Consider the following 69,586-nt stretch of genomic DNA (forward strand, 5'->3'; position numbering starts at 1 on the left):
TGGGTTTACTGACTGACTGATGACCATGGAGGGACAGACTGAGGTTTGCAAACCCAGGAGAGAAAGCCAGTTCCCTCCCTACACCCAGCCCACCCTCCATGCTGTGAGATTCTCTGACCTCAGGCCCTGGCCTTCCTGGTCCCTCTTGGCTCAATCAGAATCTAATCACCTAAGCCTAGAATTTTGGAGGATCTTCGCCTTTGTGGCCACAAATATCATTATGATATTCTTGCTTCTCCAGCAATTCTTGTAGCTCTGGTAGCTGAGGGTGAGGCATTTGGGAAGAAGAAGCCAGAGTCTGGAAAGGCAGACCAAAGATTCAGGGGATCGTTGAAGCTAAATCATTCCTCCTGACCCTGAACTTCAGGACATACTTCCCAGAGTGAGAGGGAGATGACGGCCATCCTCAAACAGAAGGGCCAACTCTTGGGACCCTCAGGACTCCGGGGAAGGAGCAGTGACAACCAGCCAGTTACCCTGATGAAAGGAGAAATGGTGCTTGAGGATGAGTACAGGGCTCACAGCTGGTGGTTTCAATGTAGGGAAGATCAGAGACTCACAGAGCCGAAGAAACAGAGCAGCACAGAGTAAGAGATGGGAGAAAGTTAGAGAACAGAGTTCGCAGACTGAGAGTTAGTGGCAGAGACAGCTAGTCAAAGATCATGAAAGAAAAAGAAAGAGAAAACCAGTGAATGACCCAGACTGAGAAGGGGATAGATCTGGAATCAGGGACACGGTGAAGAGATAGAGAGAAGTGACCTATCCATAGTCACAGGTAAACTAGTCAATATACGTGAGACGTAGTTTCTCTGAATTTGGTTACCAGAGCCTCTTTATTTGGCCACACCCTTCCTGACCTGATCTGGAGTCCAGATTCTTACTCCATCTTCTCCATCCATCCCTTGTCATCTCTTCCTATACCCTGTACCCTGTAAGACTATGGAGTCTTAAGGACATTTATTCATCCACTCACCCAAAAAAATGTGTTGAGTGCCCACTGCAAGCAAGGCACCATGCTGGCCCTGGGGTGACAAAAGTTAATAGGACACAGAGACAGTACAGTATAGTGGATTAATGCATGAACATCAGAGTTAACCCAATCTGGATTCAGTATATGTGCTGCCGAAGCAAGCACTCCAGTCTGGATTCAAATCTTGGCACTAAACACAGAAACACACACACACACACACACACATACACACACACACTGGAGCTCACAAAAAGATATCAGGTCTTCCACCGACTGAGATTATTATATATTGAAAGATCTTATTCCAGTTAATGATCAACGTAGTCTACTTCCAGATTCTAGAGCTTTTGTCACTGACCCATTGGGTGACCTTGGTCAGGACATGATGGCTCTCTGAGCCTCAGTTTCTCCACATGTATATGAGAAAATTGAACGAGGAGAAGATGAAGGTCTCATTTAGAACTGATGTTGGATATCCCTGGGTGGCTCAGCGGTTTGGCGCCTGTCTTCAGCCCAGGGCGTGATCCTGAGCATCTGCCTTTGGCTCAGAGTGTGATCCCAGCTCCTGGGATCAAGTCCTGCATCAGGCTCCTTGCATGGAACTTGCTTCTCTTCCCTGTACCTCTCTCTCTCTGCCTCTCTGCCTCTTTGTGTCTCTCATGAATAAATAAACAAAATCTTAAAAAAAAAAAAAAAAAGAACAACTGAATGAGTGAATGAATGAATGAACCACTGAGTAAATGAATGACTGAACCCAGGAAGAGGCCACCAGTGGCTATCTGTTCATCTCCAGTCCTCCCTAGTCTTCATTTTCCTGAAGTGAAGAACCCTAAGGCCAGAAGCCCCAGGAGATTGGCTAGCTGTAGGTGTGGTAGTGGTTGTGGGAGGTTTGGAAAGGAAAATAAAAAACACACAAATGTAGGGCAGGAAGGGGCTGAGAAGGGGTGAGAACAAGGGAGAGTCACCACGTCCAGGCATCCAGAGCAAGCTGGGTCTTGGATGCTTTCCCTTGTCTTGAGTTCTTGCTCTTTACCCAGGATGGATTCTTCTTTGTTATGCTGGGGAAACTGAGAAAGGTAGTTTTCCTCAGAAAAGAACTCAGCACAAAGGAGGGCTAGAGACCCCAGGGGGGTGGAGAGGCCGGCAGCGGCCTGGGAGAAGGGGCAGCAAATGTCTGAATCTGAAGTAGAAGCCAGGGAGCATCTGAGACCTTGCCACGCTAGAAATGATTTGTGACAGTGTCAGATTTCAGACCAGGAGTTTCTCCCACTTGTCCCACAGGGCCTGGATATCATCTGTTTACTCTGTGACCAACAGAAAAGAAGCTTTGTGACCCATCCATAAAGAAGCAGTCTGGGGGCTTGAGAAACCAGACTGAAAACCAATGTGGCCTTGGTGGTGGTGGCACACGTATTTGCCTTCTAATTACCCACTAAGTTATCCTCGTATTTTATGTACTTTTTCTGAATGTGTGTTTATTTTACAATGTAAAATGCTGGGGAGAAGAACAAGCATTGGAGACGAGGCGATTGTCAGCTATACTGGAGTAAAAATGAGCCATGAAAACTCCAGAGCAAGTGGATGCAGACCCGAGGCTCCTGGGAAACATCCCCCAAATGACCAACTTCTAAGTCCTTCTGCTTGATTCCAAGGACTACCATTAAAAGATCATGGACTTTGGTTTTTTTTTTTATGATTTATTTGTTTATTCATAGAGACACACACATAGAGAGAGAGGCAGAGACCCAGGCAGAGGGAGAAGCAGGCTCCATGCAGGGAGCCCGACGTTGGACTTGATTCCAAGTCTCCAGGATCACGCCCCGGGCCGCAGGCGGCGCTAAACCGCTGCGCCACTGGGGCTGCCCGAGATCACAGACTTTGGAGTTAGACTGACCTGCTTTTAAATTCTGACTCCCCACTTTTTTAAAAAAGAGATTTTTATTTTTATTTTTTTATTTGACAGAGAGAGAGAGAGAGAGAGAGCACAAGCAGGCAGAGCAGCAGAGGGAGAGGGAGAAGCAGGCTCTGAGCAGGGAGCCGGATGTGGGGCTCTAACCCAGGACCCAGGGATCACGACCTGAGCCAAAGACAAACGCTCAACCAACTGAGCCACCCAGGTGCCCCCTGACTCCCTCACTTAATAAATATGCTCCTTTAGTTAATTATAGCTGTTATTGAGCACTTGTTACTTGCCAGGCAATGCTTTGCCTGATTTATCGTTTCCAAACCTCATGACATTGTATTGAACAGGTGCTACAGTCATCAGATTTTACCAACAGCAAAGATAAGGCTCAGAGGTGGCCTCCTGTATAACGTGACGGGAAGAGGGGACACTTTGGATGAGGTTGGCAGAGGGCTGCCTAGGGATGATGCCATCTGTCCAAAGTTGGGGGTCAGAGGAGAGAACCCCTGGGAGGATCACCTCTGTAGTTTGTGCACTTGATGAACCTCATGCACAAATGGTGAATGAGCTCCAGAGAGTGGCATCAATTAGCATAACTTTGTCCTCGGTGTCATCTTTATAAAAGGATATTTTTTTATTTTGATGCAGTCAATATCACCCCCCTTCCTTTATGAGTTGTGATTTTTATGGCAATTTGAAACAAACCATCCTCACCTGAGAACAATCCTTTATGTTTAAATGGTTTTAAAAGTTTTGCTTTCCACATTTCGTCATTAATATATCTGGAATTTATTTTTTTGTGGAAGGTTTGAACTAGGGATCTTGTTTCAATGTTTTTTCCAATATGGAATGCCAGTTGCTCCCCCATTACACTGAACTCCTGTTAATTTATAAAACTGTATCTATTTTGTACCAAGTTTTCATTTAGAGATGGATGTGTCTCTGCACTCTGTTAGGTGTTTTCACTCAGTCTGTCCACTGTCAAACCAGTCTTCTTTGGTCCTCTTTTAATTGACACATATGTTTTTTATATCTTGGTGCTTTGTGGCATACTTCTTTTCTGTTTTACTTATTCAGAATGGTTGTGGCTTTTCTTACACTTTTACTCTACCACATAAATTTTAGAATCAATATTTCAAGGTCCTTAAAAAACCTGTCAAGATTTTCATCACGATTACATCAAAGCTGTAAATAACTGGGGGCAGCCAAAATATTTACCACAGCCAGTCTTCCCAAGTATAAAAACAATGAGCATCACTCTATCTAAGGCCTGTTTAAGTCATTCAATAAAGTTTTATTATCTGAAAAAGAAGTTTTATTATCTTCATATAATTTTTGCAAACTTTGCTTTGGTTTATTTTTAGGTAGCTATCGATTTTACCATTACTGTGAACATAGGATCTTCTCCCCTTTTCAAATATTTAATTGTTTTTGCTGTGTAAGTATGCAATTATATTTTTGTATACTAATGTGTCATCACAAACTTGGTATATTTTCTCATGAGTTTTAATAGTTTCTCATGAGTCTCTTGGCTTTCATCTGAAGACATGTCATCTGTAATCATTGACAATTCTTTCTTCCTTTACAATCGTTATACCTCTTTGTTAAAAAATTTTATTACAATCATCATATGGTTTTACCAATATGTGGAATATAATAAATAGTGAAAGGGACCATAACATAAGAGAAGGAGGGAAACTGAGTGAGGAAAAATTAGAGAGGAAGACAAACCATGAGAGGCTCCTAACTCTGGGAAACAAACAAAGGGTTGCAGAAGGGGAGGCAGGTCAGGGGATGGAGTGACTGGGTGACAGGCATTAAGGAAGACACAGGAGGAGAGGAGCACCGGGTGTTATACCATATGTTGGCAAGTTGAATTAATTTTTTTAAAGATTTTATTTATTTGAGAGAGAGTGAGCACATGAGCAGGGGAAAGGGGCAGAGGGAGAAGCAGACTCCTCACTGACCTTAATCCTAGGACCCCGGGATCATGACCTGAGCTGAAGGCAGACATTTAGCCGACTGAGCCACCCAGGCACCTGGCAAATTGAATTTAAATTTAAAACATAAATAAATAAATAAATAAATAAATAAATAAATAAATAATAAAAGTAAACAATAAACAAAAAATATTTTGTTCTAGTTAACACATAATGTTACATTATTTTCAGGTGTACAACATTGTGATTCAACTTCCCTATATGTCATGCTATGCTCACATGCTGTGCTTGCCACATCTGTCACCATACAACACTGTTACATCATGGACAATGTCCCCTATGCTGTGCCTTTTATCCCAGTGACTCATTCATTCCATGACTGGAAACCTATACCTCCTACTCCCCTTCATCCATCTTACCCATTCTCCATTCCCCACTCCCTGGTCAATAACACACATATATATATATATATCTTCATTTTTATGTCTCATTTATTGCATTGGTCTGAGATCACCAAAATGATTTTGAATGAGAGTGGCCACAGAGGACATCTTGGATTTGTACTGTCTTTGAGGATGCTGCTTCTCTAGTTTCATCACTGAGTATAATATTTGCTGTAGGAATTTGGTAAATACCCTTTACCACATTAAAGATGTTTGCTTTTGTTCCTAGTACAGCTTGTATTCTTATCATGAATGAACATAAAACAATATAGAATGATTTTTATAAATCAATTTAAAGACTCACCTGGGGGATCCCTGGGTGGCGCAGTGGTTTGGCGCCTGCCTTTGGCCCAGGGCGCGATCCTGGAGACCCGGGATCGAATCCCATGTCGGGCTCCCGGTGCATGGAGCCTGCTTCTCCCTCTGCCTGTGTCTCTGCCTCTCCCTCTCTCTGTGTGACTATCATAAATAAATAAATAAAAAATTAAATAAAAATTAAAATAAAAATAAAGACTCACCTGGCTTTTCTTCCTCAAACATTTAATTTGCTTGATTGCATTGATAGATTTTCTATTCTTGAACTACCCTTGTATTCCTGAGATGTACCCTATTTATTTATGAGAGACTTCTTTTTAGTGCACTCAATATCCTAACACTTATTATACTTGTCACTTTGAAATAATTTCAAATGTATAGAAAAAACTAGAAGAATAGTACAAAGAGCTGTCATATTCCTTTCACTCAAATCCTCTGAATGTTAACATTTTGCCACATTTGTTTTATTGTTCTCTTTCTTCCATGTGCAAGCAAGAATGTAATGTTCTATAGTGACCCTTGAGATTAAGTTGTATACATCAGATTTAGTCATGAATACTTCAGGATGTATTCTCCGTGAATAAGGGCATTCTTCTACAGAACCGCAGTGCAGTCATCGACTCCAGGAAATTCAACATCAACGATTTCCTGACATTTTAATTAGGATTTTCCCATCATAGCTTCATAAGAAAAGAACAAGTGTATAATTTTCTTCTTGAACTCTAATTATCACATCAAACATACGGTATCAAAAATAAAAACCACATCCTTAAAAAAAAAAACCCACAAAGTTTCTAACCATGTTTTCCTTGTTCTAGTCTCTGAAATAGCAACGGTGTAGAAATTATCTTTCTTTTTTTTTAAGATTTTATTTATTTATTCATGAGAGACACAGATAGAGAGGCAGAGACACAGGCAGGCTCCATGCAGGGAGCCCAATGTGGGACTCAAACCTGGGACACCAAGATCACACCCTGCACCAAAGGCAGGTGCTAAACCGCTGAGCCACCCAGGGATCCCCGAAATTATCTCTTTCTTATAAGTTATGTAAAAAATTAATCCACCACCTATCATTTCCATATTTGAAGGGAGAAATGTAATCACCACATTGAAAAATCTTAACCTATTTCTTTTTACAAAGGGAGAAATTCAATTGTCACTTCAAATCTTTGAATGATTATAGCTTTCTTTAGGTTTTGAATTTCTTCCCAAAACCAGAAAAGACAAAGAGAGGGGGAAGACTGGTCATATCTGGTCCCCACTAGAGCATTTCAGCTCAGACCCTTGTGACAACTCCTGAAAAATTAAATTAAAGAGAATCACACCCATGTATATGCTACCTTAATTTCTGAATAAAGCCCAACAGAAAGTCCTAAACCTGACTAACAACAACAATTAGCAACACTTTTTTTAAAGATTTTATTTTTTTATTCATGAGAAAGAGAGAGAGAGAGAGAGAGGCAGAGACACAGGCAGAAGGCAAAGCAGGCTCCATGCAGGGAGCTCAACATGGGACTTGATCCTGGGTCTCCAGGATCATGCCCTGGGCTGAAGGCAGAGCTAAACTGCTGAGTCACCAGAGCTGCCCTTAGCAACACTTTCAATCAGAGGTGGAGTATGCATTGGTGTAGAGAAAAATCTGGAGCTCATCCTAGAAGAAAATAAATATGTCCTATTATTGACCTACAGTCACTGTGTACTCATCTCACAAACATAACATTTTATTTTATTATTTTTTTTGTATTTAAAAATTGTTTTTATTTTATTTTTTTCTGGTGGTTTTCCTTTTTTATTTTTATTTATTAATTTTTTTAAATAATGAATTTATTTTTTATTGGTGTTCAATTTGCCAACATACAGAATAACACCCAGTGCTCATCCCCTCAAGTTTTTAAATCTCCACCACTATAGAAGAAAGCAAGTGTTACTGACCATTTCACATACCTGGAAAGGGAAGCTCAGACAGGTGAAGTCATGGGCTCAGCAATTCAGTGCTAATAACACACGACTATGATTCAAGCTATGATCTGTCTGACTCAGCCCTCTGTTCTTTCCACTCCTTGTGCTGAGAGAAGACCACAAATCCCATTATCTCTCCCACTTCTCCCTCTCCTCCCGTCATCCCATATGTCCTAGGCCAGACTTCTGTCCCAGACAGAAACTGAATATGCAGAAATCCTACACTGATTCACTGTGTACATTACCCACTATGTGCCTGGTGCTGAGCCGAGTGCTTGGGGCGTGCGGAAGAATGGAGTCTAAAGTTATCCTTGAAGGATGTCCTCACACTAGGGACAAATCTTCTGTTTTCCAGCCAGGAAGGAGAAAGAGAATCTTTGGACCACAGGACTACATACTACACATCCATCCATCCATTCATTCATTCATTCAATAAATACATGTTAAAACCAACCAAGTGCCAGGCACTTTCCTAGGTATAGATGAAAACTCTAAGGTGTAATGAAAACTCGAAGTCCCTGTCCTCTTGAACCTTGTAGAAAATGAGGAAGTTATTGTTACTGAGCACAGCTTACATTCTATGAGGGAGCTTCTATTCTCTCCTGTCAGTGGTGGGAATCAGGTTTTGGGGATGCAATTAGGCCCATTGCTTCAGCATTGAAGACTTACTGTGTTTTCTTCCCACCCTTAGGGTTCAATGGGATAGATGGAGGCTCAACACAGAAAGACAATTAGCTTGGGTTGGACAGAAGTGAGTTCTCACCCTGGCTTCAACTGACTCCCTGTGTGAACAGCCTTCTCTGGGCTTCAGCCTCTCCATTCATAAAACATGATCACATCAGTGATCTCGCTGGCAATGGCAAAGCTCCAGGGGACTTTGGAAAACCTGTAAAGGTCTTTGGGGGTTTCAAAATGATTGGAGAGGCCTACTCATCTCTAGTGGGTGAGGGCTGAGGATGGCAGACATCGTACATTGCACAGACAATCCTTCACACCTAGCAAGTGTCAACATCTTGCGTGACTTTCAAAATGTCCCATAGTTGTGAGTCATGCTGCTATGAAAATTCATGTATAAGTATCTGTTGAAATACTCTTTTAAATTATTTTGAGTATATACCTAGGAGCAGAATAGCTAGGTCATACAGTAATTCTATGTTTACCTGTTTGAGGAAGGACTGAACTGTTTTCCACAGTGTTGATAAATCCATACAATGGAATATTATTAAGTCATAAAAAGGAATGAGGTCCAGATCCATGCTACAATATGGACAAATCTTGAAAACACTATGCTAAGTGAAAAGCCAAAAACAAAAGATCACCTACTTTTATAAATCCATTGTATGAAATTTCCAGAATAAGTAAATCTATAGACACAAAAAGCAGACTAGTCTGTTAGTCATGCCCTAAGCGGACTTGGGGAAGAGAGGAATGGGAAGCAACTGGTTAATGGGGACAGGTTTCTTTCTGGGGTGGTGTCTCAGAACTAAATAGAGATGATCGTTGCACAACACTGTGAATGCAGAAATGTCATTGAATTGTGCACTTGAAGATGGCCAACAGTAAGTTTATGTTATATGAATTTTACTTTCATTGTAAAGTTTTTTAATGTCTCGCTGGACATTTTTTAAAAAAGATTTTATTTATTTATTCGTGAGAGACACAGAGAGAGAGAGAGAGAGAGGCAGAGACACAGGCAGAGAGAGAGAAGCAAGCTCCATGCAGGGAGCCTGATGTGGGACTCCATCCCAGGACCCCAGGATCAGGCCCTGGGCTGAAGGCTGAGCCACCCGGGCTGCCTTTGCTGGACATTTTGAAGGTGAAACATCTGTTTATATGAGCCAAGTACCAAACTCACATGATGTATAAGCACAAAATACCCTTTGTCCAGTTTTAATAAGCACGGATTTTTTTCAGGAATGCAACCACCATGTAAATTCAGGGAAGTTTATCTGTTGTTCAGAAGTTTATCAAAAGCTGTTAACCATTTATAACATGGTATTGCCAAGAGAGACACTTTCATAATGTTTGAGTTGTAACTACAACCATCTGCATTTGTGTACATCACATCTCCAAATAAGGTGAGCTCCTGGTAACTTCATCACATCTCCAACAGCCTTGGTGGAGCATTTAAATGTTGGAACACGTATCATTTTACTATAAATTTTACTTTCCTTTAACTTCATTTCTGTTATCACAGTTAGTACATGATAGTGACCTGTTTCTGATATTACATGTGTAGATTAGTAAAGGGGTTGTAATGAAAGATTTGTCACTAAAAGGATGCAGGACATCAGATCCACAGCGTTGAAAAGCACTTACTTAGCTCACCTCCAGAGGGACTCTGACTATGAAACAAGTTTGGCAGCAACCCCACACTCATTCCCAACCCACCCTGAGACCCCAGCAAGCCACTTCAGAGGTGGAGAGCAGAGGTTAATGCAAAATCTCTGGATTGAGTCACTCACCATCCATTTTGACCTCTTTCTTTCTGGTGTACTTCTCAATTACACAGAGGCTGGAAAGTTAAAAAGCTACATTTCCATGACCCGCCAGAGCTGGGGTTCTGGCTGTGATTTGGGTTTCACCAACCAGATGTACTCTCTAAAAAATTGAACCAAAACTTAGCCTGGAGGCATGCAGAGAGCAGGGCATAGACCAGGGTCGGCAGCATGGTTCTCCAATTGGTAACTTCCTGAACTGTGCCAAGGCAGCATGACTCAAAAGAGGAAATTTTCCCAGAAACTCAGTTTATAACCTCCTCCAGCCCTCCAAGCGATTTTGTAGAATACCAGTTTCTGTTAATAAATCACTCTGTGCTTAAACTAGCTAGAGTGGTTCCTGGTTTTGCAACCAACCCTTAACCAATATTAACAATAAGAGAGATACAGGGCTTGCCTGAGGTCAAATGTCAGTTGGATGGCGGAGCTGAGGCTCAAATCCAAGACTCTTTAAGATGTGGTCTCCTGTGCCTCAGCCCCAAGCAACCCTCACTCCCAGATTCCCAATCAGAAGGGACTGGGTTAGAGGCACATCTTGGAGAGATCCTGTTGGTGAGGGTGAGATTCCTCCTAGGGTATGAGGATGGCCAAACACATGACCCCCAATGCTGGACAGATGATATTAATAGCAATTTACCAGTCACATACACTCACAGCTTGAGGAAGGATATCACACACCACACAGTGGCACATGGCAGTTGCACTTGAAAACAGAGCAAACCTTGTTTGTTAGTTGGTTTTGATTTAATAAAGAAAGATGTGAGCTCCAGGATCTCTTGGGAGGTTGCCAGATAAAGAACCATGCAGTTAAAATTCACTCTTGGATCCCACAGTCACGACAAATACAATCATGGCTTTATACATCTTTGGCATCAAGAAACAATCTTTCAGTAAGTTTGAAATTCTGCTTGGTGTATTTTTCTCATCCTTGTCACTGGACCTTCAAAGTTAACCTGAAGATCTTCCTGAGTTAGTAGGAAGCTCAACAATATTTTTTCCCTGACAAATCCATGTACTTCAGCTCCAACTATCTCTGGGAATACAATGTGACTCTTTGTTGGGAAAATACTGCATTTGTTCCTTCCATACAAGGGGCTGTTGCTCACCATATGTAGTGAGGTTTATCCAAACACAAGAAAGAGAAATATGTCCCCTTTGCTCCATAACCCAAGAAGAAAATAAAACACAGATTCTCACAAAAAAAAAAAAAAAAAAGAAAAAGAAAACAGAGCAAACCCCCAGGGGTTATGGGAGGATGGGTTTGCAGTATCAAAAGGTGGGGTGTCCCCTGGTTCCCATGGGAGGATATAATTGGTTTGTTTCAATTATTTCATAACTGCAGGGAACTGAAATGGGGTACTCAGGGGTAAGCAAGAACTGTGCCTGGTTCTTTGATAAAGGGGTTGTTTAGGTCAGAGACTTATCAGCGGGTGCAGAGCAGAAGTGAGGAGAGGCTGAAGTTCGGACATTCCAGGTCTTCCCCAATCTTCCAATAACCAAGGCGACACATTATATGGAGTTTTAATTTGATATTTTATACCTCAGCTTCTTGTGCAAAAGTGTTGAGGTGATGGAAGAAAGTATTGAAGATAGAAAGGCCAGACAGGTGCTCCCCTAAAAGGTAAACAGGCAGATGATCTCTTATCCATGGCCCAGGGCACCAAAGGCTGTGGTCGGTCATAAGGGGGTTGCATGAGACCAGCCTCCTCCTCTGGATCTTTCAATGGAAACACGTCTGTCCATACACACTCATTCAGCCCTGGTCTTTCATCTCACAGCTGTGGGGGCTGCTGAGTGTCACTTATTCACCTCCAGGTACTTACAGACTTCTTTCTTCACAACAGGAAAGAGCAAGGCTACAGGTCAACCCTATTACTGTGGGTCTTCCCCACCTCTCCTGTAGGTGCAATAGATCCTGAGGATTGCCTTCCAGAATAAGCAATGCCCTTGTTAGCCAATGTTGGAATTTCCCTGCCAATACAACCCATAGCTTTAGTCAGTTTCTGGTCCATTGGTTCCCAGTCAATGCTGTGGACCTATAACCAAAGCCAAGTATCTTGTTGTGTAGATGTTAATTTATTCATTCTGCTCCATACTTGATGTATGCCTTCAACATGAACACTCACATCTTCCTCTGATTCTGGAAAATCCTCTCCCATTGCTCCTTTGCATGTCTCTTCTGACTGTCTTTTCTCTTATTCTAGAACTTGAGCTGCATGTATTTTGTTTCATATTTTTTTCTTTCTTTTTCCTGTATGCATAAGTTCTTGATTTGTATCCTCCTATTTTTACTGTATAATCTCTTATTCTCTTTTTGTGAATGCTATTCCTTTTATCCTCTCAAGGGTCTTAAAGTATTTATTTCAAAGTTATTTGGGGGAATTAGGCTGTTATTTGCATTTTGCCTTTCGTGAACTCATTTGCTAATTGTCAAATTTGTTGGCTGTCTGTTCAGGAAATCCTTCATCAAAATGCCTTGTATAAGTCTGAGGCCCTCCAACACTCACAATAAAACTCTTCTTCTCTCTCAGTTTAAAAATAAATTCATAGAGGGGTGCCTGGGTGGCTCGTCAGTCAAGTGTCTGCCTTCAGCTCAGTCATGATCTCAGGGGCCTGGGATGGGACCCCAAGTCAGGCTCCATACTCAGTGGGGAGCCTGCCTCTGCCTCTGCCCCTCCCCTCACTCATTCTCTCTCTCTCTCTCTCTCTCTCTCTCCCTCTCTCTCTCTCCCTCTCTCTCTCTCTTCTCTCAAACAAATAAATAAAATCCTTAACAATAAATAAATAAATATTAATACAGTATAACAATTAAACAATCATACCAAAATCCTTGCCCATTTCTCAAAAATATAAATCTTACATGCAGCAACAAATAGAACATGAAATGATTACAAAGTCTCCATGAGAGGTATCTCTGGGCAAGCATTGTGCCAACTGGCAGATTTGTTTAATTTTGCCCAGCAGAGAAGGATGTACCCATGGAACCTGCCTCAAGGGCAGTAGTGGAATGAAAACAAGTCTCACCATAGCCAATCGTTTGTGTGTCAGGAAAGGTTAGGAAAGGGAACAGATCACCTCCCTTCTTAAAAATAAAGTTGCAGAGGGGCACCTGGATGGCTCAGTCAGTTAAGCATCTGACTCTTGGTTTCGGCTCAGGTGATGATCTCAGGATTGTGAGATCCAGCCCCATGACAATTTCTGCATTCAGCAGGGAGTCTGCTTGAGATTCTCTCTCTCTCTCTCTCTCCCTTTCCCTCTCCCTCTCCCTCTGCCCCTCCCCTCACCCTCTTGCTTTCTCTCTCTCTCTAAAAAAAAAAAAAATATATATATATATATATTTATATATATATATAGTGATATATATAGTGATATAGTGATATATATATATATAAAGTGATGTCACAACACCATTTGGGGGACAGACTCAGGGAGCAACAGAAAAACCATTTGATTAGTCTCTAGCTAACTTGGTTTTCTAAACCTTCAGCCTTGTGGCTTGTATGAAATTAACCAAAATCAGCCCTAGCTCAAGAATGGAGAGTCTCTCTTGAGTTTGTCAACTGCCAAAAACAATGTACCTTCCTGGTATTATTTTTATGCACATAGGTGCCCATTTTACTGTGTGAACTGGCCTAGAATAGGAAGTTTCTATTTTCCTTCCCTGTGCCTATCTTTCGTGATTTTGTGCTCACCTCCCTTGAGCCCCCAAGATCCCTCCAGGCTAGAACCAGGTTTTGTATTAGCAGCCTGGAGCCACCCTGCCCTGGCTACAATTAGTTCTAAATCCTAAAACCATAGCACATTAGCAATGGAGGGAGTCTCAAAGATCATCTAGGTCAAACTAGCCATGTCTCCGAGAAAGAAAACAGACTCAGAGTAGAGGGGCCTTGCCCAGATCATCTACTCTATGCAACCCTGGTACACACTCCATGGAGCCTGGTCTGTACAACCATACCTCTCTTAACCGGGTCTAGCTCCTGGTACCCAACTGAGGCTTCTCCACCCAGCTTCCAACACCTTCTAAATCTTATTTCTTCATTCAATTCCTCAAAAATGCTTCCTGTATGCCTGGCACTGTGCATGCTGGGGATGCAGCTGTGAATAAGAAACATAGATAAAAAGCTGCTCACAATGGCCTGGACACCAAGGCTGACTCTGCAACTTGTTTCCTGTGTGATTTGGGCAGCTCAGGAGACCTCTGTTATTTTCGGGAACCTCTGTAAAATAGGCATCATCATTCATCCCTTATTAGGGACATTGTTTGAAGTATGTGACAAGACAGTCATAAGGCATCCAGCTCAGTGTCTGGCAGGCTGTGAGTCAAAAACAGTATTTCTCATTATTATTAAAATTTCCTCCCTGGATGCCTGGAGCTCTGAGGAGAGGCCAGGCTCCTCTGTCACCTCAGATCCTCATCTCTGGGGAGGTCTTTTTTTTTTTTTTTTTAAGATTGTATTTATTCATTCATGAGAGATACAGAGAGAGAGAGAAGCAGAGATATAGGCAGAGGGAGAAGCAGGGACTCCCTATGGGGAGTCCAATGCAGGACTCAATCCCAGGACCTCGGGATCACACCCTGAGCTAAAGACAGGTGCTCAACCACTGAGTCACCCATGTGCCCCTCTAAGGAGGTCTTGATCAGGCCAGGTGACCATCAGCCCCATCTGGTCCTGTCCTCTCTCTAAGGCTACAGTTCTCTCTCCATAGCCTAGCAGATGCTGGCTTTAACCTTGACCAGAGTCCCTCTGCATCCTGCCCCATCCTCTCTGACCTGGCAGCTCAGAGACCTGGATTCTTGGGACCTAGTCCCTGACTCACTGCACAGTCTTGACTACCTCTCTCTCAGAGCCTCAACTTCCTCACCTATACAAAGAGAGTTGGGTCAGGTAAAGGTGAAGACCCCTCTTGGCTCTGACACTGCTAGGAGTGCAGGGATTCTCGTGCTTTCTGCATTCTCCCAGGCCCCAAATTTAGGATAGTTAGTCTCCCAGTAGAGGTGAGTCCTCATGCTCTCGGGTTTATGTTAACCAGCTCCAGAGAGGTTTCTTAGAGGCAAGAGGGGAGAAGGGATTCTCCTTAACTAGGGGCATACTAGCTAACTTCCGACTCTACTTGGCTCTCTGCTAGGTGATGTAGAGCCTCATGCTACATCATCATACTACTGATTTGCATATCATTATCTGAGGTTCAAGGATCCCTAATGGCATCTATAAACCCCAGGAAATGAAATGCAAAAACCATCTGCATTTTTCAGAGGAGTGAGTCCAGACCTCTTATCTCTCATCAGAATCCCAAAATGGTCTGGATCCCAAAATGGTGAAACCCATGGAAGCCTAGTGTATGCCTCTATCACTTAACCTCCAATTTCCTGTCTGTGTTGAAAGACAGGACCTGGAATCTAGGGCAAGGGCCTCAGAGGTCCTCCTGTGTGGTAGAAGATGAGAGAACAGACTGGGAGAGCTTGCATGCCTTCCCACCAATAACCCTGTCCAGAAACAATTTGTGAAGACATCAGAGAGATACCAGGGCATTTCTGGCAATCTCTCCAGGGCTCAGAGGAAGGCATCCCATTTATCAAACTGCTATCAGAAGAAGCTGCAGTCTCTCACAAGGAAATGATTTAGGGTCCTGACAACATAAAAAAGATTTTTGAAGACTAAAAATCTGTCAACCAGAGCTGGACACTATCCATAAGAGAGGCCTGGGCCAGAGGGGGATTCTCTGAACTATAAAAATCACTTATGATTTTTAATCTTTTTTAAGATGTAATTTATACTCAATAAAATCCCTAAGTATCAAATGACTAATGAGTTCAAATAAATGTAAGTGATGCCCCAACAAGACACAGAACATTCCCAGCACCCCCAGGGAGTGAGTTTATAATCAATTTCACCACCCTCCATAGTCCCAGTGCCAGAAAGCCAATGATCTACATGCTTTCACTATAGTTTTGTCTGCTCCGGAATTTCAGATGTATGGAATCATATTTATGTACTTTTTTGGGTCTGGCTCCTTTGGTTCAGCATAATGTTTTTGAGATTCATCCATGTTGTTGCCAGTGTGGGTAATCTGTTCCTTTTCATTACTAAACAGCATTCCATCACATGGATTTATCACAATCTCTTTATCCATTCTCCCGTTGATGGCCATTTGCATTGTTTCCAGTTTGGAGCTATTGTAAGGCGAACTGCTGTGAATGTTCTTTTCAAATCTTTCTATGGATATTAGGTTTATATTCTTTTGAACAAATATCTGTGAATGGAATTTCTGGTCATTAAGTAGGTGTATATTGAGCTTTATTATAAACTGCTAGTGTTCCAAAGTGGTTGAACCAGTTTTGCATTTTCTCAAGAAGAGTATAAGAATTCTGAATGCTCCAGGGCACCTGGGTGGCTCAGTCTATTAAGCATCGAACTCTTGATATCAACTCAGGTCATAATCTCAGGGTTGTGAGCCCTCCTCCCTGAACGTGGAGCCTGCTTAAGATTTTCCTTCTCTGGGCAGCCTGGGTGGCTCAGTGGTTTAGTGCTGCCTTCAGCCCAGGGTGTGATCCTGGAGACCCGAGATCGAGTCCCACATCGGGCTCCCTGCATGGAGCCTGCTTCTCCCTCTGTCTGTGTCTCTGCCTCTCTCTGTGTATGTCTCTCATGAATAAATAAATTTAAAAAAAAAAGATTTCCTTCTCCTCTCTCTGCACCCCTCCCTTCTGCATCATTCAGTCTCTCAAAAAAAAAAAAAAATTCTGGTTGCTCCATATCCTCACCAACACTTGATATTGTCAGTTTTTTTTTTTTTAATGTTAGCCATTTTGGTGCATATGAACTAATATCTCATTGTGGTTTCATTTGCATTTTTGTGGTAATTAATGATATTGAGCATCTTTTTAACATGCTATTGGTCATTCATATATCTTCTTCTGTGAAATATCAATTTAGATCTTTGGCCATTTTTGCCTATGTTTAGTCTTTGAGTTGTAAATGCTCTTCATATATATTCTAATAGTTTATGTGTATCATTTGTCAGATATAAGTATTCCTTGTCAGGTATGTGTGTAATAAGTATCATTTTCTGTCTACTCATATCTGACCATCCTTTCTAATGGGGTGGGGGACATCCTCTACACGAATATATGGATGTACACGTCCTGCCATAGGAAAAATGTTCCCAATAAAGCAGTAAGTGAAAAGGACAAGTTTCAGGTACTGTGTGGAGTGTGATTCGATTTTTTAAAAGAAGTTTATAGGAGATGCCAAGTGAAGTGTGTGTATTTTTGATAACTATGTACTTCTGGTGACTGTATAGTTTGAAGTACCATTTTTTATGAAGTTTTATAAAAATGCAGAATTTTCTTTTACCTTTTTTTAAAGCTATGTCATTAGGATACAGAATACCTCATTGTTTTGGGGGAAGGGCAGATGTCACTAATAGAATATCTTCAAAGTTAGATGGAATACGAGGAGCAAAACACCTTTCCCTTCTAGGTTTTGTTGTTGTTGTTGTTGTTAAGGATCTTATTTATGTATTCATGAGAGACACAGAGAGAGGCAGAGATATAGGCAGAGGGAGAAGCAGGCTCCCTTGGGGAGCCCGATGTGGGACTCTGTCCTAGGACTCAGGGATCACACCTTGGCCCAAAGCAGACCTTCAACCACTGAGCCACCCAGGCATCCCTCCTAGTTTTAAGAAACTTCCTCTTGATTCCCAGGAGGGGAATCATTTTTTAATGTCCTCTTCTCCTTGTCTGCTTTCAACCTATATAGATTTGACTCGCCTTAAGCCCAGAGACCTGGTGGAACTTGACCCTAAAACATGGTTCCCAGGGGCCCCTGGGTGGCTCAGTTGGTTGAGCTTGTGCCTTCAGGTCAGGTCATGATCTCGGGGTCCTGGGATTAAGCCCCACATTGGTCTCTCTGCTCATGGGGAGACTGCTTCTCCCTCTTCTCCCTGCTTGTCTTCTCTCTCTCTCTCTCTCTCAAATAAGTGAATAAAATCTTTAAAAATAAAATAATAAAATAAATAAAATAATAAAATAAAATAAAATAAAATAAAATAAAATAAAATAAAATAAAATAAAATAAAATAAAATAAAATAAAATAAAAATGGTTCCCAGTCAGGTACTCTGGACTTTCCAGTGTCACCAGTACTTTTTTTTTGCTTGTGGATCTTCAGATGGATAATTCTGCCATTTTCATTTTGTTTCCTGAAAGTCAGGGTCAGCTTGCAAAAAGATGTTGAACAACATGCCAAATGTGAAGTGTCAGGCCTCACTCTGAACTTTCCCTGTTCAGAGCATCATGTGAAGCTTCAGGGGGTTTCAGAGTGGCTCTCTGTGGCAGTCCGTTGGAGAAGGGAGTTTGAAAGTTGTCGTATACTGTCTGCACGTGTCCTGCCTGAGATGACATGATTGTTTATGAAAAGTATCTTTAATAAAGCTGGATACAGGGACGCCTGGGTGGTTCAGTGGTTGAGCGTCTGCTTTCGGCTCGGGTCATGGTCCCTGGGTCCTGGGATCCAGTCCCACATTGGGGTTCCTGCAGGGAGCCTGCTTCTCCCTCTGCCTGTGTCTCTGCCTCTCTCTGTGTGTCTTTCATGAAAAATAAATTTAAAAAAAAAAGCTGGATATAGTTTGTCTTGGAAAAAATAAAAAGAAATAAAAAGAAATTTATAAAAATACATATTGAATCACTTCTACAGTGCTTCCTGGATGCCAAGAACTGATAAGTTTACTTGAGTTAATTTATTTAATCCTCAAGACAACTCTGTGAGGGTGCTATTATTATTAACTCCACTTTATGAATGAGGAACCTAAAACAACTGGTCCAACATATTCAGCAAACAAGAAGCAAATGTAGGATTCCAAACCAAGCAGACTGGCTTCTGAGCACTGCACCGGCTGCCTCTGTGAGCACAGGAAACGTCTGGAAAGAGTCACAAGGAACTGTTGTCCTGTGGTTACCTCTGGAGAATGGGGTTAGGAGAGCTGGGGGATTTTTTTTTTTTTTTTGTCACTTGATACTCTCTGTGCCATTCAAGTTTTATTTTAGCAATAAAATAAATTCCTCTCATAATAAAAAAAATTGTTAATACAAATAATTTACCAGTTGTTTTCTTTTTTTAAAATCTGTATGTGGAACCAAAAACTGAGCTGGTCCTGCGGGGAGGAGGCTCGGGAGGGGAGGAGTGTGAGCACTGACATCTGCCCTCAGGGAGCTCTGTCGGGCTGGGGGCTGGGGACACTGTGGTGGGAGTTGTGATGAGGCTGAGGAAGAGGGATTGAATGCCATCACTCTTTTGCAGCTGCTCACAAACTTGGACGCATGTCACTGCCTTCTGGGGGGCTTGTGGCAGATTGTTGGCCCCACTCCCAGAGCAGGGAAGCAGCAGACCTAGGGTGGGACCTGAGAATAAGCATTCCTACAAGGTTCCAGGCAATGCTGAACTTGGGCCCACACTCAGAACCAGGACTCTATCCTTCTCTCATGGGCAGCATTTGAAGTTTATGAAGCATTTGCATGTCACCTAGTCTCATGGGACACCCCCCACACACAATGCCCTGAGAGAGAAGGGGGCAGGTAAGGGGAGGGGCAGCAGAGGAGCCCAAGAGTGAGGTGCCCACTGAGCAGCCAGCCTGGCTCAGCTCCCCTGGAGGGGCCTCTCTCCACCCACCCTCAATTCCCACTCTGCTCTCCCACCCACAGACAGAGGGCTCCAGCCTCAGAGCCTTCCTTCCTTGGCTCTGGGGTCCCTGGGCAGGTTCACCTGCAGCCCTGCACGTGGAACATGGCAGGGCTGGCCCCCTTCTCTTCACTGGGATCTCAGCTCCAATCACCACCACCTGAGGCATCTCCTTTCACCACATCTTCTGAAGCCTTACCTCTCTCCACGCCCCCCCTACACTGTCTAATATAGGAGCCAATAGCCACGTAGGGCTGTTGAATTTGTAATTAATTAATGAATGAAGTGATTAGGACGATATTTAAAATTCAGTACCTCAGCCACATGAGCCACATTTCAAGTGCTCAGTAGCCATATGTCAACTACCAATATTGAACACTGCAGATACACATGTGCTGCCAAAGCGAGCACTGAGCAATGTAGATATAGAACATTTCCACCGTCATGGAAATTCTACTGGACAGCACTGCTCATACCTTTATTTTATTATCTTCTTAGTATTTATCACTATTTGAAACTTTATTCATTTACTTATTTGTTGTCTGCCTTCCCCTCCTAGAATGTAAACAAGGGGTACGATCCTCTTTTTTTACCACTGTATCCCCAGTGCCCCGTATAATAGCCAGCATATCTCTGAACTAGACATTCAAGAAATACTCACTGGGAAGGCACTTTTTTTTTTGAGCACCTGCCAAGATGAGGATTAGTTGCCCTCCTTCAGGGAACAGAGGCCACCCTGAGATTTTCTTGTTCATCTGGAAGAAAATGGACCTGATTGTCCCCTGTGTGTTGTATAGTAGCATTGTTACTTTTCTCCGCCAGCTCCATCCAGGAATTGCCACCCCTAGCTCAGCTGCCAGGGAGAACTTCCCCTTCCTTGTGCTCCCTACTGGGGGGGAAGGGGGAGTCCCAGGTTATATTCACTTCAGGAAAAACACCCACCTTGGACCTGGGAAAGGCAGAGAAGGGCGTGGGGGCAGGTGGAAATAGAACTGCCCAGGGCAGGGCAAAAAGCAGAAAGAACATTGGCCCATGGACCGAGAAGTTTAAATGTGCTTGAGATACCCCTCAGTGAAGAACCACCACCCTGCCCCCTCTTCCCTTCCATACCTTGGGCTTTGCTTATGTCTGCCTTCTAAGTTGTCCAGTAGAAGTCTCTTTTAAAAAGTTCAAATTTGGGATGCCTGGGTGGCTCAGTGGCTGAGCATCTGCCTTTGGCTCAGGTCGTGATCCTGAGGTCCTGGGATCCAGTATGGCATCGGGCTCCCCACAGGGAGCCTGCTTCTCTCTCTGCCTGTGTTTCACTGTCTGTGTCTCTCATGAATAAATAAATAAAATCCTTTTTTTTTTAAAAAAAAGTTCAAATTTGTCCCTGATGATTGAAGGGTAGAGATGCAAGTGGGACACATTCTGGGATCAGAGACACCTAGATTCAAATCCTAGCATTGACACTCTGTGACCTTGACAACTGGACTCTTCGAATCTGTTTTCCCTTCTGTGGGTTGAGGGGTTTAAACAGGATGATGCAGGTGCAGGTATAGCATGGTCCCTGGTACACTGTAGCTGTTTTGTTGTTTTGTAATTGATAATTTTCTTCTCTTCCTTTTCTCGCTATCTTGGGTCCAAAGCCCCAGAAGAGTAGATAACCCTTGGAGAGAGTAGCTTTGCCAACCAAAGAAACTGGGAAGAGCTTTGAGCTAGAATAGATAGAAATGCCAAAAATTGTGGAGAAACAGTGAGCCAGAGAATGCAGAGAGAGATGGAATTCAGAGAGAGGTCAGGGTGACTGGCCAAGACTGCAGCCCTTCCTGCCCTTGGCTTTCCTGTCTGACACCTGTCTAATGCATATTACCAAGGATAAGAAGCAGCTCCATGAATGACATCTCAGTCAACCACTGCAGAAGATACTCGGTTTTTTTTAGATATTCAAACCTGCAGGGCACCAAAAGGGCTGAAGGCTCTGAGTTCCCTCCAGCACACCTGGGCTCAAGAGTCCCCCAACACATAATTGCCCTGCACCCAGTGTTACCAGATTTGGAGAGCCACATAACCCCCTGCTTGCCTGGACTCCAGGAAGCCCAGTGTCTGCTCAGGCTCCATGCCTTCTCTCCACCTAAGCTTGCTTGGTTGGCCGTGTTACTCTCCCTCCAGTGTTACTTGGATTCTTTTATTTTCCATTCTTGGGTTAATGGATATTTGTTTGGCTGGACCGCTGAGCCCTTCGTTAGTCTTCTATACATCCTTTGAAAGAGCAGGGTGCAAAGACATAAGGGCTAGCTACCCATCCGTGCGACATTCTTTCATATCCAAAAGGATCGAAGGGATGAGAGGAAAGGAAAATGAGAGAGAGCACGAGTTGGGAGATGGACAAGGTAACGATCAACACCAGCTGGTGAGTAGAGTGCTGGTCTACAAATCCAGGAGCGTATGGCCAATGCCTAAGAGCAGAAGCAGCTTCTAGGCTAGGGTTGTGGGTCTTTCAGAGGAGGTAGGAGTTTCAAAGAAATGGAGAATCTTACGGAAAGGATCAGGCCTGGCTCATCAGTCCAAGTGCCAGGTGTCAAGCGCCTATTTTTTTAAAGATTTTATTTATTTATTCATGAGAGACAAAGACACAGGCAGAGGGAGAAACAGGCTCCATGCAGAGAGCCCAATGTGGGACTTGATCCTGTGACTCCAGGATCACGTCCTGGGCGGAAGGCAGGTGCTCAACCGCTGAGCCACCCCGGCGTCCCCAAGGTGCCTAATCTATCAGGGCTCTGGGACCCAACTCCAAGTCAGAGCTCCAGACGCCATCCAGTGGCCACTAGGGAGACTGCAGGAGGAAAGAGCTGGACAGGAAAGAAAGGCCCGAGGACAGTCCCCACCAGTCCTGGACAGGAAGGAAGGAGGGAGTCACCCTTTGCACTCAGTGCTCCCTTCATCAGCTGAGGACCCGCTCCTAGTTAGCCTCCCAGGCCACTGCCTCATCTGGCTGGGGTTCTCTCACTGCGTGATCTTGGGCAGGCAAATCTGTCCTCTCAGCCAGGTGTGTTGATGAGCTGATACGCCAGGCACTGTGCTTAGCACTTCAGCTCGCCTGACACTCATGTACGGGTAAGATCTCAGGTATCCTGCTCCCCCATACTCCAGTTGTTCCTGACCACACACATTCATGCCATACAGAAACTCCAGCCATGGGTTAGGTCTAGGCTCCAGGGCTCCTCCTCCAGGACTTCTCCCTGCTTACCTGCCCTCACCCATCACTCCATCTTCTCACCTGAAGGGCCCTCTTTCTGCTGCAAGTTATAGTCAGATGCACCTCACCCCCTCAGCCCTGAGCTACCCTTCCCCCACCCCCACCACGGGCTTTTCTCAATTATATTTCTCCCTCTTCTATCCTAACAAGGTGCCAGGTGTAGTACAGGTCTGCTCTGAGGTCAGTCTGTGGGGTTTCAGGCCTGTACATGTAGGCAGAATAATGGCCTCCCCAAAGATGTCCACATTCTAGTCTCTGGAACATGTGTATATGCCACCTGACACGGCAAAGCGATTTTGCAGCTGTGATGAAGTTAAAGCTTGAGATGGGGAGATTAGTGTGGTTTATCTGGGTCAGAGCAATATAGTCACAAGGATCCTTGTAAAATGGAGACAGGAGAGTCAGATAAGGAGCTGTGACACCAGAAGCAGAGGTGAAGGTGACACGAGGTCACAAACCAAGGAAATCAAGTAGCTTCTAGAAGCTGGAAAAGGTAAGAAAACAGAAGCTTTCAGAAGAAATGCCACCCTACCAGCCCGTTTCAGACTTCTGATCTCCAGAACTATAAGGTAATAAATTTGTGTTGTGTAAAGCCACTGAATTTGTGGTAATTTGTCACAGTGGCCATAGGAAACTAGTATACCCTGGTTCTGCCTCTTACCAGGTCTGTGACTTTGGGAAACTTAATCTCTCTATGCCTCAATTTCCTCCCTGTAAAATGGGGATGATAAAGGCGATAACTCCTACCTCATAAAGTTGTCTGAGGATAAAATGAAAACACCTGCAAATCACTTAGAATAATGCCCAAGACTAAATATCCTAGCTATTAGTATAGATTAATAGCTACCATTCATTGAGGGCCTAATATGTACCAGGCACAACGTCAGGTGCCTTGGAATAACTTCCTCCATTCTCACCATCACATCTGGGGGTAACAATTTTAATCCCCATTTTACAGATAAGGAAACAAACCCAGAGTAATTGGCCACAGTTTGGAGGGCTGGATTATTTTAATCTTAGTTTCTTACATGCACTTGGGAAATAGCATGCTTTGTGCTCCTGCCTGATAGACGGTTGGTTTGGGTTTTTTGGGATTTTTTTGTTTTTTAGGGGGAGGGGGTGCAGAGAGTGGGTCACAGCCTGAGTGGAAGCTCTGGCCACAAGTCCTGGCTCACACCTCCTCTTCTTCCTTCGTAGTACAGGCGGGAGATACAACCCAAGCGAAACACATCTATCCGCTGGGGGATGGAGGGGCGCAGACTTGCTCAGACCCCGAGGGTTCGCGCTGAGCCCCCTCCCTTCCCGCAGCCCGCATAAGGAGCCGTCTGTTCGCGGCTGAATAAACAAGCGGGGGAAGCAGCACCGGGCCCCCTGCCCCCCGGCCCGACCCCCGCACAATGCGCCTTTCTCCGAGGAGACGCAGCCCGGCGCCGTCGGAGCGCGCGGAGTCTGGCCTCCCCTCCCCCTGGCGGCACAGCAAGACCCACAAACCGATCCGGTGGAAACCAAAAAAAAATTTTTTTTTTAAGAAAAAGAAAACAAAAAGGAAATCCAACAAAGAACCGAGCGCAGCACGCAGCGAGGGCGTGCGGACCTCGCGCGCCCCTCCGTCTCCTGCAATCGGCTTCTCGTCCAGGCGAGGCCAGCTCGAGCGCAGCGCTGGGAGCCCGCCAGCGCCCCCTCCTCGACAGCCCAAGGCCCCGGGGCCCCGAGGCTGCGCAGCCCTGGCGCCCCGACGGCGCACGCAGGGCACAGTCCGCGGGGCCGCGCCCCTGCCCGGCTCCCGGCCACCGGCGGCCCTCACTTCTGGGTGGCCAGCTGGTTCTCCAGATCCTCCAGGCGCGCCGTCAGCTGGGCCAGTGAGCGGTTAAGGAAGCCGCTGAAGGTCTCGGGGGTCCTACACCTCCCCTCCAGCCCGGGCCCCCGACCCGCAAAAGGATATGGTTCTGGGTCAGCTTCTCGAGCGCCCCCAGCGTGCGGCCCTGGAACTCCACGAGGCTTTCGCATTCGCACAGGCTCCGAAGCTCTGTACCCGCGCCGATGCCCTCCTCTGCCAGGCAGGCACAGAGAGTCAGGGGAATGAGAATCTGCAGGGGGATGAGCCGGCCCTGGCAAGGGCCCCCCATACACCCCCACCCGCCTGTGGCTGAGTATGTGGCCTCGGATTCAAACAGACCTGGGATGAATACCAGCTAGGCGGCTGTGAGATCCGGCAAAGCCCCCTCGACCTTTCTAACTCCGAGTTTCCTTGTCCGTAAAAATGGATACAATGAGAAAACCTATTCACTGGATGGTGCTGAGAATTCTATGAGGGGTGTGTGTGTGTGTGTGTGTGTGTGTGTGTGTGTGTGTACATCTTGGAGGAGTATTTACCAAACCTTAATGCGCATTGAAATCACCAGATCTTATTAAAATATAGATTCTGATTCTGAATGGTGAAGGAGCTGAGGCCCCACATTTCTAATAAGCTACCGGGTGATGCTGATGCTGCGTCTGTGGACCACACTTTGTAGCAAGAGTCCAAATGACAGCAGCACTCTCCAAATGAAACTTCGTGCAGTGATGGGAACGTTCTGTTTCTGGTCTGTCCAGTGGCATAGCCACAAGCCACATGCAGCTATTTGACATTTGAAATCTGGCTAGTGTGATTAAGGAACTAAAATTTTTAACTTTTTAAAGTAATTTAAATTAAGTGGGCACATGTAACTAGTAACTGCCTTATTAAATAGGGAATATCTAGTGTACTGCCTAGCTCAGCTATACACTTTATTGTATATTTCAATCAGACCAGCAATTCTCAAAGTGTGGTCCCTGGACCAGCACTGTTAGGATCACCTAGAAAGTTATCAGAAATGCAGATTATCAGACTCCACCTCAGACCTACTGACTCAGAAACTCTGGGGATGGAGGCCAGCAATTGGTGTTTTAACAAACCATCCAGGTGAATCTGATGCATACGGATGTTTAAAAACCACTAATCCAAAGAAACAAACAAAAAAACCACTGATCCAAGTCTGTCTCCACACACATTTCAACATTTCTGAAATCAAAATATGTGCCTTACAATTAAATTTGTAAGTCTCTTAGCAGTACATAAAATAATGGAGAATCTTACAATAAATGGTATTGTAGATTTCACCAAATTTTGTAAACATCTGTCCTTTTTAATATGACAGCTCAATGCCTGGTGCTTGGCCTTCACAAAAGAGTTGCTCTTATGATTTAAGAGTGATTTCTTAGTCTAATTGGACCTTAGTAAATTGTTGTATGATATGTGTCATCAATGGTATCAATAACAGTCCTAACTTGACACCTGGGGTGACCAAGGGCAGAGAAGGGGAAAGAACTGCCCAAGGTCATTTGGCCAATTGGTGAAGAGCCTCAACCACAGTCTTCTCTTAGAATTTTAGAGAAATCTGCAAGTGTGCAAGCATGGGCAGCCAACACCCTCCCCTGTTACAGAAGAGGGAAGTTATGGTAGAGGTGGAGGTTAAGTGACTTGCCCAAAGTCACACTGTGGGGGATGTAAGAGGACAGGAAGGGCCCAGAAAGAGCAGCTAATCCAGTGCCTCTACAATACCCTATCTGAATTAGCCTGGAGAGAGTGAGTGAGAGAGAGAGAGAGAGAGAGAGAAGTAGGTAGGTGTATATGTGTGTATATGCAGCACATACATACACGTGTATACACATGTATGTGTCTATACATATATATGTATGTTAATAAAACTACTTTTTAAACCAGATTCTCTAGGCCAGCCCAGCCCTCCTGAACCTAGCTCTGGACAGGGCCTGGTAATGTGAGTCACATCTCTGGCCTGGGTTAGAGTCTAAAGACTCTGTGGTAAAAATTACCCCCGAGAAGTTCCCTATATGACCTATAAAGTACAGTACATGAGGTTTGAAGCCTGCTTCTCTTTCACAGATAGAGTTGTTCCTTTTTCCTCACCTGAGCACCAGATGAAGTAGATGGATTGAATTTATGGGCAATATTGTCGAAAAAAATACATGTCTTTGCATACTTGCCCCTTACCAGGTCTGTATAGTTGAATTCCAACAAGTTAAAGGAATATATGATGTGACTCTGCTAACAAGGAATCTGACATGCTCTTGAAAAAGTTTCCTCAAATTACTGTGAACACCCACTAATTTCAGGGGCAGGTAGCCAGCCTGGTCTAGTGCTTAACTTCCATGAACATCCTCAGGAACCACCTCAGGGTCCTGTTCAATTACGAAATCTGATTCATTAGGTCTGGAAAGCTCTAGAAATGCTGTAGTTCTAACATGACAACCCTGCCACTGGTCCACGGACTACTACTTGTTACTTGGGGTAACAAGGCTCTGTCTAGGGAGTCCAACCCCAGGCTATAGCTCTTCCAAGCAGATAGGGTTGAATAGGAGGGGGAAAGATCGGAGGCTGGGCACTGAGTGAAGTTGGACGTGCTCACCCGGGCAGATACTGCCTCTGAGGTTCTCCAGCAGGTGCGTCATGGTGCCAAAGTCGGGGGAGTAGGACACGTGCAGCTCCGCGGGCTCGGAGGCGATTTGGCGCAGCTCCTCCTCCACCGCCTTGCCCACGCCCACGGCGTACATGACGATGCCTACCCGGGGTGAAGGACATGGGGCGTCACAGGCCTCAGGAAAGATCCCCCACCCCCCACGCCCAACCCAACCCCTGGCCGGTGCATCCCGCACCAAGCCCACCTTCCTCCTTGGCGCGCCTTGCCCACACCGAGATGTCATCCTGGGAGCGGCCGTCTGTGAAGACCAGGCCCACGCGAGGCACATTGAGGGCGCGGGGCCGTGCGCCCTGCGCCTCGGAGAAGCTATGCTCCACCATGTGGCGCAGCGCCAGCCCTGTCATGGTCCCACGCTCCATGTATTCCACGGCCAGGACCGCCTGCTTGACCTCGGCCGCGGTGCCGTAGCGGCCCAGCGGGAACTCGGTGCGCACGCGGCTCGAGAACTGCACCAGTCCCACGCGCGTGCCCTCGGGGGACACGTCCAGGAAGTCCACGATCTGGTTCACAAAGCGTTTCACCAGCTCGAAATTCTGCGGGCGCACGCTCTTGGAGCCATCGACGAGCAGAACCAGGTCCACGTGGCCTTCCCGGCACCCTACAGGGAGGAGAGCTTGGGCTGGGGCCAGATCCTGGCCTGGCAGCAGCCATCCACCTGCCTGCTCATTCACCAACACTTATCATATAACATGTGAGTGCTTCCTGTGCCAGGCACTGTACTAAATAATAATTATGGTAATCATGATACATAAATAAAACATTATAACAATAATAAATTTATGAACACTAATATATATTGAAAATATATGCTGTTAATATATAAACAATCACAATAATAAACAAAAACATAATTCCTTGACAGCGTACCATGTGCCAGATACTGGGCTAGGGCTAGGTGCTTTATACATTTTCTCTCAATCCTCCCAATAATCGTGGGTATTATCCCCACTTAATATAACCTTAGGTTCTGAAGGATAAAGTAATTTGCTCCAGACTCCATAGCCAGTAGTGGCTGAGCAGGATTTGAAGCCAGATCTGTCTGACCGCAGAATCCATGCTCCTAAATCACTCTACAATGTTACCTCCTCTGTTCTGAATCAGGGATTTGGCTAGGCCCTGAAGGAGGTTTAACAATAAATGAACACAATTCTGATCCTAAGGAAATCAGGACAGAACAGAGCAGTCAGACATGCCATATGCCACAGCCAAAGAAGGTGCTAGAATAGAGGGGCATATAGGGAGCCCAAGGTAAGAATAAGTCACTCGTCCTGGAGTTGAAGAGGAAGGTTGCAAAGAGGTGGTAACATTTGATTTGTCCTTCCAAGAGTGAGCAGGAGTTCTCCAAGGTGGGAAGGGACATGCTGGATGGTGGGAGGAGCACATGCAGAGAGGCACGAAAGCTGGGAGCTGTCAGCACGCTCTGGAAAGGGCCGACCAGTATGGCTAAAATGTTCAAGTGTGCTAGGGAACCTGCTGACGGGGTTGGCTGAGATGAGGTGAGGTGGTGGTTTCAACATTTTGACCACATCCCACAGTAACAATAACAACAATAATACAATATGACACACTTTGTATGGTCGCATATAATTAAGTTTCATTAAATAATACTCTTTCCACATGCAGTAAGCTCTATTTTCTCCTTTAAAAAAAAAAAACTAATTTGATTTCATTACCCACTAATGTGGCTGCACTCACCATCTAAAAAACTCAGGGGTAACGCATCTGAACTCAGGGGTAGGCACTGGCAAGCCCAGAAGACTCTCGAGCAAGGGAGAAATAAGATCAAATGTGTACTTTTGATATTAACCGTGGCAGCAGGGTAGAGGATCGAGGGGAAAAAGATGGAGGCAGGACCTGGCACGCCCTCCATCCCCCACCCCCCCATCACCAGCACACACACATTCACAGCACAGCCTTGGGCCATGGCAAGGGCAGAATCAAGGATGCGGAGAACCCTCCCACCCATCACTCACGGTTGCAGCTTTTGCCATCTGCCTGGAGTTGCTGGCCCTCAGGGCACAGGCAGCGGTAAGAGAGGCCCTCACTCACACACTGGAACTCACAACCATGGTCTACACCATTGCAAAGGTCCCGGGCTTAATGGAGAGATAAATCAGGATGAGTCAAGGTGGACTCTGCCAGCCAAGATCCCTTGCCCCTCCGCACAAACACAGGAGACCCCTCCTCACCCTGACAGCTCCTCCCATCCGGCAGCAAGTCGTGGCCCTCTCTGCAGCGGCACCGTGGCCCACCAAAGGTGCTGACACACTCATGCTGGCAGCTGTGGTTCCCAAAGCCGCAGTGGTCAATGGCTGGTGGGAAGGAAGAGAGAGAGCAAGTGTCACTTCCAATTGGAGCCATTGGGGATGGCTGGAGCACCGTCCAGGGTGCTAGTGGTGGGGCCTGCTCACCCCTGCAGCTTCTCTGGTCCTGCTGGAGTACAAAGCCAGCTCGGCAGCGACAGAAATAGGAGCCTGGGGAGCTGATGCAGTGGTGCTCACAGCCATGGGTCCCTCCAGTGCACAGGTCAATGGCTGAGGAAGAGGTGAGGTCAGCATATGCTCTGGGGCTGCACTCCTCAGCCCAGACAGAACAATCCTCTGAGGAGCTTTTTACAAATACCTATGCCTGGCTGGGCCCCAACCCTCAAGAGCCTGACTTAATTAGTCTGTGGTCATACACAGGCATCTCTATAAGCACAGGCCTCCTTCCTAGTGGGCCAGTTGTTCCTCCCTGCTACCATTCAAGGCCCAGCTGCACCCCAACATGCCTGTTACTAAGCCACGCATAAGAACAAGAAGCCGGGCAGCCCGGGTGGCTCAGCAGTTTAGCACCGCCTTCAGCCCAGGGCATGATCCTGGAGACACGGGATCAAGTCCCACGTTGGGCTCCCTGCATGGAGCCTGCTTCTCCCTCCGCCTGTGTCTCTGCCTCTCTCTCTCTCCTCTCTGTGTATTCTCATGAATAAATAAATAAAACCTTTAAAAAAAAAAAGAACCCACAATTGTAGAAGACAGGGCCCCTGCCCTCAAGATGGTCACTGACTTCAGAGGAGGGCCAGGCTCTGCCGCTCTACTTACTGAGCCTCCATTTCCTCATCTGCAAAATGGGAATATAATGGAGGAGTGCAATCGCTATTTACAACTTCCTTCTAGGGAGGACAAACTATTGCCTCCCTAGAAGGAATGAGTATCAAGCTGAGTATCTTGATGGTTTAGATGTGCAAAGATGACCCCAGAGCTGAGCTGGAAAATAGGGACTGGAGAGATGTAGATTGCCCTGCACACAAAAAAGTGAGAATTTGGGGTTCCTAGAAAAGATATGGAAATAGAGAGAGAAAGAACAGGAGAGATAGTGTGAGCATGAGTACTTGTGTGGGCTGAGGTTACCAGTGAAAAATCACCTGTAATGTGGTGACAGAGGACTTCAGGGATCAAGGGTGTCTAATACTTAATTATTAATATTAGGTGTTTCTTTTGTGTGTTTGTTTGACTTTAGTAGATGTAACACACACCTCTGTCCACCCCCCATCTTTAGTAAAATAGACATATGCACGACTTACGTATGCACACATCTGCCCTTGTGTGCACAAGTGTGCAAACCAAGGAAGACGCTGATTTACATGCATAGAACAAGAACAGCATGTGCGGGCTGAGAAATTAATTGAGGAGCCATAAATTGAATGAATTCAGCAGAAGCTCAGAGTGAGGGGTGACCATAGAATGTAAGCACTTAGGGAATTCCCAGAGATGTTACGGATAGATTCAAATGTTCACAGGTCATTGCATGAGGCTTCAAGCCAGCCTTTTCTAAGTTCCAGAAACAAAAGGACCCCAGCCAACATGTGCATTACTGGGAACACAAGACTTCATTTCCCCAGTTGTCGTGAGATTGAGAGATGATGTATGTAAAGCTTCAAGTGCATTGTCTAATGCTACATCGGCACTCCGCGAATGGTAGCTGCAGTCATGGTCAAAGGAGTGGACACACATACACACAACAAAGCAAATCCCAATTGTATAAGGAAGATATAATGTGCCATACCCTTTCAGAAGACAAAAATGAAGAACCAGGTCTTGAGGCATTTGCAGGTGCAGAGAGAACCAGCAAGGGCAGCCCAGAAAGAGCTGAGATGCAGAAGCAGAAAGGAGCAGTGTATTTGGAGGGTGGGGTGGGGTATGGAGACCCTAACTGGAGACCCCAACAGTGAGTGCCTAAGTAACAGAAACAGTAGGAAGATCTGGATGTGAGAATTCACGAACAAGTTTAGGAGGCATATTGGGGCCATGTAGGAGACATGCCTGAAATAAAAGAGAGAACATCGCAGATAGCACACTTACTGTGAGGTCAAGACTTCACCAAGGAATTGTGTAACCCCAGGCAATACCCTCCCTCAGACCCATAGAATAAGAGCACTGAACTTTTACTTCCTTTTTTTTTTTTTTTTTAACTTTTACTTCCAAAGGCCCTTCCAGACTCATTGGTCTGATGCTGGGGCAATGGGGAGCCACAGAAGGCTCAGGAGCAGTGAGACAGTAGGGGAGGGGCAGCTCTCACCCAAACAGCTCTTGTTATCTTCAGCTAGCTGGTAGCCAGGATTGCAGGCACAGCGGAACGTGCCTGGGGTGCTGACACATTGGTGCTGGCAGCCGTGTCGTCCCTCAGCACACAAGTCCTTTCCTGAGAACACACAACAGTAGAATCAGCAAGGGACAGATGGGCAGAAACCTCCAACAAGAAAAAGCTGGGTGGGGTCAGAGACAGGCACCAACCAAGCTCAAGTACAGCTTTAGATGGGACAAGATTCATTTGAGAGGGCCAATCCAGATAAGGGGGCTTAGGGAAAGAACAGGGCCTGGGCAGCCCCTATGAATAGGCTCAGAAGGGGTCACCGGGCTAGACGCGTCAATGGGATAGGGCAGGAATGCACAGGGGTAAGGTGGGGGCGGGGGGGGGGAAGAGGTACTAAATCAAGGTGGGTGAAATAATTCAAGGTGTGACTAGCACAGACCTTCAGCATTGTGGGAGGGACTAAAATGAGAGTGGGCGGAGCCATGCCCAGGTGGGCGGAGCCATGCCCAGGTGGGCGGGGCATGACTCTGCGGAGGGAGGGGTGCGATTGCTCGAAGCTTTGAAAGGAGGTGCTTTCTGTGTTGAGGGGCACTTTTAGGTTTGGCCTTAGGCCTGTGGTAAGCCACAGCAGCTCATCCGGGTGAGCAGGCACGCTAAACGTTGCTCCTCGTGGGCGAAACCTAGCAAAAGTGGGCGGAGCTGGAAGTTGACCCAGCAGCCCAGCGCCGCTCCACTACCTACCCGGTGGGCGGGGCTAGCGCTAGAGTGGGCGGAGCCTCGGGGGAGGAGGGTCGACATTTACGCGGCGGGAAGGGGCCTGCAGGCGGCTGGGGAGTGCGCGCCTCGCTCCGGCGCTCCCCTAACTCACCACACAGCCGCCCCCGGAACTGCTGGCCAAACTCCTGGATGAGATTGAAGGACTCAACGAGGAAGACGTGCTCGTCCAGCGGGGGAGACGCCATGGCGCGCAGGGAGCCCACGTCGGCGCGCTGCACCCCCACGGCGTAGATCTCGATGCCGCGGGCGCGCGCCTGCGCCGCCACCTCAGCCACGCGGTCCTGGGGCCGCCCATCCGTCACGATGACAGCGATGCGCGGCACGCGGGCCTCCGGAGGGCGCGCGCCCTCGGCCACGCTGAAGGCCACGTTCATGGCGTACTGGATCGCCAGCCCGGTCATGGTGCCCTGGGCTAGCGGCACCAGCGCGCGGATGGCGCGCTCCATATCCTCTCGGCGGGAGAAGGCGCCGAGCGGGAAGACGCTCTGCACTTGACTCGAGTACTGGATCACGCCGACGCGCGTGGCATTGGGCCCCACGTCCAGGCCGCGGAGGAGGCCCACCAGGAACTGCCGCATGGTCTCGAACTCAAAGGGGCGCACGCTGCGCGAGCTGTCAATCACGAACACCAAATCCAGGGGCCCCGTCCGACACCTGGGACCTACGAGGAGATAGATCAAGGAAGGACTTTCCGAGGTCCGCAAAACCTCATCTTGGAGGAGACCCCCAGGGAGACCCAGGGCGAAATGATGCTATCCTGGCGTTAACAGCGGCTAGCGCAGAATTAACCTAGCAAATGAGAATTAGTAGATACATTCGCCCACCCAGCATTCGCTAAGGGCCTGAGCCAGATTTCCCTAATTCTCTACCCTACAGCTCTTAGGGCTATCCCGAAGAGGCATTCTCCATCCGGAGGGGGTGGGGGGTGGGCGAAGGGGTATGGTAAACTCGACTGCCTATAGCGACCAGGCCGGCAACATAAATGAATGAGCTGTTTGGGCTAGGCTGGCGGACTCGCGTATCCCTCCTCCAGCCAAACGTTGCCATGCAGCCATGTGGACCCCAAGTTAACAGATCCTTGGATTTTTTTTCAAGAGAAGTTCCAAGTCGGGATTTGTATGTGAAGTCTCCTGATTTTTCAATTAACTGTTAAAAATTAAACACCAAGCAGACAATTTTGCATGAGCCCAACGTTGTTACCTCTAAGCCACATCCCACAGGAAAGGAAATTGAGTAACAGAGAGGTGAAACTGTGAACTGGAACCCAGCCCCTTCATGATTTCAGAGCCTTTGCTTTTTCTCTCTTCAGCAGACCTAGCTGGATGCAAACTGGCAATCAGCTTTTGCTCCCTTTCCCCTATTGGTGAGGGCTGAGCCCCGCTCACCTGCAAACTGGGACAGGGTTTCCCAGGGCTGGAGGAGAAACAGCAACACGGGCAGTGGCCAGCACAGAAGGCCCCTCATGGCGCTTGGGGGACAGAGGACAGAAGTGTCAGAGCCTGGAGAGTGCAAGGAAAATAGCAAAGCAATAGTATTTACAGGACTCTTATTCTGGGAAATACAAGGAATTCTACTTTTTTTTTTTTTTTAAATATGACATTTGAAAAGAAAGGCTCCCCTGAAAGAAAAAAACAAAATGAATGAAAAAGGAAAAAAAAAAAAGCCTTTATAAATACCAAGCGCAGTGTTAAATGCTTTTCATGCACTGGGATATTTAATCCTCTGCAATTCTATGAGACTAAGACTGTCATTGTTCCCATTGTAGAGATGAGGAAACAGGCTCAGAAAAGGTAAGCCGTGGTACCCAAAGTCGCCTGGCAAGAAAGTGGCTGGCCAAGATACAATCCTATGCTTAAGAGGTTCCAAAGACCAGCGGCGCGTTTCGCGCGCCCTCCGCCTGGGATAATCTCTGCAGACGCAAGCCAGTCATTCCCCACCTCGACCCTCCCCTCCTCACCCGGGGCTCTTCCGTGTGGCTGTCCTTCCAGCACGTACGCACACACTCAGACATGCACCGCCCAGCCGCCGGCCGCCGGGGAGAGCCGCGCCCTCTCGCGGGGTTGGGGGGCAGAGGACGCGCAGCACGTTGGCCAAAACCCACCGCCCAAGTTTGGCGCCTCCACTTCCCTCCTGCTCTCAGGAGAAGCCGCCAGAGGGCGTCCTCCTGGGTCTGGCTGCGTTGGTTAGGTAGCCGTGGGAAGCCCACATCTGCCTAGCAGGTGCCCCTGCCCAGAGCAAACAGTGGCCGGGAGCCCCGAGGCCTTGGAGATAAGCCCGGGGCAGGATATATCCCGCACAAGGGCCTAGGAGCAGGGGCGCGCAGCGTTCGGGGGACGGCTGCATCGGATGCGCCCGGAAGGCGGCGAGTGAGGCCGGAGTGCGGCCATGGACCCTGTACGCGCAACAGGTGAGCGCTCACTCTTCCACCGCCCTTGGCGACGCCCCTTGATAATCCCGAAGGCTTCCCGTGTACAGATGGGAAAATTGAGGTCCAGGAAGGTTGCCCGCCCAGCTGCGAAGGAACTTGCGACTAGAACCCGGGACTCCTGGCTCCGCTTCTTCCTTTTGGGCTGCCCGGCTGCCTAGCAACCTGGCTCCTAGGAGTCACTAAGCCTCTTTTCCTTACATTCACTCCCACTGCTCCGTACCCCGCCCCCCCCCCCCAAGCTGCGTTAGCCATTTTTCTGTTGCTTGTTTCCTGGCAGAGGGGACCAGCTGCCCAAACCCAACCGCAGCCCCTCTACCCCCTCCCCCAGTTCCGTGAATGGGCCTATTCTGAGCAAGGTCGGGTGCCTGCAGCTCACTCACTCCAGGCGGCCTTTCCATCCTCTCCGCCTTAGCCTTTCAGGCCTGGTAGGACAAAAATCCCTCTGGCAGGGCCAGTGGTGGGAGGGAGGTTTCCTAAGCCAGATGTGCCAGCTGCTGCTGGAAACGGGAGGGCGCAGAATGCCTTCCCTAGCGTGGGCCAGAGGCAGGGCCAGCACCTCTGGAGGGACATGGGGGTAAAGACACAAGGAGCCTTTGCCACCTCCCATTCTTTCCCACCTGCCCAAGCCTCTGGGCCCCCAAATCCTGATTACAATTACCCCGATCCTGCTCTTGGCCTGAGCCAACCTCTGGCCTGGCACCCCACCCCCCACCCCAGGAATCCTAGAAAGTCAAAATAGCAACTGCCTCAAAGTCCATCACCTTCCCAACCCCCTCATTCTGTGGAGGTACAGACGAGGTCCAGAGAGTAGCCTCTTGCCCAGGGTCACACAGCACAGCAACGTGGTGACAGGTCTGACCCTAGAACACCGAGCTCCTCTGAGGGGTTAATCCTAAATTTACAAAGATTTGGAAAGGGTGGAGAGGCTGGGCTCCAAAGGGAAGAGAGGTCTGTGAATAACTCCTCAAGAGTTGGCCAAAGACTAAACACCGTGGGGATGTTCCTGGCGGTCCCTCGAGGGAGGAGATTAAGGGGAAAGTCCACCTCCCACCCCTCCCCCCCACCCCGTGGTGGCCTCGTTGGTGGGGGCTCAACTTGGAAAGGACCCCACAGCAGGGAAGAAGGGCACTGCAGGTCAGATGGGGGCACCGTTAGTGGTTCAGTGGCGGTTACAGACGGTCGCCTGATCGCCCTGACGCCTGCTCCCCCCGCAGACCCCTCAGCGCCCCCAGGCCCTTTGACTCACCTGAGCCTGCCCGACAGCTCGGAGGCGCGGCCGCAGAGCGGAGCCGACGGGCGGAGCCTCCCCGGCAATTGGACCAGGTAACGGCGCAGGCACCGTGCCCAAGCCGGGGACTGCTAGGCGGCTGGAGCGAGCGGAGGCGGCGGCCGCATTTAACCCGGGGCCCGCAGTGGGGCGGGGGGGCGCGGGCTGCGACCCCTCCCACCGGGCAGGGAGCGATCCCCTTTCCTCCGAGGGCTGGGGCGGGGCCAGCGCGGCGCCCCTGCTCCTGCCACCCCGGGAGCCGGCGGCGCGAGCGGCGGGGCCGGAATTCGGCTCCCGGCGGGAGGCTGGGCGGCTCCGCTCTCCGCCGGAATGCGCCCGACGCCTCCGAGGCTCTTCCCTGAGTAGAGAGCCCCAAGGGGCGGAGCGGGGCCTGGCTCCGACGGCTGCTGCCTGGCCCCGCTTCCGAGGGCGCGGCCGGGCTCCTGCCCTCCGCCGCCCCCTGCAGGAGTGAGGAGAGGGCCTGGGCTCTGGTCCGGCGCAAAGGGTGAAGGGTTCAGAGGGGCCGCCGCAGGGCTCACGGCTCCCCGGGCTCCACCCGGTGGTCCCTCAAATCTCTGCCCTCCCGGACGCCTCCACCTGATCTCTGCGATTGCTCAAGTCTTGGGCCCCCCTACCACCCTTGCTCCTCAAAAATTACGAGGCCCCTAGACTCTGGTCCACTCCCCTGATTATGGGGGCCCTGTAATCAACGGAAGAAAAGCTACGACAGTAACAGGTCCCTTCTCTTGGGAGAAAAGGGGTTAGGAGAGCTGATTGACCCCAGAAGGGCTCAAATGTTCTCCCCCAGGATCCTAGGGACACTGTTTGGGGGCGCTTGCATGTTTGCAGGCTTCTGAGGGCAGGCAAGAGAGGACTCTGGTTTAGGGGGTGCAGCAAAACTCCTCTCCCCAGCATCAAGATGTCACTGGGGTGGGCCCCCTCAAATTGCAAGGAAACCAAGCACCCTCACAGGATGCTATCTCCATCCCAAGGCCAGCACAAGTGTGGCTTTTGTGGGGCCTCTCCCCAGTGCTTCAAGCTGCAGTGGGCATGGTGCCAGACCTGCGGAGTAGTGCCTGGGTGGTCCCAGTGGGCTCCGTGCAGGCCTCATTAAGTACCAGGCAGCCTAAATATTTAACCCACGACTTACACCCAAATCCTCTCTCTTGCCTAACATTCCCGCTCCCTGACCTGGAGGGGGGGGGTCAGAACTAAATTAGCCCCTCCCCCCCCATTCCTTTCATTCAACCTGCTTGCTAGGCTCCATGCCACCTCTCCCCTTAACAATCACTGCTGCCCAGCGTCGGCCTCCCCATTCCCAGGTCCTCCCCAGAGCTCGTCCCTGTCCTGAGGGAAGGCGTGCGCCAGTGCCTGAGGCAACAGTGTGAGCAGACGGTGCGGATCCTGCATGCCAAAGTGGCCCAGAAATCATATGGAAATGAGAAGCGGTAGGTGCCTCAGCGGCCCCTCCAAGTGGGCACCTTTCGGCTCTCTGCTTGCTTCCTGGTTCAGTGCCTTTTAGGACCCTGCCCCGAGCCGCCACTCTGGTCTATATGGAACCTCCCTGTGAATCTACAGTCCCCATTCACTCACTTATTCACGCATTCATTCCTTCTTTCATTCAACAACTACTTACTGGGTGTTTATCAGGTGCCAGGCTTGTCTGGGTTGTGCTGAGCCCTGGACATACAGTGCCAGAAGACACATGTTCTCAAGGCATCTTCACTGTAGTGTGGAAGAGACAGGCAACAAACTCCCCACAAATCAGTATGCAGGAGCCTTCCAGCTTGAAGAGCTAGTAGAGTCATAGAACAGCGTCATGGAGCAAAAACTGAGTTAGAGGCACTCTAGCTAGAAAGGTCAACACGATGGACAGGCCTTTTAAGTAGGTGACATTTGATCTGAGACTTGAATGTGAAAGAGAAGCCAGACAAGAGAAAATCCAGGAGACATGTGTTCCAATTAGAAAGAAAAGAAAAGGGACACCTGGGTGGCTCAGCAGTTGAGCATCTGCCTTTGGCTCAGGGCATGATCCTGGAGTCCCGGGATCAAGTCCCACATCAGGCTCCCTGCATGGAGCCTGCTTCTCCCTCTGCCTGTGTCTCTGCCTCTCTGTGTGTCTCTCATGAATAAATAAAATCTTAAAAAAAAAAGGAAAGAAAGAAAGAAAGAAAGAAAGAAAGAAAGAAAGAAAGAAAGAAAGAAAGAAAGAAAGAAAGAAAGAAAGAAAAAAGAAAGAAAAGAAAAGAAAATGCACACACCTTGAGGCTGTACCGGCTTGGCCTGTTCTGGTACCAAAGAAGTCAGTGGGGCTGGAATTAGGAAAGGAGAGAGATGTTGCAGGAAATAAAGTTGAAGAGGTAAGCAGAGGCCCATCATGTGAGGACTTTCAGTTTAAACCACTGGAGGATTTTAGGAAAACAGGTAACGTGATTGATGCGTGCTTTAAAAGAAAAGACAGTGTGACTGCTTTGTGCAAAGTAGGTGGAAGAGGGTAGGGAGTGGAAGCATCTGGAGCCTGGGAAGGCTGATGCTGTGGTCCAGGCAAAAATGATGGCAGTTGGGACTAACGTGGAGGTGGTAAGAGACTGGTGGGTTTTGGATGTGTTTTGAATGTGGAGAAGAAGGACTGACTACAGGGGTTGAGTGAAGCGAATGATAGAACGTTTAGAGGTTAATGGGGTCCACAGTCATGGAGAAGCCTGGGCAGGGCGGTGGGAAAGGTGGAGGAGCAATCAAAGATCCTGCCCAATTTATGCTGCCTTTGAGATATCCACAGCCGGTCAAGTGGAGATGGACGTGTGAGTCCAGCGCTTGCTTGCATGTCTCCGCAGATTCTTCTGTCCCCCGCCCTGTGTCTACCTCGCAGGTCCCGGATGGAGGGTGAAGCCAGTGCAGGGCCAAGGTGAGGTGGACTGCTGGGCTGCCGGGCGCCTCCTGTTGCCGGGGGACCCACAGCGCACTGGGGCCCGGGAGCCGGGCGGGTCGCAGGCGCGGTGTAGCCGCGCCCCCTGGCGGCGACAACTCGGTTTGCCTGGCACCTGACTCCCAAGAGCGCGCTCGCGTCCCTTTCCAGGCCACCAGGCAGGGGAAACCGGGCCCACGGTCTGCGGTTACATGGGACTGGACGGTGCGTCCGGCAGCGCCGCCGAGACGCAGAAGTTGAATTTTGAAGAGCAGCCGGATTCCAGGGTGAGAGCGCACGGGACAGGGTCCGACTCCTGCTCCCATCCTTGCCCCTCCCCGGGTGAGGAGGGCTCATTTACACACACACACACACACACACACACACACACACACGCACGCACGCGCGCGCACACACCATCCCCGCAGAAGCCAAGAGATAGAAAGGCGGGAGGGCCGGCTTCTGCCTCGAGGGTAAGCCCGGGAGCTGGGATCGCGCTGCTTCAGGTCACGTCTGATGGGGCAGACGTCAGAGAACTGGTGGCGGAGGGTGGGAGCGAGACGACCCCCGGGCCTGTTCACCCCGCAGGAATTCGGGTGCGCCAAGACCCTGTACATCTCGGACGCAGACAAGAGGAAGCACTTCCGTCTGGTGCTACGGCTGGTGCATCGAGGGGGCCGGGAGCTGGGCACCTTCCACAGCCGCCTCATCAAGGTCATCTCGAAGCCCTCGCAGAAGAAGCAGTCCCTGAAAAACACGGACCGTGAGCCGGGCGGGGCGGGGCGGGGCGGGGCGGGGCCACCAGGCCGAGCTGGGGAGGGCGGAGGCTTCGACGGGACGGGTGGGGCCGGGGTGGGAGAGGTGGAGTCTGAGCCGGGAGAGGGGCGGGGTCTGGGGGAGCGGGAGTTGGGGCGGAGTCCGGGGCGGGGTCCGAGGTCCCAGACCCCGCAGAAAGGAAAGGGCCCCCACCCCCCCACTCCCCCCACCCCCGACACTAGACCCTGGAAGGGGGCGTCCAGAGCAGACAAAAATGACTGGCAGGTGCTGTGCTAAAGACAGATTCAAAGTGACAATTTAAAAAAAAAAAGTGACAATAAAAGGGCAGAGGACATTTAGTCAAAAAAATACCTATTCAGTACCTGATGTAGGCCTGGCTCTATGCGAGATGCCGGATCCCTGTAAAATAAGGAAGAATGTCTGTTTTGGAGGAACCCACAGCCTAGCAGGGGAGAGAGACACACATCGCTTATCCAAGAGACATTCTGAAATAAGTACTGCCCTGGGTGCCAAGGGACAAATCTCAGGACTAGGGGTTTTGAGGATGGGGGACAGGGCCTGAATAACAATGATACCACCACTACCCTCACAGGGAGGTGGGGGAAGACACAGAGGAAGGTGGAGCTTTCCCGGCAGACATTAGCACGAATCATCCTATTTGATATTCATGTCCCTCTGAAGTAGGTACTGTCACTGTTCCTATGTCAGGAATGAGGAAAACGTGGTCTAGAACATTCATCCATTCATTTAATGAGATATTTGGGCCTATCACCATCCAGGTAACTTGGCTCAGATTGCTCAGCTAGGAAGAGACCCAGTCAGAATTTGAACTTGAGTCAGTGTGACTCCAGAGCCCAGCTCCTACCCCTATATCATATTTACTTTCTGTATGTTAAAAGCCCCATAGAACGTCTCAGACCCAGGCAGTGCTCTGTCTGGCCCTTGATATCAGGTAAGTGGTATCGTGTGATGGTTAGGAGCACAGATTCTGGAGCCAGGTGGCCTGAGTTTGAATCCTGGCTCTGCCACTTGCTAGCCATGCAATGTGGAACAAGTTGCTCTCTTAAGTAGAGATAATATCTACCCCAGAGCACTGCTGAGAGAATCAAATGGGCTAATTAAGACATATAAAGCATTTAAAACCATACCTAACACACAACAAACATTAGCTATCATCATTATCCGGTGGATGAGAACTTGGACTAAGTATAAATTGAGCACGTACAGTATGCCTAGCACCCGGAGGGGACAGAGGGAGATGACCCAGTGCTTGCTCCCCGGGTGGTCAAAACTCGGTCAGAAAACAAAACCACAGCTCTGAGTATGTATGATAAACTGGAAGAGGTCAGTGTCAAGCCCTAGAAATTTCACACTGCTATTTCACACCGCATGGTCTTTGTCTATGCAGCCCCCTAAGCAACTCCTACCTACTTCCTGCTCCCCAGCTGAGAGTATAACCTCCTCCAGGAAGCCCTCCTTCACCCAGCCCTTACCACATCTTTTTGAAAATTTATATTTATGTCCCTCCTCTCCAAGACTGCAAACTCCTTCCGAGCAAAACTGAGTCTAATTCACTCTTTGGTCCCCAGTACCCAGCACAGTTCCTGCCTAAAGGGAGGCATTTAGTGAATAGTTGGTAATATAATTTGTCGATCCGAAGGGTACCCAGGCAGCAAAAAGGAACAGGCAAAAGTGCAAAAGCAGAACTACAGCAGGTGCTAGGTAAATGACCGTGAAATAGGCCCAGTGTGTCTAGGCCAGTGAGCATATAAGGTGACTGACCCAGGGGACAGAGGACCAGAAATTGTCTGGCAAGTACAAGGAGCCAGCCTGGGTGCTGATTTCTTCTCCCCTCACAGTGTGTATATCCTCGGGCTCAAAGGTCTCCCTCTTCAACCGCCTGCGCTCCCAGACTGTCTCCACGCGTTACCTGTCTGTGGAGGACGGGGCCTTCGTGGCCAGCGCGCGCCAGTGGGCTGCCTTCACACTCCACCTGGGTAACCAGAGCAGCAGGCCTGGGGCTGGGCGCTTCATATGCATTAATTCATTTCATCTTCACTATAACCTCTCAAGAAGAGTAAACTTTGCTCACGGAATTGAGGCTTGCCAAAAGTCCTAGTGAACCTGCAACTAGTCTAAGCCATTCTGGCGCCAATGTCCAACCCTTTCCCCTCATCACAGACCCACCCCAGGAGCAAACATTTTTCAAGGACCCCTCGAGGATGAGAACTTTCAGCCTTCAGCTGTCTCCCTGCATGCTGACCCTACCCACAAGACCCATATGTGATGCAGGGTGGGGCCAGAGGCAAGGAGGGCAGGGTTTGGGGCAGAAGCTTGGAACCCCTGAAACTTTCCTTCCTTCTCTTCCCTCTTTTTACTCCAGCTGATGAACACTGTTCCCAGGGGGACTTCCCGCCTCGAGAGGGCTATGTCCGCTATGGCTCCCTGGTGCAACTTGTCTGCACTGTCACAGGCATCACATTACCTCCAATGGTATGAGAAGGGAGGGCATACCTGGGGGGGGAGGGGGATCCCTACAGACCCATGCAGAAGGTATGATCCACAAGAGCAGGACTGGAGGGTGAGGGCCCAAGTCATGAAGATACCTGTTCTCATTCTGGATACTTAGGATTCTGAATGGAGGTAAAGGGTTGGTGAGGGGTGGGGGGCGTGGAAGGAACCTGCCAGTGCCCACATGGCTATTATATAGCTGAAAGTTGGCTGGGAAGACAGCTTCTGGCCACCCAGGCACCTGGCTGCCATGCTTCCTACCACCTTTTCTGTTGTAGATCATCCGCAAAGTAGCCAAACAGTGCGCACTCCTCGACGTGGATGAGCCCATCTCCCAATTGCACAAGTGTGCATTCCAGTTTCCTGGTGATTCTCCTGGAGGGGTTGGCACTTACTTATGTCTCGCTACAGACAAGGTGGTGCAGTTCCAGGTGAGGGGTAGAGAGTGTTGGCATCAAGCATCCTAGAAAGTCAGAACACAGAGAACATAGATCATAAGATCCCTATTATCATCATCATCATCATGGCTGCTGCTTACTGAGCAATACTGCTTTCCATGCAGTATTCGAATTGTAGACTATCAGGACCCAAGGATGAAGAAAAAATAGTAATATTATTGAGCCATGCTTCTTCCCAAAGGGTATTAGAGTCCTAGAATGTTGTGAGATAAGACTATAAAATGAAAGTAAAAATAGTAATAAGTAGAAGTATTGAGTATTATTGTGTAAAGAGCATTAGAACCATAAAATGGTAAGCAATAGAATTGTAGAATGTGGAAAATTGTTATTATTATTATATAACTCCAAAAAGAATATTGTCATAGAATGTTGAGATAAAATCACAATATGTAGAAAATAACATTATTATTGAGCAATATTCCCTCCCAAAGAATTTTAAAATAGTAGAAGAGAATTGCACACTGCTAAAAAATAGAAGTCTAGAATCCTAATAGGCCTTTAGAAACCAGCTGGTTCAGTGAATGTACTTACCTCTGGGAACTTAAGGGTCTTGTCCAAGCTCACAGGACAGGTAAAGCTTGGAGCCTAGGAGGGAACCCCAGAATGCAGAAGCTCAGGCTCTGTGCTGGCTCCCCAGTGCTGGGGGGCCACCATCCCCTCGGGTCTCCTCCCAGGCCTCTCCCTGCCCCAAGGAGTCGAACAGGGCTCTGCTCAACGACAGCTCTTGCTGGACCATCATTGGCACAGAGTCAGTGGAGTTCTCCTTCAGCACCAGCCTGGCGTGGACCCGGGAACCAGTCACTCCAGTACCCCTCATCAGCACCCTGGAGGTGAATCTGGGCACTGGTGGACGCAGGCCGGTGGGGATCTGACTGGGGGAGGGGTGCTCAGAACAGGTGCTAGGAAAACCTAGGCTCTCCGCCACGGCACCTGCTCCCTCCTCCCCTAGCTGAGCGGTGGGGGCGACGTGGCCACGCTGGAGCTTCACGGTGAGAACTTCCACGCGGGGCTCAAGGTGTGGTTTGGGGACGTGGAGGCCGAAACCATGTACAGGTATAGGGGGCGCCTCTCTTGGGCCGCGGGGGCGTGGGGACGGGGCAGGTACCTGTCATCGGTGTCACTGCAGCCCTAACCTCGACGCCACCCCAGGAGCCCGCGGTCCCTGGTGTGCGTGGTACCCGACATAGCTGCCTTCGGCAGCGACTGGCGCTGGCTGCGCACCCCCATCACGGTGCCCGTGAGCCTGGTGCGCGCCGACGGCCTCTTCTACCCCAGCGCCTTCTCCTTCACCTACACCCCGGAGTACAGCGCGCGGCCGGGCCCCCCGGGCGCCCTCGAGCCCGCCACGGACGCCGACGCGCTCCTCGAGAGCATCCACCACGAGTTCACGCGCACCAACTTCCACCTCTTCATCCAAACTTAGCTCCGCCCGCGCCTGGCCCGGAGCCGGTTTTTGGGGTCCCAGGCCCTGCCCCCTGCCCCTTTGCTGTGAAGACCAAAGCTTGGGTGGGGGAAGGCTGTCGCCATAGAAACTGTCACCGACTCATTTTTATACACCCAAGAGGACACGACCTGAGTGATGCTATGATGCCTGTGTCCAGACACGAGTGTGACTCTCCCTGTGTTTGTCCAACTCACTCTTCAAATCAAGCAATCGGTACCAGTCAACCTGTACCAGTCTCTCTCCCCCAGTAACTTTGCATGTCGCCCTACATGTGTGTGCTTATCCCTCCAACTGTGTCTCTCTCTGCTTCTCCCTGTGTCTCACTAAGATTTCACACTCCTAAGAAGGAGTCAAGTCTGGGGTATTTACCCCCTGTGCAGTTATGTCTCCTCTTGAAGAAAAGACACATAGTGCTCCACCGACTGCTCCACCCAGGCATGTAGCATGGGCTCTTGAGACGTGCTCTGGAGCATCCTGTCCTACATGGAGTACTAGATCTGACCTGGAATGCCAACTTCTACATAGAGCACCAGGTCCTGCTTAAAGGACTGTCACCTGGAGCATCAGGTGCCATCTGGAACACTAGCTACTGCTTGGAGCCTTGGGTTCCACTTGAAGCAATAGGTCCCTCTTAGGGCACCAGGTCTCACCCGGAGTCCTGGGCTCCCCTAGAACACCAAATCCCGCCTGGCGCAGGGGGTCCACTGGATCCCACTGGAAGCACTGAGTCCCTCCTGGGGTGGGGTTCCACCCTGGAACCTGCCCCTCCTTGTACTCCCAGTGGCTGGGGCCAGGCATAGTACAATGTACATAGTACATAAGCCTGTGTTTACTCTCTGGCCTACAGCTTTGGTGCCTAAAACACTAGTCAGGTCTTGCCATCTTAACTGTCTACCCAGGCACTTCTCTTGCAGGCCCACCAGGATGTGGACCTGAAGATCAGGGATTCCTCTGTCATGCCAAGGCAAAGTCTGATCTGAATGACCCACCTCCCCAAGGAGTGGGGTGCTCAGTATACTTCCCCCTACGCTCACACATACAGAAGAAGGGACTTCAAGTCTGATGGAACAGAGAGCCTGCCTTTTTTACCCTTTCTGGAGAAGGAATGGGGTTCAGCATCTCTGAGCGCCTGTCCCTGCCCTGGGGCCCACCTGTTGGCTCTGGGGATGTTACCCTACTAGCTATGCCCCCAATCCAAACAAAGATACACCCCAGGCCCAGGGGCAAACACAGGATACAAAACAGTACAATTCTGGGTGGAACTCCTGGTGATAACCCAGCTGGGAAAGGAGCTGCTCTGTATGGGGCCCTGGAGACCAAATCACAGTCTGCCTTGATCAACCTGCCCATCCTCTCTCAAGTCTGTGCTTTATACAGAAGCAGAAAAATCAGGCAGGGTCATGGCTCAGGCTGTTGAAACTAAGGATATAGGTGCCAATGACCCTGTACCAGTCCCCATGGTGCCCCATGGGGAGAACTGAACTGAAATGTGGGTTCAGGGCTCTCACCCCTCTTGGCCCTTGAATTCTGAGCAAGGGCTCATTTCCCGAGGGGAGGAAGTGGCCTTTTGCTATGGAAACTTCCCAAAGTCATAGTGAAGCTCTGTCATCTACCATCAGCAGGCGGAAATCCACTATGGCAGGGAAGGAGAAGCTTGTTCAAGGGCCCTCATGGCCCCTGAGAGCTCCTCCTGGCTGAGGAATACAGGGAACAAGTTGAATGGGAAATGTCCCCTACATGAGTGTCCACCTCACAAGAGTTTGCTTTCACAGTCCCATGAGGCTGTTGAAGCAGGAAGCCACTTGTAGGAGAATGAGTTTCACAGCATACCATGCGGGGCATTGGGGCACAAGGGCTCACTCAGCCCTGCCCTCAAGGACTTCCTCTGCCACTTCACAAGGAAGGAGTCCTGGAAGCCAAGATCCTAGGTTGGCCTCAAAGCCCAGGCCCAGCCATGCAGCTCTGTCTCCTTCTGCACTCCCCTCAGGGCACCACAGGGCCCTGAGTCCCACCTATGCACCCACACAGAAGTCTGTGACCTCAAAGCTCTACCCCTGGCTCCACCCCTGGAACTCTTCTGAGTTTCAGCAGCTGTACTGTGCTTAGAGGTCTTCCTAGCACACAACCTGAATCCATCTGACATGCAGTCCCCACCCTCTTCAGCCTTCGCAGCAACCCACCTTCTATCTCTTTCTCTCACACCTCCTAGGCCTAAGTACTCCACCTCTCCACTTGCCTTCGGTGCTAGAATAGGCTTCCTTCTTTCATCTCCCTCCACCTTCTGCCCTCTTCTCCAAATCCAGCTCAAATGTCACCTCTTCCAAGATTTTCCCAGGGCAGAACCAGCTACATACTTTATGGGGCCCAGTGCAAAACAAAAAGGTATAGGAAAAAAAAGAAAGAAGGAAGGAAAACAAAAATGTATGGTGCTTTTTAAAAAAATATTAAGAATTTCAAGACAGTGACACTAGATCATAAAGTCAAGGCAGGCTCTTCTAAGTACAGAGCCTTGAGTGCACAATTCACATGCTCTGGTCCTACCCTGTGTTCCCTAGAACTTCACTGGGACCACGTCACCACCCACCCTGTATCAAAGGGCCTTATGTACACGTTGATTGACCCCTCTAGACTGTGAGCTCATGGGGAAAGAGGCTCATGGCTGTGTACTAGAGGGCGCCTTAGCATAGCTTGAACTTTGAGGCTCAATAAATGCCAAATGCCAAGCATTGCACTGGCAATTTGGATATTTGCAGGTGCAAAGTGAAACCAGAAGGTGGCACTGTTTCCTGCCCAAGAGTTAAGTTTTCAAGTGTTTGTTGTTAAAAGAATCGTTAAGAGTTTTAAAAGACAATCTTAATATTTTCACACTGTCAGGATCAGAACCCCAGGGTTGAGAGTCACTGCTCTAGTCTATATTTCCTCGTCATTTGACAGACAGGGAAACAGGCTCAGAGAAAGGGCCCACGAAGCTCCAAGAGCAGGTTGAGTTTAAATCCTAATTTAAGTCCTATGTTCCTCATGCTAAGTCTGGGACTCGGGTTCTCAGAGTGCCAATAAAGTCAAAATCTCTGTTCTAAAATCTCCAAGCCTACCAGCTCTCACGTTGCCTGAGGTTCCACCATAAACAAGCTCTTCTACAGGCTTAAGCTTTGACCTTTGGGTTTCTCTTCTGTTTCTTTTAAGTGGGGTTTCCTCAAAGAGAAATTGTTATAACTGCAGTGTGGATAGAATTCTCAGACACCCTCCTCCCCAGGGCAAGTTTGTAGACTTGAGGGCACAGACCGTGAAGACGAAGGAGGGAGGAAATAGCTTTAAGGGGAATAAAACCAATAAGATAGCATCCACTAAGGTCTGTAAGAGTCATCCCTGACCATACTCACCAAAAAAAAAAAAAAAAAGGCCCTCCAGTCAGGCTCGGCTCTCTTCCCAACCCCAGGGGGCAAAGTCAGGGGGGGCAGGAGTGACACAATAATGCCTTTAAGTGGTAAACACCTGCCCCAGCTGGCTGCTAGCCCTAGAGGCAGGCAAGGCCTAGGGGAAGACAGAGACTTGTGACCAAGTTCTTTATGGATTCACCTGGATGACAGAGTGCCAAAGGGGAGCCCACTCTGCAGAGCTCATCCCACAAGCCCCCATCTGGTTCAAAACATCCTCCTCTGCAACCCGGGCTGGTGTCTGAAGGTGTGCCCATCAGCGCCTTAGCAAGGCGAGGGGTGTCCTGGGCTTGGCTGATATATATACATCAGGGCAAAATCAGCCAAGCCCACGATATTGCGCTCCCCTCCATATCATGGATGGGGAAACTGATGATCTGCAGGAGGCAAGTGACCTTCCTGTATTCGTTTTCTATGTTTTGTCACAAACTACCAGAAACAGAGCAGGTTAAAATAACACCAGTTTCTTGTCTCATGGTTTCCATGGATCAGGAGTCCAGCACAGCTTTGCTGGGTCTTCTTCTGCTAAGGGCCTCCCACAGCCGTAATCAAGGTGCAAGCCAGGGGTGGCACGGCAGTCTGTCTGAGGGAAAGGGTCCCATTCCAAGCTCACAGTTGTTGGCAAAATTTATGTCCTTGTAGCTGTAGAACTCGTGGAAGCTTGCTTCTTCAAGGCCAACAGGAGAGCACCTCTCTTCTTACCAGGAAGATTCCAAACCCTCTTGTTAGTGCTTTTAACTGATTAAGCTTGGCCCACCCTGGGTAATCTCCCTTTTCACTAACTCAAAAATCAACTAGTTTGGGACCTCAGTTACATCTACAAAACCCTTTCGCCTTTCCTGTCTAATATACCTAATCATAGAAGTGGCATCCATCATATTTATAGGTCCCGCCCATATTCAAAGGGAAGGGATATACAGGTGTCTACAACAAGGGGCAGAAATCTTGGGGGTCATCTTAGAATTCTGACTATCCCACCCCCCCAAAACTACACAGCAGATTACTGACAACAGGGAATCTATTTGGCCTATAGGCCTCCCCATTGCCCAACACAGGGGTCCACGCTTCTCCTGCTTCAGAGAAATGGCAAGATTGTGAACAAAATTGCTCATTATTGTCTAAAATCCACTTTGCATCCTGTGCCCAATTCTCAGAAAAAAATACTATACCAAGTTGCACTCAGAGTTAGTGCTCTAGGTAAATTAAGCCCTGTCCATAGTTGACCAGCAACCAGGCTATATATAGCCTGGTCTACTAAGATGGTATCTAATGGGTCTTGCCTCCTGAAGGCATTCCTGCCCTCCTGTGGTCTCCTTTCATGATGAATGGGGCTGACCTGTGTACCAATAGGATATTTTGTGGAAGTGACAGTGTGTGACTTGAGGTTTGGCCATAAAAGGCATTGTAACTTCCACCTGGCTGTCTTGGATCACTCTCTGGGAAAAGCTGGTGGCTGTGTAATGAGGACATAAAATCAGCCCTGAGGGGTCCCATGGCAAGCAAGGACCTGGGGCCTCCTGTCATCAGCCTGCACCAACTTGCCAGGCATGTAAGTGAACCACCTCGGAAGTGGATCTTCTAGCCCAGCCACTGGTCAACATTTTGATTACGACTTTATGAGATCCCAGAGCCCCCTGGCTCAGCTGCTCCCAAATTCCTGATCTCCAGAAACTCTGAGATAGTGGTCATAAGACCCTAAATTGGGGGGTAACTTTGCATAGCGATGGGTAATAAAGGGGCCTTCTGGAGCTAATACCTATCCCAAAAGATGGCACTGATGATGACGATGAAGTGCCTTTTATTGAGCACTTATTGCCTACTGGGCTCTCACCTACCTCCCTGTAGGCCGTTGGTAATGAGGTAACCGCTGGGAAAAGCTGAAATCCAAGTCCCAAGGTCGTGAGCCCCAGTCTCCCATCACCTGCCATGGACCTAACAGAAATTTCTGAGACAATGGAAATGTTCTCCATCTGTCTGCACTGTCCCAGAGCAGCTGGCAGCTGTATGTGGCTACTGATCATTTGAGATGCGGCTAGCTCATTTTTAAAACATTAAATTGAAATAGCCACATGACAAATAGCTGCTGTGCTGGACAGCAGAAGTCTAACGGAGGTGAGGTCTGTCTGCAAGAACCAGGTTGTGAGGAACAGAGATGCCCTCAAGTCTCACGGGGCTCAGGAAACCAAGGTGTGGCGTGGGGCTTGGGCGGGACTTGGGACCAGACTCACTGCTTCAGAGTGGGGTACACAGGTCCCAAGCAGCCTTGGTGAGGGGGCCTCGGGCCACATCAACCCTCTGATGGGAAGTATGGTGGTGGGTAGATTTCTGAGCTCAAATGCCTGGGTTCCAACCCCACCTCTACCATTGGTAAACTGTGTCACTTCGGACAAGTTATGTCACCTCTTAGCTGCAGTGTCCCCACCTATCTAATGGGGATCCTAACAGCTCCTAGTCGGTGCAATTATTGTGCCGATAAACTGAGTTCTGTTGTGAAGCAGAGAATGGGTCCTGGCACATGCAGGTGACAGGAGGGTTTGCTTCTACTACTACCAGTTCCTCAGTATCCTTCCACGGACCCCGGCCAGGCACTGGGCGGCATGACACTGAGGTTAGACCACCAAAGCCCAAGGCCTAGGAATTAAGGTTTAACTCTGCAGACAAGCTAAGTGCAGGCTTCCCCCTTGGTAAAAAATCTCTTACCAGTATCAAGAGAGGCATCAGAGGGGTTTGCCCAGACCCAACTATAGCAATGCCTGCAGCAGCCAAGCAGGTGACATAAGGGACAGAAGGTGGACAGAGATGCTACGTTGACAGGATCTTGCCTGTCAGCAACTTCCAACTGTAGCCATGCAGCCAGAGAGTAGCCATATCTTGAATTTTTCCCGAAAGAAGTGGGGAATCTGGATTTATATGGGGAGCATCCTCCTTTTTAAAAATATTTTATTTATTCTTGAGAGACACAGAGAGAGGCAGAGACATAGGCAGAAGAAGCAGCAAGCTCCTTGTGGGGAGCCTGATGCGGGATCACGACCTGAGCCAAAGGCAGATGCTTAACCACTGAGCCACCCATGTGCCCCAAACATCATTTCTTTCTTTTTTTTCCCCCCAAACATCATGTCTATAGTTAGCGCCTAACCCAGGGTTTTTTGTGTTTTTTTTTTTTTAACAAAGTGCCATCTAAATTAAATACCAAGGCAAGTGCAACATGCCTACAGGCGTCCGTGTACATGTTCTGACTCTCTTCCTAGATCCTTTCTTGGCTTCTCACAGCTCTGCCTCCTGTGTCTGGCACCCCTAAGGGCATTTGGTCAAGCAGTCCTCTCAGGCCCCACTGATCTCAATGGTTATACAGCCCAGAAAGGATGACTTCTCACACACTTTAAAATGACAAGGAAAAAAAATGACAGAGACAGGCCATCTAGAAAGTACCAGGTTTTATTATCTTCTTATTAAAAAAAAAAAATTAAGTAACAGACAACAGTGTGAAGTGGCTACAAGAAGAGGTGCTCACTCCCAACATAACCAGAAGGAAAGGACATGGGTGGGGGAGGTGGGGCGGTGCAGAGGACCCAGCCAGCTGGGACCCTGGGTTGTGGTGGTGAAAGGTGCAAAGGGCAAGGGTGACTCCCCTGTACCCCAGCCAGTGGGGTCAGGAGAAGATGCAGACTTCCCAGGCTAAGCCCCAGGCCTCTACTTTGTGGACAGGGAGGGTCACAGATAACAAGCTCCAGAGCCAGAGCCCCCATCAGCCCTCCCTCATGCCCCCTTCACCCTGGGAGACAAAGGTCACCCCAGCAAGGCTGGGGCTGGGACCTGTTAAGCCAGTTTAGTTCTCTAGCACTGAGGCTCAACAGGTGGACATGGTCTCCATCTGTGTGTTCCGTATAGCAGCCACGAGCCATTTATGGCAAATGAGCACTTGGTTAGTGTAAATGAGGAATGAATTTATAACTTTATGTAATTTTAATTGATTTGAATAACCATATGTGGCTAGTGGTCACCATAATGGATAGAACAGCTGTCCAATTTTCTCGTAAATTTGGAGAAAACAAACAAAGGAACACCAGCTGGGATCAAAGCAGAAGCTAGAACGAAGGTAGAACTAACTACCCTCAATTATTCCAGCCCAATCAGGAGAAGGCACCAGGAATGGGGAAGGGGGGAGGAGGCAAAAACCCACTCAGCAACACAAAAATCCACTCACTCAACCATCCAGCCAACTTCAAATGGGACATATCACACTATTTCCTGAAAAAATATATTTATCTATTTTTCTAGAACCAAGAAAGAATAACAATATATTACAAGAAAAGAGACACAAATATCCCACCATCCCCTACATTATATTTTGGGATCTGCTAGAAGCCTGGTTCAGCAAAAGCTACTTCTCAGAGGAAGCAGCTTCAGAAAGGGCCAAGGTCATGAGCAGGGGTGTGTTAAGTATAAAAAAAAAAAAAATGGGGAGGGTATTTAAAGAAAAAGAGGGAAGAGGGCCCTGTCTGAAGCTATAAATAGTAAAAAAAAAATTAATAAAAATCATATCTCCGTCTCTTCTCTCATTTTTGAGAAACAAAAATAAAAAACCATTAAATACAAACTTAGCAGGTACTGTGGAAAGTGCAAGAGAGAGGAGAACATCTCGGCATCGGCACACTCTTGCCCAGGCAGAGGCTCTGCACCAAGGAATGAACCATTAAGAAAAAATACCCCGCTGAAAGCAGATTTACAAATACTCTGCAAGTCCATTTCAGTATGAACTTTCACTTCTTCTGCCCACCCCTCCCCCCAATAAAAAAGGTTGATTTCCCAAAGTCACTTGGAAGAACCGAGAATGGCTCAAGGTATACCACAGACTCCTGTAGTGTGGCCACAAGTGCCCTCTGACAGACACATCATCTCAAGGTACAGAAAGGTTCTAGTTCCTTCTCCCAGCTCCTTTTCACAGAAGGGAGGGAAAAGGCTGCTGGGGGGCAGAGCTCCAGCAGGACTCCTGTACCAGCTTCAGAGGGGCCCTGGGGAGGCAGGTTCAGGATAGGCTGTACGCTGGGCCCACACGTGAAGTGTGAGATTAAGAAATGATCCAATCCCACACCTGCCTTCAGCAAAGCCAAGTGTTAACCCCATTTTTCTGCCGGGACAATCGAGGCCCAGAGAATCAAGAAGAGGCAGGCAGGAACAGAAGATGAGGTCTCATCTGACACTGGAAACATAATTAGAGCTGGAGATGCCGACAGGTCAGTATTAGGTGGCCCTCCCCCGACCCTAACGTCCACCCTGCAAAATCCTTCGGCTTCCCTCCCCGAGGAGGCCTAAGCCAGTACCCAGGCGGGTGCTTCAGGCATAGAACTCGTTGGTGGGGGCTTTTTTGTAGATGGGTTTCTTGCCCAGGTCATAGGTGCCTTCATCCTTCTTCTTCATGCGGTATACCAGCAGCAGGACCAGGAAAATGGCAAAGAGGATGCCCACGCCGCCACCCACGATCAGAGCTGCAGGGGAAGAACAGGGAGAGCTGTGGGTTAGGGCCTTGGGTACGCTGCCGCTTCCCCCACTCCCCAGTCAGCTCTCTTACAACCAGATCTCCCTCCCCTTGCTGTTGCCTGTCCTACGCATGACCTCATTAACCAGACTGGGTTCACCTTAAGTCACCGAAGACCACAGAGCTAGAGTGGCAAAGCCACCATTCCAACCCACCCCCGCTGGAGCCCACAGCCAGGCGCCCGCCCCAGCAACAGCTTAACACTAACTCACTCAGCCAGGGACTAGCAAACCTGCAGGCTGCAAAAATCCACCTAGACATACTCACAGCACAGCCTTGGCACAGCGCACTGTCTAGAGGGCTCTGTGTGCACACACACCTACACGGGCCTACGCTTCTATTTGCTTTTTTAAAGATCATATTTATTTATTTGAGAGACAGAGAGTGAGTGAGAAAGAGAACAGAGCGGGGGCAGGGGGAGGGGCAGAGGGAGAAGCAGACTCTCCACTGAGCAGGGAGCCCGATGTGGGGCTCGATCCTGAGACCCTGAGATCATGACCCAAGCTGAAGGCAGACACTTAACCGACTGAGCCGTCCAGGTGCCCCTGGGCCTACACTCTACAGACATGTATACAAGTTCTCTATGCACGTAGGTGTACACTACCGAACACAGCTTGGACGTGCTAACACTGCCATGCTACTATGTCAGAGACAATTACATACTGTGGTTTACACTCCTACGTTTGCAGCTCGGTGGCTAAGGCCTAGGACCCACTCCCATTACTCATCACTGGCTGTGTGATGAGGCAAGTTCCTTCATCTCTCTCATTGCAAAACGAAAGCAATAGTAACTTTCTCACTCATCTGTCCTAAGGATTACAGTTCAGCTCAGAAAGAAGCACTGCCCAAGGTTACCTGCTAGCGTCAGGCAGAGGTGCACTGCTAACCTCAGGTGAGCAGCTGTTCTGCATTATGCCGGGCCCGCCTGAAGGGCTCATTCCTGTTTGTTGAGGGGGCAGGGATATCTCACAGAATCCTTGCTGTGGCAGACTGAGTCCCCTAATTCGGTCTTACTAGCGCTAAGAAGATTAATTTTCCATCCCTGCCCACACTCCACATCTATGCACAGAATGGGGGCAGAATGGCACAGAGGAGCCCAGTGAGGTTCTTTCTTGGCTAAAACTCTAAGAAAAAGCAGCCACAAAGTGACCCCAGGAAATACAGAAAATGCACATGGAATGAGGTATCAACTCTGCTACTGTTTTTATCACCTTTCCCTGATACCCCTCCAGATCCTCTCTCAGGACCTTGGTCTGTGCTGGGACTCTCCACTATGTTAAGGTTAAAGGACAGGTTCAAAAGGGACTGTGCTAAAGGTTCAAATGCCAGGGCTACCACTGCCTAGTTTGAGGACTCTGCATAAGTGATTTGGTTTCTCTGAGCCTCAGTTTCCTTATCTGTAAGAGTACAGATAACCATATGTGTCTGATAGGGTTGTGGAGACTCAGTGAGGGGGCACATGGATGAGATGGCACCTAGCAAGCACTTGAGAAACTTCCAGGTGCCATTTAGATGCTGCTGGAACAGAGTCCCACCTCAACTAATGCAACAACATTAACTTCCCACATCAAGATCTTATGCATGTATGATTCTCAACCTGAAGATTTAAGAGATGGCCTGGCTTTGGTTCTGTCTCTTGCTACGTGACCCAAGCTGTGGTTTCCCCATTTACAAGACACACTTGCTTGGACTAGATCAGTGGTTTTTAAATTTTTCTTTAGAAGCAGCAGAACCGGGCAGCCCAGGTGGCTCAGTGGTTTAGTGCCGCCTTCAGCCCAGGGCATGATCCTGGGGACCCAAGATTGAGTCCCATGTTGGGCTCCCTGCATGGAACCTGCTTCTCCCTCTGCCTGTGTCTCTGCCTCTCTCTCTCTCCCTGTATCTCTCATGAATAAATAAATAAAAACTTTTAAAAAATAAAAATAAATAAAAGCAGCAGAACCTGGGCACCTGGGTGGCTCAGTGGTTGAGTGTCTGCCTTTGGCTCAGGTCATGATCCTGGGGTCCTGGGATTGAGTCCCATATCAGGCTCCCCACAGGGAGCCTGCTTCTCCCTCTGCCTATATCTCTGCCTCTCTCTGTGTCTCTCATGAATAAATAAAATCTTTAAAAAAATAAAATAAAATAAATAAATGAAATAAAATAAAATAAAATAAAATAAAATAAAATAAAATAAAATAAAATAAAATAAAATAAAATAAAATAAAATAAAGGGATCCCTGGGTGGCGCAGCGGTTTAGCGCCTGCCTTTGGCCCAGGGCGCGGTCCTGGAGACCCCGGGATCGAATCCCACGTCGGGCTCCCGGTGCATGGAGCCTGCTTCTCCCTCTGCCTGTGTCTCTGCCTCTCTCTCTCTCTCTCTCTCTCTGTGTGTGTGTGACTATCATAAATAAAAAAAAATAAAATAAAATAAAATAAAATAAAATAAAATAAAATAAAAAACAGCACAACCCTTAGTTGGTGAAAGCAAAGCCTTGTGCTAATCCCACATATCTCAGCTAAAAGTGGTTGAAAAAAGATGGGGGATGTTTTACTAAATATTTTGAAGCTTAGGTGACTAAAAGGTCTCTAAGGGCCTCCTGAGTTCCAACAGCATCCCCTACCCTTCCTACATTGCAGCCAAGGAAAAGTAGAAAGAACACCAAGTACCCCCTCACCAGGCTGGTTCATGCAGATAGACCCTTGGCCTATAAACCTTGGCCAGAAAAGAGAGTTCCCTCTGACAACCCATCCCCAGCTTTGGAGACCCTGAAGCTGTCAGGGAAGGAGAGGGGGAGTGTCAGTCACCACATCCACTGAAGGCCACACCTGAAGCCCCACCCCAGCACAGGGCTTCCACCATGATAGCACCCCCTGCTCCCACCTGCTGCCCCCAGTCAAGAACCTATGGTTCTTGCATCAGGCTAAGCACCAAACCCCTCTCTAGGCCTCACAGTGCCTTCATTTGCCATATGAAGATTTCTGGTATGCCACCTTAAATGAAAAGTCAATGAAGACTCAATGACAGATTATACCAACAAATCAGAAGAGCGCTTTACAGCTTGCCAAATTACTTCAGATTCTAATTTTCATGGAGTTATGACACCAACCCAAGGGGTAGCGTTGTACCCATTTACAGAGGAGGAAACTGAGACTCACCTCCTCAACGGAGGTTGGAAAAAGCTGCTCAGCCAAGGAAGGTCACAAGGCTATCAAGTAATAGAGCAGAGGGAAGGGGAAGGGGAGCCCCAGCCCAATCCAGAGGACTCTCTGGACTTTCAGGGGAAATTGATGTTTAATAATTAACTCCCTAGATACCAACCCCAGGCCTATGCAAATGTTTCAAAAACAACACAAAGGGACTTAAGGCAAGTGACAGACACACAGGCTGTTCTTTATAAGCCTTGATATGCAATTCTTCCTCTCCCTCCCCCAGTCAGAGCCAGCCCCTAGGGAGGTATAGTCCTTGGGGGCCAGGGCACCCTGCAGAGGGCAGGAAGGGTACCAAGGAGCCCAGTGGGCCCGAGGCATCCTGTGTCTGCAGCACTACGTTCCTCTGAGTCCTCTCCCCCTTTGAAGTATCTGGTGAGGACCTTACCTGCCAGAACCTCTGTCCTCTCAAAGATGTTGCCGCCCTGAGCAGTGCTGGACATGGACACCTTGTTAGATACATCCTCATCCCCTTCAAAGGGTGAGATCCTTTTGGGGATGACCTCGTTCTCCTCCAATTCCTTGGGTTCGGTGGGGACCCAGCTCCCAGGCCCTGCCTTCTCAGGGATATGATTATCTAGAGGCACCTGGATGGGATGGAAGGAAGAGAGATCAACACTCAGCATGGTTTGGGGACAAACCCAGGGCAGGGGATGGAAACATTCAGCCAGGGAGGGAGTCTGCTTTTGCCATCTTGCTGGCTGAACCATGTGGTCCTGGAGCACAAAGCAGCACCAACTTCTCATCAATTATGCCATCAAATGCTTACCCTCAACCTTTCTAATAGACTCCCAAATGGGGAATGAATAATGTGACCAAGGGGACAGGGAAGCAGGTGTTTCTACTCACTGCTGGTAGTGGGTATTTGAGAATAACCACCCCTGCTGAGGGGGGAGGCAGGGGGAGGGGGGCAGTCTGGCAAAACTGTAGAAATCGCTGGTCCTTTAAGGCAGGAACTTTGTCCCTGGGATTCTATCCCAAGGAGCTAATCAGACATTTGAGTGAAAGATGCTTGCTGTAGTGTTATAATTTTAGAATATCAAAAAATCATATACAACTAACTTTTCCATCAGTAAGGGAAAAGTTGTGAACTATGATTATGTGGCCTATAAAAATGAGTAGGAAGCACACTTAATTATGTGAGGAAATAAATTCATATAATAAACTCATGACCACTTTCAAGTGAAAAATGCAGCACAGAAAACTGCATATACAATTTGATACTAACGTTGGGAAATACCTAGAAACGCACAGTAAAGGGGCTGGAAACACCTCTAAGTGTTGACAGTGATTATCCCTGCAGGAAGGATGGCCTAGCCACGACCCACAGCTGTGCCTGCCTCTAAGGAGCCAGGGCCACAAATAAAAGCTTTCCTACAGAGTGAGAGGTCAGACCCTCACTTATGGGTCCCTCTCAACAGGTGTCAAAGAGGAACAAGTGGGGAGAGGCAAAAGCACATAACTACTCACCAGGGGCTGGATTACTTCAGGGAAGGTCTGGCGGTGCTCTGAGTCATCTGGAAGGTCAGAAAGGCTGTGTGAGTGTGAAGTCACGTATCTTTAGATAAAGAACCTCCTCCTTCTTCAGCCATGGCTTGAGGGGGTTGGGGGGAGTCCCAACTTACACCAGCCCTCAAACGCTCACTGTACAGCAAGTGACCATTCCCACCCCAGCTTGAGTCACCTCATCTGTCAAATGGAGCCCCAAAGACTGGCCTCCCTGGCTCTTTCACAAGAATGCTGAGCAGGTAGGTAGCTGAGCTGATGCTTTGTCAGCTCCAAACCCTTGCTCTGTAATTAGGGATCCAGGGGCCAACAGCATCACCTGGGAGCGGGTGAGAAATGCAGAATCTCAGGGCTCACTGAATCAGTGTCTGCATTTTCACAAGATCCCCAGGGGATTCCTTCAAGAAGACTCTAGATTGTACTACTAAATAGTAGGAATTGCAACATTAAAATATGTCCTGAGGATGCCTGGGTGGCTCTGTGGTTGAGCGTCTGTCTTTGGCTCAGGTCGTGATCCCAGAGTCCTGGGATAAAGTCCCACATCAGGCTGCCCGCAGGGAGCCTGCTTCTCCCTCTGCCTGTGTCTCCGCCTCTCTCTCTGTGTTTCTCATGAATAAATAAATAAAATCTTTAAATAAATAAATAAGTCCTGAGTGCTTGGTATGTGCCAAGAGAGCTTTAACTCAGTCCAATCCCCAAAAGGCTGATTTTTCTATTTTGCAGATTTAGAAACCCAGGCTTAGAGGTCACAGAGAAGCAGTAGGAACTCAAGCCTATGTGACTCCAAAGCTCAAACTTCCAATTGTCACACCATTCTACATAGAGGAGGGATGCCTCTCAGCAGCTGTGTCTGGCCCAGCAGCCAGGGAGTCACAGATGACCATGAACAGCCCTGGCTCCTGGTCCAGCCCCCGGAAGCCTGGGCACCTTCCCCCATACCTCTGCCCACACATGCTCGCAGACTTTTGAGCTGGTCCCTTTCCTTTGCATAGGAAGAAAACACTAACAGTTCTTTCTAGCACCCCCTTCTCAGGCCCCCAGCCATGGGCAGACAGGTCCAGGCTGGTGGTGCTCAGTAAACCTAGAGCGACAAGTGAACTCAAAGCAACAAATAACTCACCCAAGGAGGGTAGTCAGAGCTGGAAAAGGGTTGATAGTTACTTTTGTTTCCCCTTTATTGAGACCGGAGGAGCACTGTAGGAAAGTCCCCACAAAAACCCAAATCTCAAGGCAAGCTCACTACTCTCCAGCCCCATGATCCCAGGCCTACCCACCACATCCTCCATACCCAAATCTCCAGAGCCAGACAGCTCAAAATCATCGGGTTCCTGCCCGGGGCCCCCTACATCCTCGTCATCTGGGAGGGCTCCAGAAAAGTATCGTCCTTCTAGGAGGTCTTGGGGGTCGATGACTTCGGTCTCTCGGATCTAGGATGAAAAAAGGAGTCACATCAGCCCCCTCAACAGCACCCTGGTGCTCTACAACAGACTCTGAGACCCAAAAGGCAGTGAAGTGTGGATTCAGTAAGATAAGCTGGTGTGCTAGAAGGTATTCAGGCCAGAACCCGGAGACCTAGGTCCTGCACCCCTCCTGGTCCCTAATTTGCTGTGTGACCTTAGGCAAATCTCTTTCCCATTCTAGGCTAATAAAAAATCATAAAGTCAGTAATAATCAGAACATTAAATATTACTTGGTATCGTTTTCGGAGTATTTACTCTGGGTCAGTCCCTGTTCTTAACACCAAAGGCAACAGAGGGAAGTGGGGATTTCCTTCTGACACGAGTAGCAGGTGGAAGAATGAGGATCCAGCACAGAGCTGCCAGACTGCAGAACTACAGGGGCTGGAGGGTATGACACTCCGGGGGTTCTAGGATGCAAATGAAGTCATAGCTGATTGACCAGCAGCAGGGAGAGGGCTGCTGGTCTTGCTCAGAACAGGACACCTTTCCCAGCTGACTCAGACTGGGCTGGGGCGGATAGGGCTGTCTCACCCACACCCCAAGGCAGCCTCAGGCCAGGAGCTGCACAGACCTGGTGACTCACATGGACATAAGCACGCTCTTGTACTCAACTTTCCAGCATCTCCCACAAATCTGTTCTGCAACAGCCCTGGGTAGGGCAAGGCACCAGAGCGGCACAGTTCTTCATGGACCATCCACTCCAGCACCCACAAATGTCCTCAATCCCTACCCCATGGGGACCCAGCCCATCATATCACAGCAAAATCTTAAGCCCATTTCCACCAATAAGCTTTCAAAGGTAAAGTATCAAGGTCCAGGGAGGCAAAGACTTTTCCAAGATCCTATATAGTACATCAGCTACTCTGTCCTCCCCCCACCCCGCCACCGCCTCCCCCAACTGCCCCCCCCCCCCCACCAGAACTCACAAGGGTAGGAAACATTCAGCCTATCACTCTTCCTCTTAGGCTTGGGGCTAAGGCTTCCCAAAGAACAGCAGCCCTGAGCAAAGTTCATCCTCCCCCCCCACATTAACTCAAATGCGAAAGTGCCTACTATTTGCCAAAAGAGTTAGGGTTTCAATGAAGTTCAGTACACACCCTTCCTCTAAACATTCTCCGTTCTTTTCAGAGCCCCTAACTGTAAGAGATAGGGGCTCTGCTTAGAACCACCAGAAGACCAGCTACAAAGGCCAGGGAGGTCCTGTCCTCTCATTTCACAGAATTTGAGATACTCTGGGCCCTGAACAGGCCAGTGACCTGCCTAGGGTCCCATAACTGAGTTAGGCAGCTCAGAGTAGAGAGGCCAGGTGTCTTTTTCTGACTGAGCCCCAGGCTGTCTTTCACCAGGTTGAGACTGCCAGGGACACAAGTGGGGGAGCTCAAGGAGTATCTGTTCCTAGGACAAGGTAACTGTGCAGGAGACATCCAGGATCCTCCCGTTACTTCCTCCACTGGCTTCCTTCCTCCACTGGCTTCCGGGGAGAGGCGGGCAGAGCCTGACTGTTGTGCCCTCTTCCACCCCCGCGAGGGCATATGCTGGATTCTCGGAAGGGAGGAAGGTCAGACTAGGGGGAAGGCAGTGGGCACGTAGCCCTCTTCGACCGGATGGGAGAATCTTTACAGAACACTTGCCACACATGGGGGTGGGGAGCCAGAAGGGGTTAAGCCCTGGTTGGGGATGACTTCACGACTCGGGAATCAGGAGCTGCTGAGCTGCTGGTGTTGGAATTCCAGCCCCCGCACACAGCCCCGTGCCTGTGGCTTTGGTTTGGCAGCTCTGGGAGAAAGGCTTCTCAGTGGTGGTTGCGAAACTGTCCCTAGGGCGAGGTCCCTGCGCTCCTACCCCCACCCCCTGCCACAGATCCCCTCCCCAGACCCCAAATCTGAAAGAGCAGGACCTCCTGAGCCCTTAGCATGAAGGAGGTCCTCCTGATAGATCTTGTGCAGAAGTAGAACCAGGGCTGCAGGAAGGTTAAGTGGCTTGCCCAGCCACAAGGTCATACTGGCAGAAAGTGGCCACATTGGATTAGAATCCAGGCATGGGTCACCTGAGCCTTTAACCACATATACATGAACCCCTGCACGGACACACATAGAAGTAGAGTGCCTGATCACCCCAGCTAGGAGGGAGCCCTGGGGAGTGGAGGCCAAATCCAGCCCAGGAGAGAAAAATGGTACTATGGCCACTTGGTCGACCTGGCCAGGGAGACCAGACTGGCTGTGGGAGTCATGGCTCCAAGTCCTCAAGACAGGGGGCTGGGGGTCCCACCACGGTGGGGCACAGTGTCAGGCTTCAGGCACAGTTTCAGGCTTCAGGCAGAGACCCTCCCCACCAACCCTCACCCTCAGGAGCCCTGGAATGTTGTTTACACGTCCTTCCTTTCTTTTACTATGTGCAAGTGCTAAGGGGTGTTTCAAAACAACCACGGGATTAGCATGCTGATTGGCTGAGAGTTACCAGCTCCCCCGTTACAATAGCTAAACGGAGGCTAAGAGAGGAGGCAGGTATGGCAGCCTGGAAACCAAAGCTGAAACCCAGATTTGCTTGCATTTCAGACCTCTTAGGGGTCGCCTGGTGGTCCCTCCCCTTTCCTTTCTAGACGAGGATTCTGGAGAGGATAAACAGCTTGTCTCAGGGCACCAGAGGTCAGCGGCATGGCTAGAAGTAGACCCTGCCAAGCACCTATTCCAGGGTTCTCAAGCATTAGAGGAGCCAATGTACCCTCCTCCAGCAAGTCACGAGGCTTGGAAGAAGCTTTGTGCGGTGTGCTCATGCGAGGACACAGGCAAGAAAATCCTTCTTCAACTTAGAAGCACCCTCTCTTCCCCTCTCTGCCCACGACTCTTGGCAAGAAGTAAATTCCCAAGTGGGAACCCTTTAAGATCAGGTCATCAAAGGAGGCCCAAGCTCCATGGGATCATGGGCAAACATCCCTTTGTGTGTCTGAGAGTGGGGGGCATGCCAACAGCCCTCCCTTGCCTCACCCGCTTTGCAGACAAGGCCCATTCAGTCTGGGGTAGATTTGAAGAACCAGGCCACCCAGCAGCCAGACCCAGCTCTGACCAGAGAGGACTCCACCCGGCTCCTGGCTGAGCCTACTCCATCTGTTCTCCACTCACCCCATCCCCGCCCCGGAACTGTGTGTTCATGTGTGCGTGTGCACACACAGGCACCTTCTCTGGGCCCTCAGGTCCCCTTTCTCACAGACCATAACAGAAATCACCAGCTGAATGCATCAGTGGGCCTGGATCCCACAGATCCTGCTTGCCCCAGGGCTGGTGGGCACCTGGGGTTGGTACCTGGTAGTTGAGATGCTGGATGCCTCCCCAGATTATCTACAGAAGAAGGGATAGGTGCTGTCTGTTCTACAGGATCTAACATTTGCCAACAGAAGGTATCCGAGGCTACTAAGCCCAACGGTCTCATTTTATAACCCAGCAAACAGATTAAAAGACAAGGGACTTTGCCAAGGTCACCCAAAGCAGTTGGCAGCAGAACTAGACTTAGAACCTAGGGCTCCTGGCTTCAGGCTGGAGCTGTCCTCCTTCCCCGCTTCAAGGATTTTGGCTGCAAAACTAAAGGTCTCTGCAAACCCACAGGCCTCAGCTGTCACTCCAGACATATTCCACATCCAGTCCTTACCCTATAGGCATGAAGCTAGGAAAAGGTCACCCACCCTATCCCAAAGTCCTATAGCTTTAGTCACCAAGTAAAGGCATAGGGGCTGGGGTGACTAGCCCAAGCATCCACTACGTGCCAGACACCGAGCTGGATTCTTCTCTCTATGAGTTCATTTTTACTGGCACAACCGTCTTGTAACACGCTCCAGCCATTTTGCAGGAAACTGGCGTGCAGTATTTTACCCAAAGTGACACAACTAGAAAGCAGCGGAGCTGGGTTGTGAACCTAGACCTTTCTCAAGACCATGCCTTAGCCACAACCAGCTTTCTCACTGCCACCCACGCGTCCCCTATCCACCCCAACGCCACACTGCCAGGCCAGGCTCCACCAAGGGAGCAAACAAAGGTGAAAGTGATATTGCTTAAACAAAAGAACAAAAACTTGGCTGGGGCACCAGGGAGAAGTTCAGGCTTGGTTAAGTGTGAGCTGGGGGGAGGAAAAGAGACTCCCACTCACCCCCAACCCTCCTGCCCTCAGGCTCCTCCCCAGCAGAGGTAGGGTCAGGAACACACTTGCCCTTTCTTTCAGGAGGTGAGAGACCAGAAGGACAACCTCACAACCAAATTCATGGGCATGGGGGCAGCGGGGGAAGGGAGGTGTGGGTTAAGGACAGTGGGTTCAAACTACTAAACCCACCAGACTGGTCCTGACAGGAAATCCCCAGAAGGGGCCTCTGGTACAGTCACTATCTTCCTCCATGACCCTTTCTGAAGGGTCAGATATCCCCCAGAATGAGCAAACCTGGAAGCCACCATCAGAACTCTATACCCAGGCAGAAATGAAGGATCTGCCAGTAGAGTGGTAACCCACAAGCAAAGCACAGCCTGGCCACTTCTTAACTACAAGAGTCAGGGTATGCATCACATCTCGAACCCTCAGTTTTCTTTTGATAACCAGAGCTAGGAGCAACCTACAGGATGATGAGGATTAAGTGCAATGCATTAGTGTGTGCAAGGGACCCAGCATATGGCCTGGTACACAGCAGGTGCTCAATGAGTAGCAGCTATTATTAATGCCCACCTGCCTTCCTTCTGGCCAAAGGGATTAGTGCTCAAAGGGTCAGAGAGACCTGGGAAAAGCTGTAGAAGCAGTTCCATTACTAGAAAGAAGATGATCAGTGGATGGAAGGATGTGCTTCACAAATCTTGAATTAATGCCTATAAAGGGTATTTATTTTGCTTCTGAGACCAGAGACTTTAACAACCAATCAGCTCCCTTGAAATTACAAAGGATCCAGAGACCTGCCCAAGGTCACCAATTTGGAGCACCTGTTCGAAGAGGACAGAGACAGAGGAAACTCAGTTGTATCTTTCCAAAAAGAGCAAATGGCAGTGACCAGAGACACCTGACATTCTACACAAGGACCTGTATCCCCAGGGTATTTCCTGACTTGTTTTGGGGACAAAAAAAAAAAAAAAAAAATCCAAAAGTCAAAAAGAAACACACCCATCCAAAATCTGGTGCTCTGGTACCTGAAGGGTTAAGCCAGGTCTGGGGGTGGGGGTGGGGGTGGGGGTTCGAATGTCAGCTCTGCCCACTCCAGGGTCGGGTTACTCTGAACACAATCACTCAGGAGAGAAGCCAGGCCTGGCACTGCCAGCAGCTAACTTTTCACCAACCCCCCAGGGAAACCCATTCCACAGCAAGGGCTCCAGGATCCTGGGGTGCCAGCTAGGAATGGGGGTGGGGTGGAAGCTTCTGCCGCTCTGGACATCCCCCTGCCAGCAGGTGATGGAGACTTCCTCCCTGGGCCTGCCTGCCCACCTGTAAAATACGGTTCTCAAAGAGACAAGCCTCCCTCTGTCTCGGGCCTGGTAACCAAGCTGGGCACTGCTCCGATTACCGCTGGAGACAGCCAGGAGGGGGCTGGCTCCCTGAGGGCCGCAGAGACAGAGGTGCATTGAAGCTCGGGCTTGTAATCTAGGCAGCAGATCCCAAGTCCCTGCTGGATCTAAGGGCAGGCCGTAAACAAGCCTCCCGTGTTCTCAAGAGCAGAGCCGATAGCCTTGTCTTGGCTGATTAGATCAGCCCTGGGTGCTGGCTTCCTGCCCCTTCCCAGCATCCCTCCCACACGTGGGGAAGCCACGGCTCCAGCCCGGGTCAGTCTGTCCCATAGACCTCTCCCAGCCGGTCTTCCCCCGGGGAAGGAGTGTCCCTGCTCCCTGTGACCGGCCACGGGTCATCCCTGCCCCCATGCCCTGAGGTCCGAGTGGTACAGCCAGTCCTGCAGGCCTGGCCGCCACCAGCAGGCTCCACCAAGTCACTGTTTCCACACATACCAGCCTCTCCCTGCCTCCCCTTTCCATTACCCCAGGTGTCACCTGACCAGCCACAGCCTCCTCTACTGTGCCAGAGAAAACTGGGGCAGCAGAGCTCCCGCCCGGCCTGAGGGGGGAGGAGGGACGGGCCAGGGAGAGGAGAGGCAGCTTAAAGGGGGTGCTGAGTAGGAGGGACTGGCCAGAGGGTGAGGGTGGTGAGTAACTGGGAGCCCAGAGGTGGTGACAAGAAGCAGGGATAGGTAGGCAGGATTGTAGAAGGCCAAAGCTGGGAAGAACTGTTGAAATCACAGAGTATCTCCTGGGGACTCCGGGAGCCCTCTAGAAAGGATAAAAAGTTCTAAACCCCAAGAAGTGGAACTATCGGTTTACGTTTTCAGCATGCACACAGCTACCACCCCCCTGAAGCCAATATCTGGGCAGGTTAAGAACCCTTGTGTAGCTGCTAAGAATAAACTAAGATGGGACCAGCACTTTACCAGTTTGCCAAACACAGACTATGACCCTTGAATGACACAGGTGTTTTACAGAGAATGCACTGGTAAAGTGACTTATTAACTAACTGCGTGTTCCTGGGTGAGCAGCAGAGCTGAGGTGGTGACTCAGGCTTGTCTGGCTGGGAACTTACCCACTTCTAGTCACCCTGCCTCCAGCAAACAGGGCCAAAGGGCCTGGCCAGGTGCAGGGACGTGCCTGAAGGTCACTAGTGCATTAATAACTAACTAGCCCAAGAAGTCAGGCTTCCAGTACTTCTAGGGTTAAATCAGGCCCCAACTGTTGACACAGGCCTTCCCCTCCCTCTGTGGGTGCTTTACACTGAAAACTGGCTTTTCAGACACTGTGTACCTTCCTGTCCACCATCACACCCCCTCTCCAAGGCCAGAGAGCTGCTTGCAATTCACTCAGCCTCCGTAGGACTAGAAACTCTGTCCTCCAACGCAGGAGGGCGACCCTGTTCTGTGTGGTGTCCAGGTGGTACAATACCCTTAGCAAGCCCCCCATCACCCTCCAGGACACAAGCTGCCCAGCAAGGGGTTCCTACAGATCCCAGCAGGAGGGGTGGGGCTGCCGAGAACTGGTTCTTGTTTAAATATAAACCCATCTGATAATTAGCAAACAGTCCACTTCTAAAACAAACAAACAGTAGATTTGAACTCCATCCGCCCCACCCTGGACTCCTCCCTTTCCACCTTGCAGCTGTTGGGGGGAGGGAAGAGAGTGTTCCAGGGGGACTCGGAGTAGGATCTTCAATGGTACAGAACCAGCTGGCATCACTATCACTAAGAATGCAGCCTTCCTCCCAGGCACACACTGGGAACTTTACTGCAGGCTTGTCACCTCCTCCCAGCCTCCCCACAATGCCCAGGAAGCAGAGGCTGGGGGGCTGGGTGACATGCCCACAGCCATGTAGCTAGTTAGAGGTAGACTTCACACCTCTGCAAGTTAGGTCTGCCTAAGTCCCAAACCAATGTTCCACTGCTCTCCAGCCAGTTCCAGGAAGCAAGGAGAGGGCATCAGAAAAATCAGAGACTCCTGGGGTTCAACCATATCTGGACTGTACCAGCTTGACTCTGGGGGCTCAGAGCAGGGGCAGCTTCAGTTCTGCTTTAAGGGAAACAAAGCAACACCTGCTCTGCCCAGGCCCAAAGACCAATTCTGAAGACTGGCTGAATTCGCACCCTGTCAAAGCCCACCCACAGACAAGGCACTGAGAAGGTCTGGCGTCTAGTGCTGGCATTCCCTGTACACCCCCTCAAGGTCCAGGACGCTGAGATACTATCTCTAATAGGGTCTCAGAGGACATGGTAAAACTCTATAGAGCCCATTCCAACACCCCCACCAGAATCATCCTTCGGGCCAAGAGGTTGAAAGGAAATGGGTGACTCAGGCCAGCCACGGCTCTCCTCCAGTGACTCACAGGCCCTGTCCAGCCCCTTCCCCCAATTTTCAATGGTCATTTGGAAATCACACCCACCAATCCAGGAGGCTGAGAACAACTAGAAGCCAATTCCTCCCTAGAGGGAACTGGGGCGGGAAGCCCAGCCTGGCTCTCCCAGCTCCTCATTCAAGACGGCCCAGCACTCCAAGTCCTTGGAAATGCCCTCTGTTTCCAGGAGCTGGGGATGGCAGGAGCTGAATGTCTCCACCTCCCTGTACCCCACCCCCCAACTTGTCCTCTTGTTTAGAATCTTTACCAAAGGGGCCAAGAAAGCTCCCCTCCCCGCCATTGATGTGTTTTCAGGGCAGGCAGGATCCACGGAGGGGTTTAGTTCAAGGTGGGCTTATTATAGAGTTGGGGACACTGAGACCCAGAGATAGGGTACATTTACTCAAGGTCACCCTGCAGGTCAAAAGCAGAACTCAAAGTATCTGCCTTCAAAACCAGCCGATTTCCTCATCTGGAATGTCCTCTCAGGGTGCTCAAACCAGACACCTTGTATTATCAGAGAGACCTAGTCCTGACCTTGGCAAGCCACTATCTTCCCCTGAGCATCAGTTTCCTGTAAAAATGTAGATAATAGGGACGCCTGGGTGGCTCAGCGGTTGAGCACCTGCCTTGGGCTCAGGGTGTGATCCCAGGATTCTGGGATTGATAATCAAGTCAGCATCAGGCTCCCTGCGAGGAGCCTGCTTCTCCTTCTGCCTCTGCCTCTATGTCTCTGCCTCTCTCTAGGTCTCTCAGGAATAAATAAATAAAATCTTTAAAAAATAAACACGTAGAAAATAAAATCTACTTCACGGTATCCCTGGAAGACGTTCAGATTAGTGATAATAATCTCAACGCACCTTTTAGAATGAAGCTACATGCGAGTTTATTCATTCGTACAAACATTTCCTGAGGACTAACTGAGGAACAAGTATTTCACTGAAGATGAATAGAGCAGAAATTCCCCCCTCCCCTGCCCCAGGGGATGTGTGTGGGTGGAAGTGGTATGTGTGGTCGGGTTGGGGGATGGGGAGTGGGCATACGACTCAGATTTTGGTGGGATATATTTACTAATTCTCTCACAAACTAAGTCTCTTCAAGGGAGGCAATGCCTTAGATGTCGGGGGTTTCTACAATCTCTTCCAAAGAATAGGTATTTATTCATAGAATACTTGAGCCGAGAAGGGCTCTCAAGGTCATTTGTTTCAAACCGCATTTTACAGATGGGGTAATGTCAACCCCACAGAACCCTCTAAACCACGGCCCCAAATATCTTCCGTGGTGGTTCTCTGTGGCTTCTAAGAATTCCAAAGAGCTCTCACTGGCCACTCATGGGGTCCCAGACCCCCTATGCTCCTGCCCTATCCAACCTCAGTGCATTCAAGGAAAGAATTCTCAAGGAGACCAGAAACCTCTCTAAGCTAAAGTACACCTCCCCAGAACCCACGGGGCCTGGTGCCACATCAGGAGGCTGTGCCCCTGGGCGGCAACACTTCTGGGGGGGTCCAGCTCCCAAAACAAGGCTGTCTTTAATTGGCTAGGGAAGGAGTGGCAGGAAGGCAGTCAGGTAGACAGGAAGAACTGGTTTGGGATAGCAAGCCCTGCCAGGGAAGAGACTGGTTGCTCAGACTGGGTTCCCTTCCCAAAACTTCACCAAGCCCTCGTGGTGGGGATAGGATACCACCCAAGGGGAAGGCAGGCCTTTGGCTTACACCCAAAACTTGGGAAGGGCCTCACTAGCACTACTGGAGGGGGACCCTCAGATCCTTCATCCGGAAAGTGGGTATGATATAATCCCCACATGCTGGGCTTTCTGTGAGGATAAGACGCACCAGACCGGGCACCGGACCCGGCATGTGGAAAGCACCCCACAAATCATAACTGCCATTAGCTAATCCCTTCTCCAGTGGGCCTGTTTCCTCCACCTGTAAAAATCTACCCAACTATGACTAGGCCTGATTTTTCCGGCCACAATCCTG

The 69,586-nt window shown here is 49.1% G+C and overlaps 3 protein-coding genes across 9 annotated transcripts in view; 1 reads left to right on the forward strand and 2 right to left on the reverse strand.

The window, feature by feature from the left end:
* Positions 1 to 23,933: 23,933 nt before the first annotated feature.
* Positions 23,934 to 36,771, reverse strand: MATN4 (matrilin 4). Of its 6 annotated transcripts, none has more exons than XM_038572438.1 (12): positions 36,483 to 36,771; positions 34,194 to 34,276; positions 32,900 to 33,469; positions 32,017 to 32,139; positions 29,871 to 29,993; positions 29,649 to 29,771; positions 29,433 to 29,555; positions 29,155 to 29,157; positions 27,644 to 28,057; positions 27,388 to 27,540; positions 24,885 to 24,992; positions 23,934 to 24,801 (listed from the first exon to the last, which is right to left on the reverse strand). In XM_038572438.1, the coding sequence occupies exons 2-12, from the start codon at positions 34,270 to 34,272 to the stop codon at positions 24,743 to 24,745; spliced, it is 1,878 nt and encodes a 625-aa protein (XP_038428366.1). In that variant the 5' UTR covers positions 34,273 to 34,276; positions 36,483 to 36,771; the 3' UTR covers positions 23,934 to 24,742. The 6 variants fall into 6 exon arrangements, with proteins under 6 accessions (XP_038428366.1, XP_038428364.1, XP_038428367.1 ...); XM_038572436.1 differs by having other exon boundaries at positions 34,194 to 34,307; positions 36,483 to 36,770; XM_038572439.1 differs by lacking the exon at positions 36,483 to 36,771 and adding an exon at positions 34,766 to 34,912.
* On the forward strand, positions 34,924 to 44,910 carry RBPJL (recombination signal binding protein for immunoglobulin kappa J region like). 2 transcript variants are annotated; one of them, XR_005377914.1, is made up of 12 exons: positions 34,924 to 35,215; positions 36,451 to 36,559; positions 37,826 to 37,951; positions 39,338 to 39,408; positions 39,580 to 39,695; positions 39,997 to 40,171; positions 42,045 to 42,182; positions 42,569 to 42,678; positions 42,975 to 43,127; positions 43,792 to 43,984; positions 44,104 to 44,207; positions 44,304 to 44,444. XR_005377914.1 is itself a non-coding variant. In XM_038572442.1 (12 exons), the coding sequence occupies exons 1-12, from the start codon at positions 35,194 to 35,196 to the stop codon at positions 44,575 to 44,577; spliced, it is 1,554 nt and encodes a 517-aa protein (XP_038428370.1). In that variant the 5' UTR covers positions 34,952 to 35,193; the 3' UTR covers positions 44,578 to 44,910. The 2 variants fall into 2 exon arrangements, 1 of the variants encoding a protein (XP_038428370.1); XM_038572442.1 differs by having other exon boundaries at positions 34,952 to 35,215; positions 43,829 to 43,984; positions 44,304 to 44,910.
* Positions 44,911 to 51,449: 6,539 nt separating this feature from the next.
* The window catches only part of SDC4 (syndecan 4), a 20,580-nt gene continuing 2,443 nt past the window's right edge, over positions 51,450 to 69,586 (reverse strand). Inside the window, exons 2-5 of the mRNA XM_038572443.1 lie at positions 59,552 to 59,690; positions 58,228 to 58,274; positions 57,146 to 57,344; positions 51,450 to 53,518 (exon numbers count right to left, since the gene is read on the reverse strand). Of these exons, the coding sequence (XP_038428371.1) occupies positions 53,367 to 53,518; positions 57,146 to 57,344; positions 58,228 to 58,274; positions 59,552 to 59,690 (537 nt within the window). The 3' untranslated portion in view covers positions 51,450 to 53,366. The remainder of the gene's footprint in view (positions 53,519 to 57,145; positions 57,345 to 58,227; positions 58,275 to 59,551; positions 59,691 to 69,586) is intronic.

This window comes from Canis lupus, chromosome 24 (assembly GCF_011100685.1).
Source record: "Canis lupus familiaris isolate Mischka breed German Shepherd chromosome 24, alternate assembly UU_Cfam_GSD_1.0, whole genome shotgun sequence".
Lineage (NCBI taxonomy): Eukaryota > Metazoa > Chordata > Mammalia > Carnivora > Canidae > Canis > Canis lupus.

What these genes read in the sequence shown, in the direction of transcription:
- MATN4 (XM_038572438.1), bottom strand. Translation starts at nt 34,272, where the DNA reads ATGAGGGGCCTTCTGTGCTGGCCACTGCCCGTGTTGCTGTTTCTCCTC. An exon ending in GTTCCGGGGGCGGCTGTGTG is followed by an intron (nt 32,140 to 32,899) that starts GTGAGTTAGGGG and finishes GTGTGTTCTCAG; the next exon opens with GAAAGGACTTGTGTGCTGAG. An exon ending in AAGGCGCGCCAAGGAGGAAG is followed by an intron (nt 27,541 to 27,643) that starts GTGGGCTTGGTG and finishes CACCCCGGGTAG; the next exon opens with GCATCGTCATGTACGCCGTG.
- RBPJL (XM_038572442.1), top strand. Translation starts at nt 35,194, where the DNA reads ATGGACCCTGTACGCGCAACAG. An exon ending in GCATCACATTACCTCCAATG is followed by an intron (nt 42,679 to 42,974) that starts GTATGAGAAGGG and finishes TTTCTGTTGTAG; the next exon opens with ATCATCCGCAAAGTAGCCAA. An exon ending in GAGGCCGAAACCATGTACAG is followed by an intron (nt 44,208 to 44,303) that starts GTATAGGGGGCG and finishes ACGCCACCCCAG; the next exon opens with GAGCCCGCGGTCCCTGGTGT.